This window comes from Pinus tabuliformis, chromosome J (assembly GCF_031772625.1).
Source record: "Pinus tabuliformis cultivar Carrire ecotype Pingquan chromosome J, CPIR1, whole genome shotgun sequence".
NCBI lineage: Eukaryota > Viridiplantae > Streptophyta > Pinopsida > Pinales > Pinaceae > Pinus > Pinus tabuliformis.
In genome coordinates, this window is record NC_142295.1 from 340122282 (window position 1) to 340194370 (window position 72089).

A 72089-nucleotide genomic window follows, 5' to 3' on the forward strand; every position below is an offset into this window, starting at 1 on the left:
GGAGACCTGTAATAAGATACAATACAATACATTATCTTCATAATATTTTCATGATCTAGCTGAGGCGGGCATTCCCATGCTCAGCTTTATAAATTCATTTTCATGTACATAGGACAGACAACCGTCTGAGTGTAGACTGATGATTCTGATAGAGCCATCATCCTTTTGAGTGGATGATTATCTGTGCGGAAATGATGTACATTTAATGTCTTTATTTCCCTGAATATATATCGCAGCCCGGATGGATGAAACTAGATCTGGGGTCTTCAATCTCGTCTGATCTTCACTCGAAGTACAAGTCGATCCATGTGATAAATGTTCTGAAGTCGAACATGGAAAGACATCGCTTGATTACCAGTCAATGATGTAAATTGTTAACAAGCGCGAGAGGAATCACCGATAATGATAATGACCCTCAAGGTACTGCAGTACAATTCACGTGGTGTGAATAAAAGACTTGGCGTCGAACACCATGCAAAATCTTTCGGTCGAAGGCCATTGATGTAAACCTGTCGCCGGAAGTGAGAAACTTGCCATTGAGGCATGCAAGCTTCAAAGTACTGAATGGGGTGTTCCTAGATCAACTTCTTGGATAATGAGCTGATGTCAACAAGAAGTGATCCATCACAGGAGGGCCTTAATGAATCCCACATCAATGACACGGAACAGAGCAAATTATTTTAATGGAGGTGAAAACGATCTGGTGATATAAGGTTTAGGGTGGCGGTCATGAAAGAATGGAGTATAATGTATGGTAGTGGGTGAGACACAGGTGAATTCTCTGAATGACTTCTCTTGAACATATCGGCGACACTGATGTGATGGATTGGTAGCATTAACCCCAAATGTGGATGGTATGGCGTGACTATGGTGATGTGACCGGTGAATGAAACAACCCAACCCGACTCGGACACGGAGCAGAAGTGTCATGTTCAAGAGCGACTTGCTACCAACAAAGTTTCTTTGAGTTTTCTTCCCAATTTTTCCCCAGTCATTGCTGACCAGTACCTCTTTATTTTTGTCAAGCTTGAGGAGGATAACATATGCTTGTTCTATAATTTGCCCTTCGGGCAAACCCATCGCTTTGTTTTAACGAGCCTAGAGATAATGAAACTCGTTCTCGTCTATAGACAAGTTTGTTGCTATTATACTTTTAACGAGTTTAACGACAAAGATAACTCGATTCTTTTCAATTTTAGAGTCTGAAAAGGAACGTAAAGGTAACTCCAAAATTCCTTTTTCGTCATCTAATCCCTTAAGTGCGAAAAAGTATAAAACAATACAGAAGGGATGAATTTTCGATACTTTTAACGAGCCGAACAAAACAAGCGCTCGATCTTTTTGTGTAATAATCCCTTAGGTCCAAAAAGATTAAAATCTAGAGGAGGGATAGCACTTCTTGTCCCTTTAACAAGCTGGAGAGGCCAATGGCTCGGCAATCTTTTCATATTTTACGAGTCAGTTGAAAAGAGCTTAAAGGTGACTCGTCTTTTGAGGAACGAATGATAAAATGGGTAGCAGTTAATTCCAGGTAAGGTTTGGAATTTTCCAATCACGGCAGTGTCACAAGGATGGCTAGTGAAATCACTCTTCGCAGTTTTTCCTCAAAATGGGTAAACAATCAAATGGAGGTGAATGATCGGCCAATGAAAAAGTGGAGGTGACGGTGCAAACACGACCAAGGCTTTAATGGCTGAAGTACTACATTCACGATGGTTATTTACCGGGGAATAGTTCATTTTTTAATGAGCTTAAACGTGGGGGGAAACATTTGCTCATGGCTTATGTTTATTTTTTAACGAGCTTGAACTATGCACTAAAACTGCTCGATGCGGGTTTATTTTTTAACGAGCTTGAACCCTGCAGTAACACTGCTCATGGCGGGTTTATTTTTTAACGAGCTTGAACCCTGCAGTAACACTGCTCGTGATAAGTTTGCATGCCCCCAGCATAATAACGCAAATCGAGGTGCATGCCCCCCAAGCTTCATTGCATTCAACTCGATGGTTGGAATGAAGGTTTACCTTTGAGATTTGGAAAGGGGATTTGTTTCATTTTTTTAATGAGGTTGACATAGTAAAATAACTATCCTCATGACTCCTTGTTTCATTTTTTAATGAGGTCGACACGAGATAAGAACCATCCTTGGAATCCACCGTATTTACAGTATTTGATAGAAAATCAAAAACTGAAGGATGATGAAGGTCATCAGGAGTATCTTCTTCACAATTCGGAAGAAGGGAACGATGGTGGTAATCCTCCCATGGTGCCTCTCCTAAAATCATTGACTGAATGATTCCTTTGTCTGTAGATTGTACATGCGACCAAGGATCTGAAGAGGTGCCATATTCTTTAGACCTATCTATCCAAACACTCGATGAGCATTGATTTGGGGTTGCCCCCTAGGCCAAGAAAATTGATTGCTACAATATTTCTAAAATGGCGATGATCCATGCTGACAAAATGTTTAGGAATCTTCTGGATCCATTAGATATAGAAGATTTCATATTATAGGTTTCCACTATGGCCACTTCCGCCAGATTACTTTGAGGCGGTAGGGCAAAAGTACCCATTAATTCAGGGTCTTTTACGAGGCCTACTCCAATATTTTGAAGTGAATGATTGCTTCCATGGATCATTGGAATGCTTCCCGTAACTTGTGAACTGTTGGGGAGAAATGTTTGTTGGTCGACGATTGTAATTCTTCCTTGAAAGGGAAATGCAATCTTCCTGAAGTAGGTCGACACAACTGCGGCCATGGCATATATCCAGGGCCTTCCCAGTAGGATGTTGTAATCGAGGTTTTCATGGATAACCTCAACATCAATTTCTACTATTTTTCCCCCTAGTTCAACTTGCAAGTTACTTAAAATCCCGTATGGAGTGTATGATCGTCCATCAAATGCTTTTAACATTGTTGAAGATCGCGACAAGGGTGGTGAGCCTAAATTTTTCCAGCAACTCATCGACATAATACATGTGGATGTCCCCTCATTAATAATTGTTCGATGAACATTTTTGTTGAGGGCTTTCACTTGAATAAGGAAAGCTAGTTGAGCTGGTAATTGAGGGTCATATCCTTTATGATCAAAGGCCACAAGATTGGAATCCATTGGGCCAATCCCACCTATTGCTGATAATAAAGCTTGCTTTTGGGAGGGGCAATTTTGTGGTACCTCAAGTGTCGACATAGTGGACGGCGATTGGGCCAGGTCCTCTACTATATTATAATTCTGTGCTACTTTTGCACGAGGATTAAATGTCGATTTGTGTACTACTCCCTTTGGCGGATTTATCATTGGTTCAAGAATGATGGGTGGCATAACTTCGGTCAAAGTTGTTGTCGAACTACTAGGTTGTCCATTAGCCTTGTTATTCGACAGTTGTGGATTCCCGTAATCTTTATTCCTTGTCAAAGCATCATTTTTCTGCTTTGAGATAGACAACATAAGCACTTGGGATTGGGAAGCATTTTGATTAGCAACCAGTTTGGTTCCCGGGTTTGGAAACGGATCAGTCAATACTGCTGAGGTTTTTGAACTCCTAAAGAGTTTCTTAACTTCAGCTTTATGTGGACAATCTCTCGTCCGATGATCCTCATCGCATATATGACACCCTGCAGGGGGTTTCCTTTTCCCAGAAGGGTTTGTAGAAGGTTTTCCAGGAGATGACTCATCTTGCTTCTTTTTTCTCCCTTTCTTTTTCTTCTTGCCCCCTGGTTGCTTCAGTTGTTTGCCCTTGTCGGTCGACACAGAATTTACCTCTGAGGCGAGAAGTTCCTCATTTGCATTTTGACTAGAAATCTTACGGGCCTTTTTGGATGTAGCCTTTGTCGATTTCGTGTCTGTTGCGCCAATCACGCCATCGCCGGCATGAGAGTCATTGTTTGATTTAGGAGGAGGAGGAACTGAGAATTCCGGTCTAGGGGCGTCAGGTATTTTATCGTAGAGCGTGCTGGAATGAGTGTAAATCAAGTCCAAATATTGCGCACGAGCGATAACTTGCTCTTCTGTGATGACTCCCCCTTTTGCCACATCTTCCGTGATGGAAGGCAGTAATGACTTAATAAACCATTCAGCTAAAAGCTGATCAGGAACATACGTTTTCACCATTCTACGACGACGTCGCCACTCATGTATATGATCAGATATGTGAGTGGTCGTCGTTTGTTTGAAGTTGGTAAGAAGTTCCGTTCCCATTTCGTACCTTATCGGTAACTGAAAATGGGTTAAAAAGGTTGTGGCAAGGGTGCTGAAGTTGTCGAATGAAGCTCTAGGCAATTCGATATACCATTTTGCTGCCGGACCGGTTAACGTCCTCTGAAAAAGGCGAAGCCTAATCGAATCATCGTTTAGGGTGTTTGATGAACACCACAGATGAAAGGTCATCACATGATTCGACGGATCTTCACCCGGATTTCCATTAAATTTAGGAATATCTGACGGAAGTTTATGCGGAATCGTTGGCCACCAAGGGGCATAAGCAATTGGATCATTGGTCAGCCGGTTTAGATCTGGTAATTCTAGAGTTGCTACAAAGGGCAACTGTTGATTCAGGTTAGGCAAAGCATACCCAGGATAAGATGGAATCGCCTGAGCAGTGGGTCTTTGCATACCAGCATAATGTATTTGATGCTGGCAACTTTGACAAGGTTGATGGGCATAACCATTATAATATGGTTGTTGATAACCGTTTTGGAAATGAGGTTGCCCATTACTTACAAAGACTTGTTGCTCAGGTCCTTGATATGATTGCTAGAATGGCGGTTGTTGAGATTGTATCAGCCATGGTTGTTGGACCATTTGCTGTTGCCCAATACTAGATGATTGACCAAGATGAGGAGTTATAGTACTTGTTTGAGCCTGACTCGCTCCAGATAAGGAGGCACTAACCTGAGGTTGTGATTGAGTCGTTGAGACAAGAGGCTGTTGTATTGCAACCTGAGAAACTTGGGGTTGACATCCAACAGGTAGTGCTTGTTCTTGCGATGCAGTCACCATAGCAGGTATAGTGGGAATATTCGACACAGGGTGGACTGGTTGCATTGAATATACAACCCTTGGTTGCTCAGGCAGTATTGGTACCCAACCGCTGGATGTAATTCCAGTTTGACCTGAACTTTGTTGTAAACTCCCACATGGTTGTTCTCCGGGAGGGAACAATGAAAAGGCATACTGCCCTCCATATGGTGGCAATCCAGTACTTAAAGGGTAGATTGGCCTTTGAAGACACATTGGATCGATTTGTTGAGTTTCAACATAAGAAATACCAGATGATAATCCAGATGAAGAAATAGGAACTGACCATGTCGTCGAAACAGTCCCTGATTGGACTCCGACTTGTTGTTGATAACTTGCCGGGACAGATGGTATACCGGCAAACATTGTTGGAGTAGCAACAAGAGGTTCTGCTGCTGCTGTGTCGGATGACACAGTCCTAGATGTCGACGGTTGTTCAGACATATCTAGTCTATCCAAAAGATTTCCTAGCAATTCTACAAGAACTTGCGATGAAGGGAGACTAACTTCGAAGACCAACAAGGGAAAGGTGATGATTATTTCGTTTAAAATAAATTTTAGATGCTTTGACACAACTTGTTTTTTCAATTTTTAAGAGTCGAGAAAAAACAAAAGATGACTCTAGTCGCCTTCGATTTTTAATGAGCCTGAAGTGATAAGTGCTCAAATGGACCTTTTCCGTTAAGGAGTCTGGAAAGGAACGAAAGGGACTGCTCTAGAAATCTAGGTAGAGCGAGTACCAAACCAATCGCAAAACTGCAGAATACTTTTTACGGTACAGCAGTCAATCTTCCCGAATGCTGTGTTCAGTGCATTGCGATCGATAGGGCTGCAGACACGGCTTCCTATGGATAAAGGATTAAGCCTATAGGGGTCTCCCAAAATATACTCGACGCTACGTGGGAGCACAAGTCCGTACTAGCACTTATCGTCTCAAAGTGGAGGAATCACCCAACCATCAGTGAGGACAACAGTTACCAGGCTTTACAATGCCAGAATACGTCTCTAGCCTAGACCTCTAAATGTTGTGCGTTAAGTTCCAAAGCGTTGTTAGATTCATTGAATTTATTTTAAGTTGATCTTGTTTATGAAGTTTGCCTTTCAGGTTCACCACGAGATGTAGATGTAATTCCTAAAATTCAATCTAAAGATGATAAACAAACTTTTATCTCTTTTGTGCAATGAAAATCCTAGCTACTAGGGGAAAAGAAAGACAAAATCTTTTAACAAAGAGCAAAGAGCACACTGTAAATGCACTTTCCTAAATCAAGCCAAACAGACTGTCTATATGCAAATGCACATGCATGTATTTGTTTTCGACTTTCTTAGTATTGATGCTAAAAAGAAAGTTGATGTACAAATCTGAATTTCTTTTCAAGCGACAAATATAAACAAGCTCTTTTTCGAAATCAAAAACAAAGATTATTATGACACCTTACGATTTTGAAATGAACACTTGTTCTTGACACTAGAAAATTACAAATTCAGACCAAAGGCAATAGTAATAGGATAATCGACCATCAACAGCAATCAAACTTTCTCCTATGATCGAAATCGACACTTGCGACAGATTCAAATCAAAGGACGACAGTACAACTATGCTACTTTTGCAAAGGAAAACTGTAAAGGACTCAACAAACACACAAAAACATCTACAGTTCTTTTGTACAAAGGAAGCGGAATAACAGCAAGGAAAAGAGGTTTCAAACAGACATATACTGATCACAGGCAGCAAACTTCAGGGATAGAACTGGAAAGAATGAAGCACAGAAACCACAGCTGCACAGAGCTAGTCTGATCAGCGCACCTGTAACACAGAGAATCTGAAATGCAACGCAGGTTGCCCCTTTGGGAAGTGCGCTGAAATTCAGGATCTCTGAACAGTACCTGCGCTGGGCCAGAAACGAGACTCTGTCCGGGTTCCGGGTCACAGTTTGCAGTTCAGTCCTTGGTTTTTGGTCGAGTAAAAAGCAATCAGTAATGCAACAATCAGGGGTAGATCTAAGGAGGATCTAAGAGCTATCACAAGGGCAATCAGATAGTTTGTGAATCAGCTGTTTAAATCATAAACAGATCCAGTGAATGGATTGAAGCAGCAGTTATCTACTTTGCATTTGTTATGGCAAATGCAGTTCGAAAGCTACTTATAAGTTTATGAAACAAACAACAAAGAATGATACACAAACAAACTAATCAGACATTCCCCAGCAGAGTCGCCATTTTGTTACAGGAAAAAGTGTCTATTTAGAACTACTCTATCCCACTAAGGTGTGACAGCTGCCTTAAAAACAAACAGAGAAAAACTACTTTTGTATTTCCTTTATGAATTATAGATAGAGAGGAATAGAAAGAACCAACCCATGTCTTGCGCTAATCCTTTGATCCCATCCCTCTCTTCTTTGATAGTCTCCAGCTACCTGCTCCCTTGCATGCCCAGCTTCAAAAAGTACCTGTAAGATCACAGAAGAAGAGCACTATACAAAGACATGGATCTATATTCATAAACAACTTAGGATCAGATTTAAGTTAACCATACAAATGTAACAAGCATCAATGATACAAAAGCATGGAAGAGAACTCAAATAGTTTTTATTGATAAACAAGAAAAGATCCAGGAGGAGTTACAACCAGTGGTTCCAACCCAGCATCAACCTCCCAGCAAAGAAGCCCCTCTTCACCTCAAACAAAGCATAAATCACCCAACAATCTGATGTTTGTCTCTAGAAACCAACAACAATTCCTTACAATATGCAAAATTCCAGCCTCTGGATCTCTGGGATGAGGGATCCATATATAGATATCTGTAAGGAGGATGAGTCAGCTTGTGATTTGATTAGTGTCTTCTCTCTGTCAGTTCTTGCTTCCACTTGGAGACTGAGGGCCTATTACTCATCCTTGGTCGAATTCAGTGAGGCAAGTGTCACAGGAGAAGATTCTGGAAGCTTCCATTGCCTCTCCACCTCGCGGAATGACACTGCCATTTGTCATTTCTCGCCCATCGCACCCCATAGAAGGGATTTTTGAAATGCAACGCACTTCCCGTGTGTACAAGGTGCAATGCATCTCACTTTGGCCATGGAGCAAGTGCAATGATCCAGTTTTGACCAGTTTTGAGTAGTTTTTCACAAGGAACTTCTGGGAGAAGCTGTAATCAGTTGACTTTGTTCCTTTAGGGGTTAGAACAACACTTTTAGGGACTTAGGAGCCCTTGGTTTATGGACATTTCATGCTTGGGGTTGTAGGGCCCAAAAATGTCTATAACATGGGGTAGATTGAACAGATGTTGCGGTAGTTGTAGCAGTCGTTTGAGGCGGAGTACGAGGTGTACTAGGCCCAGGCTGAGAAACTACCGAAGGTACAGAAGTTTGAATGTTAGACTGGACTAGTTGCTGGGGTGAACCAAAAACTAAGGGTTGTCCAGTTTGAGATGACAACTGTACACTTGGCTGCAATACCTGTTGAGCTTGCGATGGATCCCACACTATATTCATTCCGGGGTACTGACCTATAACTGGTTGAGAATACTGAGGACCATAACCGGGTTGAGGGTAGGATTGATAATTGAAAGGTACATTTCCCGTTCCTTAAATATACGTTTGACCGGAGGGTGGTTGGAAACCTTGGTTCGAGTATTGACCTTGGGGTTTATACCCTTGAGGCACATACTGATACTGGGGTTGACCTTGGGGTACATATTGAGTCTGGGGTTGACCTTGAGGAACATACTGTCCCATAGGTATGTACTGTCCTTGAGGTTGCCCCCCAGATGCAAATTGTGTACCTTGAGGTTGCCCCCCAGGCGTTAATTGAGGTTGCCCCCAGGCGGTAACTAGCCACCTTGAGGTTGAGGATTGGGAATAGAACCTGACATCATAAGAATGTCTTCTACGCTCAACGGCTTAGTACCATTGTTTCTAGTTAATAACCCTTACTCAATGGGTTGAGGAGATGCTCCCTTAAAAGTACCAGAAAGTGACTGATACCCGGAGGGAACAGAAGGACCGCCGTACAAAAAGGATTCGGGCGATTGAGTAAACATGGATGACTGTCCTGACATATTTACAGGAGTATAAAAACCTCTAGGTGTTGGGTGATAAGGAGCACGAGGTGGTGAAAAACTTAACCCTGAGTTTTCTAAAAAATTAGTCAAAGAAAGATACCAAGAACTGCTCCTAGGTGGACTGTAAAAAATTGATTCACGCTCCCTTAGCTCAATAACAGGTTGATTTTCAGGGATAGGGATGCCTACTTCTTCTTCCGGAGCAAGTTCTTCAATAGCAATAAGTCCAGAAGGAAGATCTTGGGTGATTACTCTTTCTACCCTAGGTGAACCAGGACCACTAGAAGTTGGAGAAACAAACCCCGATGTCGGAGTAGCAGCAAATTCACTTTCAGGATCGGATATTTCAGGTTCTTCACCTATATCACTAGTAGATGAAAAGCTACCAGCAATTTCGGAAATAGACACTGACTGTGGATTATAATCTGCTACTAACGGTTGAAAATCAGGATGTATCAAAGAAGATTCTCCTTCTTCAGGTGACCCAACTCTACTATCTCTAGGAGTTACGAGGACTTTCAAGCCTCCAAGCTGGCTCGGTACTTCCTCAGGAGGTTGGTCCCGAAGTCTACAGGACTTCCTCAGTAGCTCAGCCACGTTTACAAACTCAGGGGACTGGCCCTGAAGCCTACGGGACTGTCTTGGTAATTCAACCACAGTTGAAAACTTTTAACTACTTCACACGCAAACAAAGTAAAATCTCAATGAAAAGCACCTAAAGTCTCTAAAGAACCAAACAAATTTGAATCACACGCCTAAATAATCTAGGAGATCATACACACACAAACAGTAACTTTCCGTACTGAAAACATTAGTTGGTGATGAAATCCAACGTCGCAGAGTTCAATACAGAAATGGCGGTTGGATCAGTTACTCCGGCAACCTACTTAATGAATAGACTGGCACAAGTTCTTCCACTTAACCGTCTCGAGTGAAGTGAACCCCCCAGAAAATCCAAGTGAGTCTAGCCGGCGTCTCCTCCAGGTACAGTGGGATCTTCCCACCACTGTCACCTCAGGAAGAGTCCTAAAGAATATGGCCACTAAGGTTACCAATTGAAACAAATATACCTGGGGGAACAGTCTACGATCCGATACGCACGCAAGGGCAGAGTAGCGAGCTCAATCTCCTTGAAGGCTCCTTGACATAATCCAAGGTTTACCAACAAGTGACCCCAGGCTCCTCGATAATGGTTAATCCGAGGTTTACTGTTTTTAATACGTGAATATCTGGCGTCGTTCCCAATGAGGAAGGATTGATTCCCACACTGGTTCGGACACAATCTCGTGCTTCTCCTTTAAGAGGAGCTTTCCCAGATCATAAATGCAACAATTGGATTTCTTCCCTACCACAAGATACAACTACTTGTTTGTTTTTACTGTCTTGGAGAGTTAATTACTCTCCTACTCCAAGACACTATCCTAAGCTAAGTTGGTGTATCAGAGCCCTAGAAATAAAAACGTTACTAGGTGAATTTTACTTTAAGCGTTAATTTTAGTGGTTTTTTTTTTAAGTCCAAAGGTGCGGAGATGAAACTCGTGGTATGAAGACTCGACTCAAAATCACTAAAAATGCACCTAAGATGATTTAAACAATCTTTTTCTCTTCGATGAACTTCTAACTAAGAAAGAGTTTGAGAATGCAAATACTTTGTAAACACAAATCTTTCTCAATTCAACAAATTAAAAGAAGAGTTTTTGTCCTTTTCTAATGCACTGAAAATGAGACAACTAGTTATTTCACAAAAATTTCCCTTTTTCGTTTCAAAGCACTCAATCACTACAAAAAAAACTTTTTCCAAAAGAGATTTTTATATTTTTTAATAAAACACTCAAAACTATGAAAATGACTAACTTTGAGATCTACAAATTATAAAAACCTATTTGAAGTCAAAGCCTACTAAAAGTCTTTTTTAAGGATGTTTTACTTAGCTAGATGTAAGCTAAGGACCAATTTATGCAGAATCACAAATAAGTCAAGAACAACCATTTTGTTTTCTTTTTGAAAATGAAAATCCAAGCTCTCAAACACAAGCTTTTCGAAGTTTTGTAAAGAGAAAACTCAACACGGATTCCTCAACAAGGGGAGATTTCATAAATGGTCAGACTCATAAGAAGGCTGGTAGACACTAAGGTGATCTGAAGTCCCTACAGCTTCTAAGCTTAGAGCCACTACACAACCAAAATGAAAAACAAACCCAACAAGCAAAACTCCTAGGAATTTCACTTAAAACCCTAACACTAAAGAAATCAACCTAAGGAAAGCTTCTGACAAGTTATATGTAGGTCTGGGCAATGGATAACAATTTCTAAACAAAAACTAAGCTGACTAACAGAGGAAATCTTAGGGTTTTTCAAAATTTTGACAGGGTCCGCAGGCCCACAGTTGACACAAGTGTGTTCCCACTCTGTGCTAAAAGCCAAGTTGCGGGTAGGTACGCACTGTGTCAAATGGCTAGGGTGTGGTCCTCTCCCAAAGCTATGAAAAACAAAAAATAACCCTGGATCTACAAACTCTACCCAATTTTCCACACAACAAGCCAAAAACAGAAACAAAAACACAGTTTCTCAGGTCAAAGTAAAAACAAGGAAAACAATCAAGTCCCCAGTGGAGTCGCCATTTTGTCACACGGAATAAGCTGATCTTGCGGACAAGATAGACCTTCCTAGAATCTAAAGAAGACCTAATGACAAGCAAACCAACCAGACACTATCTTTCTCTAAATATGCTTTGATAAACAATGGTAAACAAGTGTTTTTAGGGCCTACCTTAGGTCCAACGCAAGCTTGTTGATGCCGTCGCTTCTTCGATCCAAATGAGCTCCTTTGTCGCGAATCTGCAAAGACAAACAAGGCAAACAAATTAAATAGCACCTGAAAAGCCAATTGCATAAAACATATTTAACATGAAAGTCAAGGAGTCCATGAAACAAATAACATGAGATACTTGTTGAGAAAAATGAGTTTGATTGTATTAATTCAAAAGAAGAAGAACTTCACAACCTTTGCCTTGACGCTGTACAAGCTCCTCCCAGGGTCCAGCAAGAAGTCTCCTCTACTTTGACAAGTTTCACTCACTCCCCAATGAAGCCAAAAAGGTATGTGATATCTCCTCTTAAGCTCAACTAGGAAGTCTTGATTTCACCAGCATTTACCCTCAAAAATGTTCAGCTTCTAAGCTCCTTAGCAACCAGCCCAATGCCTGTATTTATAGTGCAATGGAGGGAGGTTACTAGGTCCTCCTTCAAAGGGATAAAGCCCTCCTTCAAAGGGATAGCTCCTCTCATCAAGGGATTAGCTCCTTCTCTTTTGGGATGCATGAACCACCTCAAAGCGAACAATCCACGTCAAAATTCCTTCTAGAAACCTCTAGAATTAACCCAAAGTGAGTTTTTTAAGATAAAACTTGCGCCTTTTGACTTTCACAGGGGTCCGCACCTACACCGTTAGGGACAGAGCGGGCAGGTCCGCAGTTTTTGTACACAGAAGGTGCGGGACCGCAGGTGATAGTGAGAGAAAGTGCGGAACCAGAGTTACATTGATTTTTAATGTCTTTCTCTCATTTTCAAAGCCTGACTTGAAGAGCTGAGGTCTGAGACTTGCTTAGGAGGACAGTACAAGAGATGATAGACTCATACTGACTGCAAATAATCATGGTGACAATATTTTTGTATAACAATTAGCAATTAGATTAGAATGGCTAGTCCTATAGAGCCTTGGCTTGGCTCCTGAACAATTTGTAAAAAAGAGTCTTTTTATATATAATTTAAAAAGCTCAGCTTTTTTTCTTTGGAAAAAATTAGATTAGAACGGCTAGTTTGACTCAAGAACCGTTAATAATATGAGTCCCTACATCTTTTTAGGAACACTAGATCAGATTTCATCTTCGAGATCTGCAAACGTGCCCTCTCGAAATGATGAACTTTAATCGTAGTGACCCTACTGTCCAAGGATGTAATTTTTGAATTCAGGCTTCTGCGATCCATAATATGTTTGACAAAAAATATTTCGGTAAAAATCACATAGGAGAAAATCTCATCGACGTGTTTCGAACCAACTAGTGTGGTTCATCTTCAGGACAAGATGAGGAACCCGATCTAGGCATCGAAATAAATAGATGTAGAGAAAACCTACTTAGTTGTTTTATTGAAAGATTTTTTTTCAAACATATTATGGATCACAGAAGCCTGAATTCAAAAATTACATCCCTGCACAGTAGGGCCATTGTGATTGTTGGGGCAATTATATGAATGATATATCGCCACAATATTAAATTTTCAACCAGGGAGTCGTAAGCAGTAGAGCTGATACATTATATGTGCCGATAATAGGTAAGTTCCTATGTCAGATGAGTATAGCCTAGATAAAAACCAATACTAACTTCCTCACACAATTTGAAAGCGAAACTCAAAAATAAAATCTTAATAAGAAATGTAATCTAATGGTTCTTGCTCAGGTAACAAGTCTGTCCATTTACAGTCTCATGAAATGAAAATATGGATTCAACTCTGTTTTCCTGTAGCAGTTGATCTCAAACACTACACTAGAATCAATTCACTCCATTCAAGCATTAAACAAAGCAACTGGGACTAGTCCTGAAAGAAATTGTGCATTCTAGTACAGGAAATGTATGACAAGAGTCTTAACTAACAACACATGTAGGTGAATGGTGAGATCTTTGATCTTTGCTTCCCTGTTCATTAAAATAACAATCAACAAATAAATGTGCAGGTTAAGAAATAAAGTTTGCATTCATAAAACTAATAAATTGTCACTCAGAAATTACTTACATAAAACAAGACTAGAATTGCATCAAACTCTAAAACACTTCTAAACCATATAATAACTAGAATAAGAACTTGCCTTGATGGCTTCGGTGGGCCCTTTCCGAGCTACCAAGGAAAGCTTGAAGACTTACAGAACTAAGAAATTAATTAACACATCGAATTCATCAATTGCTACTCATATTATTGATTTCAAAGAAATATTACAAAATCAAGTCTCTAGCATAACAGTAAAGTTAAAATTCTATTTCTCTATATTTCTCTAATCTCTCTCTAATCTCCAATCTCTGAATATCTTCTACAAGCCTTCTCTTATAGATAAATGGCATTACATAAAGGCTTAATAAAATAGTAACAAATCATACCAAATATTACAGTTTAGCTCTTTTACATATTCAACATCATCCTCATCACACGCACTGCATGAGGAGGAAGCATATCTCGATTTGTTGTAATAAAATGATGTTTTTGATCAACAATTTCCTTGGCCTCATCGAAGACAATTTTCTCAACCATCGAACCTGGAAAGTAGGGTCTGGTACTGGAATAATACAGTCAGTGCAGGAACACAGGTACCAAAATCATGCAGGTGCTGGAACATGGGTACCAGAATTACACGTGTTGTTGTTGGTGCTAGATGGGTGCACGAGTATGGTGAACACAGGTACACGGTGGATAAAAACACGGGCATCTGATCAGTAAATACATGGGTACCATATGAGAACCCGAGTACCAGATTTCTAATGTTGGTACCAGACGAGTAGGAGCACGGGTACCAGATTGTTGCACTAGTACCAGATGAATAGGAGCACGAGTACCAGATCATTGCACTAGTACTGGATGAGCAGGAGCACATCTATGTGAGCCAATCCAATTAATCAGAGAGTATAAGAAATCAAATAATTCTATTTCTACTACAATAAAACATAAAAATCAAGCTTTAAATATAAATTACCTCATATATACACAAGGATGCTAAAAGTCATGTTTTTGAAGGTAGGGAAGTGGTGAGTAGGTTTCGAGGTAAATTTGGTAAAAAATAGAGGAAAATATGGGGTATGAAAGGCATAAAAAATGGGAATCAACATTCCCCCATGCCTTAGTCATTGCATGTCCTCATGCAAAAAAAAGTATTAAACCATTCTTCAAAATTTCAAAAATGGAGCCTTCTTACAACTCCTTGTTAATATTTACACCCTTGAAGTATTTCTCCCCTGCACTCGATAATCTTGTAGCTTCCTCTATAGTAGCTTATGTGATCTCTAACTGCAGACCTCCTAGTTGAAAATATTCACCATCATAACTTTGAGTGAAGGCGTGAGAAACACCCTCATGGTATCCTTTAAACTTCTCTAGAAATGGAATCCAGCCATCTAAGTGCTCGAATTTTTCTCTGCACAACTAATATTCATTTGTTTCTTGATAAAACTGGAACATTGTTTCGTGCATATCTACCTCCATGCCAGCTTTAAGCACGGGTCTTAGAAAATTCTTAGGGATAAATCGTAAAGAGGGTTGAGTATCAGAAGTAGTAGGGTAACAGAAATAGCAGAGTACCGGAAGTGGCGAAGTACCGGAAATAGCAGAGTACCAGAACTAGCAGAGTACTGGAACTGACGCTAGATGGAGGAGTGGAATGAAAGGGCAAATGGTTATGAAAGAGAGAAATAATGCTCATCTGGATGGTGAAGCAATCCAGAGGAGCATTTATAATTCAAAAGGGAATGGCAACGATCACATTGTTTCCATAATTACTAGGCGAGATCATATGGGATGATGGTGATACGTTGTATGCGAAGCTGATTTAGAAATCATTCTCGTTGATGATATCGCACTTCATGCAAATAAATGTTTAAACATGATGAATAGAATGTGGTCGAGTACAACAGTACGAGACAGTCCATATCAATGTTCTGGTAATCATTCGTTGCCATCATTCAACTTTATGGTTATGAAATGGTGGTAACATCATTGTTTAAACGACCCATAGAGGCTCGATTTTAGAATTCATTTTCTCATATTATGATTGGCATTCATCCAATCACACCCATAATTATCCCACTTAATCATATTAAAAAGGATTTTTTCTTGGAACAACCAGGGAATGAAGGTAAGTACTTTAGGATTAGGATAGGGGCTTAACAAGTGATGGTAATAAAATTTCATGAGGGTAATTATATATTCATCACATGATTAATATGAATCTTAATAGCAGAAAATAAAATATTGATCTCATTCCTCCATTACTGTACCACAGACAAATATTTTCAGTACCGTATGAAAATTGTTTTGCAGTACCAGATGCACACATGAAACTCCTTTCTAGTACTAGATGAACATAGTTTTTTAGTACCGAATGCATTCAGGAAACTTCTTTCCAATACCGGATGAAATTTTAATAAGATGCCCTGATGCATAGTCTTCAAATTGGAATCCTCTAGGCTGCTCCTTGTAACATGTCCTAAAGGTCAAGATGGAGTAGTTGTTGAGTGATACTGATGCTGCATCTGAATTTGTTCTACTAGAAAAACTACAAACAACGCACTAGTACAGGAATTTTGAAATTGCAGTGGAAGTGTCAAAAAATGAGGAAAAGTAAGGCTGAAGATCCTAAATGATCTAGAATAGTCGGAGTTGATGAGTGCCAATCTGATATGCTGAAGGAAGCTGAAGAAAGCGAAATGAAGATGCTAAAAACAATCCCAACAACCACTCCCCCATGTCTGAGGTTTTTCATATTCTCATGCAAGCAAGGTAAGGTATTGAAGAAGTGAGGAGGGTTGTGTAGATGACTCAATACAAAGGACCCTTAAAAACAAAACGATGGAGCTAATGAGATAAATACTGAACAAAAATAATTCAACTCAGATTTATTAAAATGATGCTAAATTAACACCAAGCATAAAAGAAATTTCAAATCACTCATTACATAAGATTTCATCAATCTTTAACAGTTTTATGCTCAAGCAAAGAAACCTTTTATAAATTTAAAGGGCTCTCCTTCCTTGTAGGTAGGAGGATTTTTATGATCACGCCAAATGATGAACCAGTCAAAAATTAGTTATTACTAACCAAACCCCAAAGTCTTATAGTCATCCAAGTATTACAGATAAGCTTTGCAGTTGAGCTTTATTAGTTCTTTGTAATCATAGGTCCCACTTCTAAGACAATTATATCTTAGATATAGTATGAAAAACTAATGATCACTACAAGAAAAAATGACATTGGTGAGGGGCAAAAAATGTCACCATAAGCTCATTGGTGACGGTCAAAAGAGTCTTTGTCACCAAAAATTGAACGTCACCAAAGGTGGCGTCGCCAAAAATATAGGTGTTGTGGTGACATTCAAAGTCTGTCACCAATAATGATTTATAATGACGGATAGCGACCGTCACCATTTCATATGAGAAATGGTGACAGACCATAGCCTCAGTCACCAAAAACTGAATGTCACCAAAGGTGGTGTCGCCAAAAGTATAGGCGTTATGGTGACATTCAAGGTCTGTCACGAATATTGATTATAATGACGGATAGTGACCATCACCATTTCATATGAACTACAACGATTTATTATGATGGATCTTTCATGGCTGTCACTATTTGTGCATATATATGGTGACGTTCATTGACCGTCACCAAACGTCGCATTGCCAAAAGTATAGGTGTTGTGGTGACATTCAAGGTCCATCACGAATAATGACTATAATGACGGACAGTGACTGTCACCATTTCATATCAACAATAACGATTTATGGTTATGGACCTTTCATGGTCGTCACTACTGATGCGTATATGGTGGCGTTTGTTGACCGTCACCATTTCATATTTTGGTGAGGGTCGAAAAATGTCACCATAAGCTCATTAGTGATGGGCAAAAGAGCCTCCGTCACCAAAAACTGATCGTCGTCATTCCATATGGATATCAGGGCACGATGGAATCAAACCACCAACCTCCTGCTTGTAAAGCAGATGCTCTTCCATTGAGCTAGCACCCTTTAAAGAATTAGACTTTTAAAAATTAGACCTTGAAACTTCATAAATTGTAAATTCTACAACTTTCAATAAATTAAAGTCTCATAAATATTTTACTAAACAAGCAAAGAAGCATCGAAATTGCAGGTCCCTACCTAATGGTTATGGAAGTTATGAAATGTAGATGGAAGGAAAAATAGTTACGTATAAGAGAATCAATATGTGAAGTTGAATACTCAATTAGAAGTGAAACTCTGAAGACATTTATAACCTATAAATGACCTATAACTAGCAAATTCACCAAATATTTCAAAGGAAATGTCATAAGTGGATAGCATATGGAAGAAGAGCATTGATGAAGACTGATGCAATATGTTATAGGTTGAGTGAAATAAAAATCTCAATGTTGTTGTTGTTGGGTGTTTAGATATCTGAATGATATCTAAACTTATGTGCAAATGTAACATGGATTTCCAGAAACCATGAACGAGATATCTATATATATATATATATATATATATATCTATATATATATATATATATATATATATATATATATATATATATATATATATATATATATATATATATATATATATATCTATAAATTCCCCCTTCACATAAACCAACATGCAATTTCACAAGTCCACACCCAAAACACAACAACAACCAACAAATAAAAAAATTGACTTGGACAGAAAGAAATAGCTTCATCTTCATTCCTGAGCTACTTCTATTTATTTGAATTCGACATGTGATATTCTTTATCTAACAAGGAATCAAAATCATCACTAGTATTAAATTCATCCAACATGGACTTTGGAGATCCCACTGACATCTGCGTTTTTGTTGCCATGCCTGAAAACCATGGAGATCCATGTCAATAGTAGAATAAGATGTGTGCCTGCTGCTCTAGAAGGCATTCCTTATTAACCATTGTTATCTGACAGAAACCAAAGAGACAACACAATATCAGCGTACACAAAATCCCCTACCGGAATATAATCATAACTTAGCTAAGAAGTCTAAAAGATGTTCTTAATTAATAAACTTTATATTTGGAAATTATGTTTCTTTAGATTTAAAAAAGACTACATTGTACAACACTTCTGTCTATTTATCCAAGCAATTATATCATAGCATATGTCACGTGGTAGCAATCTACAGTACCTAAAGTAAAAAGAAAAATTTTCTCAAGAAAATAGATTTAGAAAAGAGCTTTGAAAACTATATGTTTGTCATCAAAGCTTTAATTAGTTTAACAACAAACTAGTTGGAGTTTGAAAATAAAAATCATTCATAGGAAATGAACAGGACAATGGCCAAAGTCGCTATTCGTACAAATAAAGCTAGAGTCACTATTGCCATTGTAGATAACTGAAATTTGGGCAGTGGTCTAACAATTAGAGCTTATTTGCAGGGAAGACTCATCAATACCATCATTTTTTTTCCAAGGTTTGTTGTGTCTCTAGATCCAGATCAGATAGCTTTCTATTCTCAAGTTCTACCTTTCAAGTATTGATTTCTAGCTCACCCTTTAAAACACAATTCTACCACTCCATTTGATTTTGTTTTGTCAAGAGAATTGGCAAGACCTTCCCATCCTTTGTTTTACATCAATCAATAACCATCCATCAATGATATAAAGAATAACAAATACACAACAAAGGCCAAAGATGCGCTTGTTGTATACCTATGTTCTATGACTCATCTGACCTTACTAGTGCAAAAAGCTCACCCTGAAAAAATAACATCCACGTGGAATTTACGAAAAAAATTAAATCAAACTCCAAGTAAACCAATTAAAATATGAACATCCTTTTAATCAATAAAATCTGTGACTTAAAATAAAAGTGGCCTAAAATTGAATGTTATATCAACCATGTCAAGTAACTAACATCGAGTGAGAAATACAGGCCATGCATATTGGATTAGTGAAATAATTGATCTGATAAAGCTCAAAATCAAATAGATGACTTACAGCTAAAAAATGAAAATAAATGACTTACAACTAAGACATGAGGTTGCCCCTTCAACCATGTCGTTAAATGACTCTTCTTTATGTCACAGACCATTAAACTTTTTCTGATATCAGGTGGAAGTGGTATTGTAACATTAACCACTGATAGAGTCTGTGTCCACGACTACTTCTCAAGATCCACTCCATTACCATCATTTGGGGCTAGATAAGATACATGCAAAAACCATCAACATGGAAATGAAATCTACATCCTTGTAAAAAAATGAGAGGAAAAAAAAATCCACAAATTGAAACAGATTGTAGGATAACTCATTCCTGCAACATGATTATCTTGTCATGAACAATAAAAAAAGAGATCAGGAGAAATGTAATTTTTGCCACATTTTGACAATCATTTCCTTTTTCATATTCTATGAGCAATTGATGAAAAAAGTCCGCTAAAGCTTGTCAACATCAGAATTATAGTAAAACATAAATGAACCGCTCCAACACATATATAATCCTAAACATAAGTATCTATACATATAAGTATTTATTGAGGACATTGTATTTTGTGAAAATATGGAAGTCAAATCTTTGAATTAACACAATTTATGGTACCATTTCCTTACGAAGTCCATTCATTCGAGTATTTATGAAGTCCATTCAGAAATTTCTTCAAAGTTCAAAGTTCAAACAATTAACATGTGGCCTAAAAAAGCTTAGATTTGAAAATGAGATAACCCAAAGATGTAGAGCATATATCTCACATTTATATATCCTAATTTCCAGACATTGAAATGACACTTTTTAGCATACTATTGTGAATTCAACCTAAAATGCTAGAAAAAAATATTGATGGTTATTTTTGTTAAAAATGGAAACTAGGGCCAAATTCCACTTTGAACAACTCCTTTGGGGCTAGATAATTGTGGCATTGAATTCCTCTTTTCGAGAGGACCAAAATCGATCTAAAGATCATCAAATTTGGATAAGTAGAAGTGGAATTTTGAATTTATGTTTCTCTCATGTAAATTATTTAGGTCGGCCTCAACTATATGTCGATAAGAAGATCAAAAGTCGCATCCCCTCAACTCCACTGAATTGTATATGTAGAGGATCATTCCCTCTCATTTGGGACACATCAATCAAAATAAAAAGATATCTTTGTGGCAGCGAAGATTAAGGAGGATAAATTCACTACAACAGGTCAAGGGGGCCCAGCAAACAACCACATAAGAAGGTACACTTATACGTAACATAAGTTTCATTTAGATTAAGGTGCATGAAACACTTTCAAGCTAAACAAACTTCAACGGGAAATCTCACAGGTGACATACTACAATTTGACAATTAGCAGTTGGCATTGTTTCTTCAAGTCCATAACTGAATGATTAATCATTCAGAATTGGTTAAGGTGAAAAACTTACAAATTCACTTTAAGGACACTTGTTCCATTTAAAGAGTCATAAAAGATAAATTTAAATTTAAGATGTCACCAGCCAGAAAAAGTATTAAGTGCTCAATAATCCAACAATTGTAACACTTTCAAGACCTTTCAAATATTCATAATGGTGACAATCGTGAATCATTGGGATAATGAATTTCATTATATTATAATCTCAGTTGTGCACATTATCTTTTGGATGTATATAGAGCTTTACAAGTTGAGTCAGTTTATTAGCGACAAACCAGTTTCATCAACATTCAAAAAATGAAAATGAAGATAGAAATGAATGAAAGAAGATATCTACCTTGCAGGATAGTTTAGAAACCAAAGCGCAAAATTATAGAATTTGGACATAGCGTTAACCACACTTTTGGGACTTTAGCTTCCCAAATAATTCACTTTCTTGTCATCGACACCCTCTACAATGAGGGAAAATTTAATAATTGTCAAGGTTTAGAGTTAGAAATATTATGTGAAAGTTCTTGTAGATGGAGATCTTGCTCCCTTATTTCAATCACTAGGTAAAACTACAAGTCACACATCAAAAAAGATCTATGTTACCAATGTGAGTATTTATTCCTTTAGGTATCATGAAGTCTATGGGTGCTACACACACACACACACACATATATGTGTGTGTGTTTTGTGTGTAATTAAGCCTATAGGCTACATGTAAGCCTTTCAATGCTCTTTACGCCAGATGTATTCTTACAATGGTCAATGGCTCATAGGTAAAACCATTGGATAACAAAAATCAATGTTGGATAAAGCGAATAAAAATACCAATTGCGGAACTGAAGATAACAACACCCAAAAGTTTGCTACCATATCTACATTTTCTGGCAGACCTCAAGATATATAGTAGTTGCAACTATTTGCATATCATAGTTAGGGTAGAAAGAAACAAGGATAAATTACAAGTTTCCATCACTGATTGCATTAGAATGTTGATATGATTATCAACACATAGTGATAATGGTTGTAAGGTGACAAGAAACAATGCATATCTAACTCACAAATTGTACCTGTGTATGCTTCAAGAATGAACTCATAGGCTTGTAATTGAACTCTTACAACCATCAAATTAATTCATGCACTATCAAGCAATATCATCAGTGATATATTGCCTTATAAAAGATTATGCCTCATACCTTGAATTCGACCTAGAGTTTAATGCGCATTTCAATCATAAGAAGTACTAATCTCAGATAAAATGGGCAACTGAGTTAGGGACTAAGCTTTTCCACCCAGCCATAGATTGGGCAGCACTGTGGTATTTCTCGCTGCCCAATCACCCCCGAGCTAGATTCCAGGGCATAAGGAGGTTTCTCAAGAACGAAAACAACCAGGAATCCAAAAAAATATCTCCACCCCGAGCTGTCCAAGGGGAAATGTTGAAGATGCAGCTAAACTCATCGACAAAATGCTTGATTGGGATTTTGTGTCTTGGAATGCAATCATTTTAGCTTTTTCCCAGCAAGGCCACAATAAGGAGACTCTGAAGCTTTACTTTTAGATGAAGCTTGCAAGTTTAAGGCCAGACCAATTTACATTGACAAGTGGTCTAAATCCATGTGCCAACTTGATGTGTCCGCAGTGTGGTGTGCAAGTTCAAGATAAGGTAATCAACGTGGGATTTGAATCAAATGCCTTTCGAGAGCTTGCTCTTATTGAAATGTATGTTAAGTGTGATAGAAAGGAGGATGCAATCCAAGTGTTTGATCATATCTGCATGCCTAATGTTTTCACATGGAATTCTTTGGTTGTTGGATATGCCCGATGCAGTAGGTTAGAGTGTGCAAGGTAATTGTTTGATATGATTCCTGAGAGGGATTTGGTCTCTTGGAGTACATTGATTGGGATCTACACCCAACATGGGTATAGTGAGGAATCCCTCCAACAGCTTCGTGAAATGCATAGGTCTAGCATGAGGCTGAATTATATTACCTTCAATAGTGCCCTCAATGCTTGTTACCTTACACTCCATTGAGCAAGGAAGACATCTACATGGCTTGATAATCATAAGTGAACTTGAATTGGATGTCTTTTTCGGGAGTTCCCTTGCAGACATGTATACTAAATGTATTGGAGTATAGATGATGCACACCTTCTATTTGATAAAATGGTTATGTGAGATGTCATTTCATGGACATCAATCATTACAAGTTTGGCACCTTAGAGAGTGCACACCAAATGCCTACAAGGAATGTATTTTCTTGGAATGCAATGATGGCAACATATGCCTAGGTTGGGTATGGTGATAAAACCCTACATATTTTTAGAGAAATGTTTTTGGCAAGAATGAAGACAGATTGGTCACCTTTGTTAGTGTTTTAAGTTCATGTGCCCATTTAGCAACTTTGAAGTAGGGCAGGCAAGTCAATGTACACACTATCAGAAGTGAACTCAAGTCAAAATGGGAAGCCACCTGACTTGAAGACTACCATGCACATCGAACTGGTGGGCCATGCAATCTGGCGAAAGCTAGCTGGTGTGGGGTTTGAACCTGCAACCTGCCAATGACAACACCCGCATATGAGTTTGCAATGGAAGTGGTATTCCTAGTGAGAGATTAGAGTTTGCAAGGGAAGTGTTTGTTAAAATTCCACTAAGAATATGCGTTAAGGTAGTACAAATGGTCTCCCTCTCAAGTTTGCTCCCCAAGTTTAACAAAGGGTGGATCAGTTGCATAAGTAGCACCAAATGCCTCTATATTCAGACATTCAATTTTATTTCAAACTGCTCAAAGCTCAAACATAGCTCTGTTCTTATTAAATATCCACTTAAGAGGTCATACGATTGTCACATCTTATCAATTTACAATTTGGCACATAGCAGTAGCCAGGAATTTTTATGAAGATCAAAAATCATTGTGGTCTCTTCCAGCTTTTTCAAAGAAAATTTTCACCAAGTTGGTAATATTTCTATATTGACAAAAACGAAGACCCCCTCTTCGGGTCTATAATGTATTTTTTTCAGGGCTATTGTCAAAGCATTGCAAGATTTGGCAAATTGGTAAAAATCTATGCAAAATAAATGTTTTATTGCACTAATTACAGAGATATGGACTTGAATTCCATCTTCCTCAGTGTAACTACTTCTTGGTTTTGGTGCAAACAAACATATTATTAGACTGGCACTTGAATTCTGGCACTCATATCAAAGTGGTGGTTCCCTGATATTTTATATTGTGAATGGGTGACTGAAATATAGGACTGTTGGTCCGCATGCAAAAATATTGCATTTCAAGGATTTGGTGATATACCCAATGTGTATATTGTAGACTAGAATGTATACGCAATAGTTGTCGAGATTCGACAATGAAGCACTAGCCATGTCTTCATGACCCAAATGCAAGAAGTGCGAACCCACATGTCCAAAATGTCATTTTTGCTTTTGGATAGATATGTAGTATGTATATGTAGTAGGCTGAGTAAATATATATGACATATACTCGGTGGTTGTGGACATACAATGAAGTACTAATCAAGCACACTATAAAAGATAGGCTACTACAGTGTCCAAGCAATTATTCAACCTCTTGTCTTGTTGAGAACCAAGAAAAAAAAGTATGAACAAAGAAATTGAATGCATATATATTTTGAGCCATGATTGTCCTACTTTGGGTTGATTTGATATGGACCATTGTAGACTTTGCAATCGAATGAAGTAGTGAAGCTGAAAGGGGAAGTTTAGAGTAGGTAATGAGCATAAGATGAACGCTACCATCATATTAGGTGCTAAATCTTCCCATAGCAGGCTTCAAAACCAAGTGGATATACAAAACATACATGGGTATTTTCTTTGTTATTCTAGGAAGTTTATATTGTCTTAGCATGCCTTAAAATGATGTGGTAACTTTCAAGACAAATGAGTATTAGCCTTTCCTATGTTGTTATTCTAGCCTTTTTGGGTTCATGGCTGCCTTAGGTCTTCTCGATTAGAGTGTTTTCTAACATAGTCCAGGGCACAAGGAAATGCAGTGAAAGCTGCGAGAATGCCTCAATTCCATATCCTTTCTATATCAATTCAAGGCATTGTCAGCTGGATGGATTCAAATTGCAATGCTATAACAACACTATAAGGATTTAAGTGAACAACCTTTACTATAAGTTTCTCATTAGATGGGATCATCATCAATCCTCTCCAATCTTCCTATCCTAAAAACCTCAAGGGCTTCAGTGTCAAAGGCATGAAGAATTATGCAATTTCTGTCAGCAACTTTCTCCAGTTATTTGACTGCAAGAACACTCCAGATTGTCTGTTGAAGTGCAATATTCCTTATATGCAGAGCTGCAATGAGCAGTGCATGTTTGATAGGACATTTTGCTATCCCCTTCTGAATGAGACAATATGGCACCATGGAGATGATGACTTTGCTCACTTCTCCTAGTTGCAGTGCCAGAGTTTCATTAGTTGGATACTCACACCCATATTGACCCGTTTGGATGCAAAGTGTGGGCTAAGTGGGAATTGGGTGTTATGGGCACTTTTTGATGATGTTCACTATGACCCCAATGTGGTCTATCAACATGCGGTAGATGTAACTAATAATGTGAGGTGTGCTTCTAAAGATGGCTATCAAGGAGATGAGTTTTGTCAAGGCACTGGATACATAAGAGTATGCAAAAATCATGGTGAGAAGGCACACGATAAGGATTGTCGAAGAGATCACAATGCAACAAAGAGAATAGTCCTTGCAGTTGGGCTTGTGGCTTCGGCAACACTTGTGGCAGCAAGTCTTATTGCACTTGCTTTACACAGACAACATAAATAATCTAGTTTTTGAATTAGACAGTCCAGGGAGGAAGCCAACTTACAAGCCTTCTACCTATGCACTCTGAAGAATTCAAACTTGATCTATTCTCTTATAAGATGTTGGAGAAGGCCACTAAAATCTTTGCTACTACAAAAAAAAGTGTGGACATAGTGCTTGTGGGACTATATATGTTGGGAGGCTTACTGATGGTCACCTTGTTGCTATAAAAGGGATCCATTTTGGGAGTTCTCATGGAGTAGATCAACTATTAAATGAAATTAATATCTTCTCAACAGTGAAACAAAATAAAACTTAATACAAATTCTTGGTTTTGTTTATTAACTGGATTTGTCTCTACTTGAACTGAGGGTTTATATATACTAATGTTGATGAAGCGATGATATAATTTCCTACATTGTTTACCTTGTTGTTAAAGTATGTTAGAATTCTAGAACCAAGTCAGTAAGAAGCAAAGTTCATCTCTATTCTACTTGTGATTATCATATCAGGTTGAGTACTCCCTACTTACTATTGTTATTCTGCTAGTATCATATTCCACAAATCAGTGTTCTAGAGATTAGATTATTGCATACATGGTATGAGAGCTATGTGCCATCATTTGCAAAGCAATGCATTCAAGAAAGATACATAAAGGGTTGTGAATGAGTTGAAGTCATCCACTAATCGGGTAGTGAACAAATTGGATCAAAGAGAGAAACAACCAGATTCTTAGTTGGAGCACTCTAATGAAAACAATAGTTCCATAGACTCTATTGATTCTCAAGCAGAACTACTAGATCAAATTGAAAGGTTGTACAAGATAAAATGACAAATTTTGGAGATCAGTGCAATTCCATTTTTTTTAGCAATCTCATCAGATAATTGGCACTCAATTTAAGTTTCAAGAACAATAGTTTGATATGCAGAATACTGTGGATACTAGTATGGTTGATCCTCAAAAGTTCTATGTAAGATTAGGACAAGACATAGGGTACCTTCGAAAATTAACTTCACATATATAAAAGCAAATCACTGAAGTGACTAGCACTATATCATCTCAATTAGACAATATTCAAAATAAAACAAATGACATTGGCAACATAGTGACTTTGTCATTGGGTCAACAGAAACTATTACTGGATGACCAAAGTCTTTCTTTGCAAGGCCTTAATACTATTACACAAACTCAAGCAGAAGCATTTGAATAAAGCAAGTATCAGTACAACAGTGTGCTGATAATGCTTGCCAGCACTAGCTTAAGTTCACTACTTACCAAGAGGAGCTTTAGCCAACTCATAATTTCCTAGCACAGAGCTCTTTTGTGGTTTTGTCAACTCAGGAAGCATTTGAGTCAAATAAAGCCACTATGGTCATGGCTTAGAACAAGTTATCTTCATTGCAAAATTCCATTCTTCTTGAATCTCAAGTTATTAATACCATCTTCTTATACTTGATTATGACGTGTGTGCTCTATATGTTGATAAAAACAAAAGCAAACCAATAAGGTCATATGTGTTCTATACTTTGTACTTTGCATATCATTTTCCATTGAGTTCATCATAGCCCATTTTAAAGGCAGTGTCTTTCACAACAAGGCTGGATTGCCTCAAAGACATTTTATGTAAGAACAACATTTTCATATACCTTGCTCTCTTGGGAGTTCAATATTTTTGACTCGTATACCGTCAGTAACAATGGAACCCAAAAAACAACACATAAACTTTTTTAATGTGCTAAATATTGAAAGGCACTCTTGCTAAATATTTTGCACTTCAATGTTGCCAAGTTAATATACATGTATATTAGGAATATAACACCCCATGGGATCACCATCGCTGATGCATTAACACTCATGAAATTGACCGATAAACTTTTCTTGGGAGTTCAATATTTTTGACTCGTATCCAAATAATAGAACCCAAAAGACAGCACATCAATTTCTTTGATTACTGGAACCACAAAACAACACAATAATTTTGATTAATTAACAATATATTATAGGTTTAAGATTCCTGTGGGATGGAATAAATGGTTGTAGGTTTCCTGGAGAATTTTCCAGTGTTCATCCTGAAGATGAATCCAGTTGAGGATTCAAAACATCAACCATTCTGGAAGATGAACACTGGTAAATTCTCTGGAAAAACCTACAACCTAACAATAAATGTTTTGCTAACTCATCAAGATGCATGATATAAACAAAAGGTACAACATGACAGACTCAACACATACAGAAGAATGGCATCACATGATTGACAGGTTGCAGATTGATTAGCCAACCCACTGTATGTGAAGCATCTCCAAGGCACAAAATTGAATTGCATACAACATACTATTTCAGGTTCTATATGTTTCACAATGGCATTTCCTCTATGTGAATCCTATGGTAGATACATTCAATCCTATAGGAAGACTTGATGCCTAATTTTCCACACACAAGAATTCTTGCAAAATCTATTAAAATTTTCAAAATGATATGCTGACTAGAATAGGGGCTAGATTTTGCTATAATGTGCCCATAACAGATCAAGGCACTAGTCTTCTTCCCTTGTTAATAAAAAAAAAAAACCAAAATTCTTCTCTTTTTTACCCCATTTTGTTTCATTCTGCAATCTAGAATTTACCAGAAAAATTTACTCGATATCAGAGTCTGTTTGAACGATAAAAAGCCCAAAAAATATATCATGAACTTGGCTCTACTTCCCTCAAGCAAATCATGTGAAATTGACCTAAAAATCCTAGGACATTTTGCTTGTAGGGGCCCTTGAAGTGTGCTTTGTTGAAACATCGTAATAGGGAAAAGATGGTAAAAGTTATAGACCATGACGGTTACTCATCCACTAGGTGAATAAATATTCACTTATAAAAGTTCCCTACTTCTCAATAATCATAGAAATAGACTTTACATTCTCAATGCCAATGAAAAGCTAATAAACATTGTGCAAATTTGGCTTCCATAAATGCTTGCTATCTCTTTTTAGTGATATGTTATATAATTATTTATGTTTGCTTGGAATTTTTGCATAATTGATTATAAGTGTCATACTATGGTTTGTTAATATTCTGAACAAATTTTTAAGTAAAATGATTAAATTGGTTTAGATGTACACTCCAACATGCACATGCAAAAAATATAACTAATTAGGTCACACATAAAGCTAATGGCATTTCTGAAGTCTTGCAAAACTAAAGATCAACATGTATCCTAGGGTTTATCAAAGAAACTTACCTTAAGATGTTGAAAAGAGCATCTAGGTCCACCAAGCTTTGTCGTAAATCTCTATAGAGGAATCCCAAAAACTGTAAAACCAAGGTACAAATTATAAATTTCTTTGATCACAATCCAACAAGATTCAAATAAATTACATGAAACACCATTTAAAGAATTTGTACCCCAAACAAACTGGGTAACTACAAAGAATTATTTCTCATAAAATGTAATAAAGCATCTAACTTACTGAAGTTTTGATTTCATATTGTCACTTTTCTTCTCATAAAATGTAATAAATCATCTAACTTGCTGAAGTTTTGATTTCAGATTGTCAATTTTCTTCTCATAAAATGTAATGAAGCATCTAAGTTACTAAAGTTTTGATTTCAGATTGTCACTTTTCTTCTCATAAAATGTAATAAAGCAACTAACTTACTGAAGTTTTGATTTCAGATTGTCACTTTTCTTCAAGTTTTTATTTTTTAGTGTGAGAATGTATCTGGTCATTGAATACAATGGACCTGTATGTTATAAAAGCTGATTTTAGTGCCAATGTGGACTGAGGATGGAGTGTTATTCTTCGGTTTGGAAGTGGAACCTGCCTTTCACAATGGAAATGGATAGGGTATTGGTAGAAAATTGGTTATTCATTATGATTTAAATGTATTTTTTGATTGTCTGTGGGTATCATTCTAACAATTTTAAATTTAAACTATGGGGCATCACACCTGCTTCATTGCCAAACCTGAAAAGGTGCTTGTGTCTAGACAGTTTATAAGTTCTAGAGAAAGCAAAGTTTGTTAGGATGCTTGTTATCATGCAAAAAACAAGTTATATGGTACTAAAATTTCTTCCTTGAGGTCAAGTAGATATTTGACAATAACATATTTGAAGCTCCATGCCCAAGATATTTTAAAGAAGATGTATAAGTGTCAAATGCCACCATTCCAGAATTGGAAGTACCAAAGGAATCTCAATTCTAAAAGCATTTCATTTTTTAAGAACTTCCATAGTGATAACAATAACATCTTGTAAAATATCCTAACATGCATCCACACAAACAAATCATTCAACAAGCAAATGTTAAGTGCTAGAATAATGCAAAAGATTATGAGAGATGCTCCAGAAATGGTTTTGATCTGCCATCTTATAGTTGATGTACCTTGGTAATAATCAAGTCGAAGTCAAGTGGAGGCTTTCTTAGGTTAACACTATTGAGTTTTGGTATGAACTGTGTAAAAATATTTAATCTGACACATTTTTCTTGAAGAGTTCACTTCTTTGATGATGAGTGAAATGTTAACTCGAAACAAGTTAGATTAAAACATCTTCACAGTCCCAACTAAAAACTCAGATAAAAGAAGTGGTAGTTATATTAGTAATAGTGTTGGTTACAATAATTAATCTTCACAAAGAGTTATAAAGTTATGACCCCTTGCTAAGATATACAAGAGAGAATATATACCTTGGCTCTCATTGTTAGTGACCCTCCATCAGTTGACCTATATGGATTAATTAAATAAAAGTTTCAACTTCTGCTCGCTTTCCCATTGTATGGGACTTGCCAGTCCTGATGAAATGAGTGGTTGTGGACCTTGAAGGTACACCATATTACAAAATTGTGGTTGTTAGAAGTTTGATGTCTTTCAATTTGTTTTATTTGTGCAGATTTAATGCCATTGAATTTCAGGATGTAATCGAGTACATGGTGTGCATGTTAACCATGCTGACTGAAATATATGCCTAGTAAAGAAAGACTAGACAAATACAAACTTGCCTGTTTCGCTAAACATGTAGGATGTGAATATGTAATAAAGGGTATTCTAATTGAATCTCGGGGATTGATTTGAATCATGGAAGGGCTTTCTCTGCTTGCAAGTGATGTTGCATGGAGCCAAAGTAATGGTCATCTTCTTCACAATTTTAACTGTTGAAATTTTGTTAAAATTGGCAACTAGGGCCAAATTCCACTTTGGGCAGGTCTCTTGAAGAAGATAATTATGGCATTGAATTCCTCTTTCCGAGAGGACCAAAATCGACCTAAAATTCATCAAATTTAGTTAAGGAAAAGTGTGTTTTTGAATTTATGTTTCTACCATATAAAATCATCAAGGTCAGCCTCACCTATATGTCGGCTCAATAAGCCCAAAAGTCACGTCTCTTCAACCCCATTGAATTCTATATAAAGAGGTGCCTTTCAACCTCATTCGACACAACTCAAGGGCTCTAATATATATTTGAGGAAGCCGCAGCTTGAAGGAGCTAGGAGGACAATTATTGGGTATGTTTTCGGTGTGTTCTTCCTTCCATAGGTTCGATCTTGAAGCAGTATGGCAGCCGCAGGTCAGGGCAGAGAATTTTGGTGATATTTCTCCTCTATTGAAGGATGCATCTTCTTGTAATCATTTCAGGAGGGTTGCAGGATTTGTGAGTCTTGGACAGGGGGGCTGAAAGGTTGTTCTAAGGAGAAGAACAGGCCGTAGTACAAGTAGACATGAAACCTTGATGGAGGTTGTTTGTAACACAGAAGCTTAGATCAAGTTTGCCTAAGGAAGGATCGCAGCAAGTGTCTCATGATCTGGGCTAATCTACAAACCCTAATTGTAGATCTTCAACCTCAGAACTCGTCAACTCTTTGACCAGGCTTCACTGCTCAATTTGGGACTGTCTTGGCCTCTTTATACTCAGTAAAGGAATCCGTTTATAGCAAACCAGGACCCAGCTCATTTTGGAACTCATTTTGGAACCTATTGAGTTGCAGCATTGAATACTAGTTAGGGCAGAACTTCTCTGCTATTATTTGAGGATAGAATTGCAAACTTGTCTGGCCTATATATTGGCACATGATCAGTGGTTCTAGTCATCATATTGACAAGTCAACCTTGACATTGATTGTACTCTCTTTCTCTCTTTCTCTGTTGAACATTTGATATTGATAATAAGAGTATTTGATCAAGGGTTTTCCCCGTCTTGGGGTTTTTCCCTGGCTTGTGCCAATTATTGTGTTCTCTTGTCTTGGCTTGTATTCGATCATGTGTTCTTTCTTAAGTTTCTATCAATGTAATAATGATTCAATGCTAATGAAAGTATAATGGACTAACAAATGGGTTAATATAGAATTTTAAGTATCTATCTTAATCAAGAACATGTCATCCTAAACTCAACGTGCTATCAGAGCTCAGGTGAGGACAAGCCCAAGCAAGAGTGAAAGAGAAAGCATCATTAAGTGAAGTTTGTTGATCAACAGCAGAAAAGGATGAATTTGTTGTTTTCAATCAGAAATCAAAGAAACCTTATACCAGACCAAGTCTCCATAAGGTCTGATTTAGAGCTCCTTTCTCTTGAAGAATATGTATGGAAATAGCCACAGTTGAGGTTGCAGATCTATGGTTTGTCAGAGTTTCAGAGAGGGCTGAAAAAAAGGTCAGTTTCAAAGTAGCATACCTAGAACCAAGTTCCTATTTCAAGTCCAGATCCAAGTGCATTCTTTCAGAGAATTTTGATCAAAGTGAGTGGTCCAAGACAGAGAATTTGATTATCTCTAAATATTTGTGGTCCTGGGATGCTAACGCACAACAAAAAAAGTTTCTTTTGTTTTTCTTCTAGACCAAGGAGTTGTATGTTTTGCAGACCTGTATTTTGCTGAGGTGTATTCCTTTCTCTTGCTGGTAAAGAACCGAAGTATTTTGAGGACATCCTCTTGTATATCCCAGGCTGAAAAATATCAAGCAGTCCAATTGGGATATGGTCATCCTTGAGGTAGAAGAAACAAGTCTCATTGACAAGCCCCAATTAGGGCATCAATTGCAGAACACCAAAGTTTTTTATTTTTATTTTGCAGACCTAAAGACCTAAGACACAGCATAATTCTCTTGTTTATGGGAAACTATTCTGCAAGGTGAAGAACAAAGTTTGTGTCTAATCTCTATGGGTTTGGATCTAAGAATATTCTACAGGTCTTGAAGGATCGTTACAAGTCTCTTAAGCTAAGTCTCGTCTTCTGTAGGTTCAACGCAAGACTATATATGACATCATTCTTATGCAGTTGTGAAGGATCTGTGACAATTCTTCTGTATTGTCTGGGTAGCAAAGAGTTTAGGGCACTGATTCGGAAAAGAACTTGAAGGTTCAGGCCACTGAAAGGCATTCTCCAAGCTTGGCCTTCATTGCAGAATTTCTTATTGAGAAGCAGCATGGAAAGTGATTATCTGCCTACAGAAAAGTAAGAGACATGTTGAAGTCATTCTCTTGAAACTTGAATAAACAATTCCTAAAGAAAGTTATAGTGCACTTTTGGTAGAAGGAAAAATTGAAGGCTCATCTCAATGACTATATATGTATCCCTGATATGGCCTTTATAGTAAAGAGACTTAAAGGATAGTTGCAATATTATAGCTGACAGGACTTCATCAATATTTGCAGTGTTACTACAACAGGTCAAGCATTCTTTCACAGTAGTAAGGCAAGAGAAAATTCATCATTTCCCTACAGCAATTTCTTAAGACTATCAATTTGACACATCACCATTGTGATAGTAACCATTTGTATGACAGTAATCCTAAAGTTTTCATGATAGTCCACCTGTGGATCTAACTGAAGAATACCTGCAGTAAGGAAGTTCTGAAGATCACACTGTTTCGCTAGCACAGAGATCTTCTAGAGTTCGCTAGCATGGTATTGAATGAGTGGTTTGTAGATCAAGACCATCAACCTGAAGGGATCCTAAAAGCATCAACCAGCCTAATCCTTGTGATGTACTATTGATAGCAAGATGCTTCAAGTACAAAAAGGATCATTACACTTGAGGTGTAATTATCATTAACGCATACAGAACAGAGTATAGTAGGAAAGTTGTTTCAAATGCTTTTGATTAATATATAATTCTAGACCAAAGCCTTTAAGTTTAGAGACACTAGAGGCTCCACTGGGAGTGTTCATGACAATAATCAATAAGACAGTATCTTTGACTTTAATGTCTATAAGAACTTGATGAGTTAAGCAATCAACAAAATGTTTTTAAAAAGAGAAGTGCAGGAGGAATGGAGGAGCAACAACAATAGTCATTTAAAGCAATGATGGTGGTATTTGATGTAGTGAATTGTAGCAATAATCGAAGGAGAAATGATGGTGTATGGAAGCAAACATTTACATATTTATCTAGCAGCTGGAGGAATGGAAGTTTATGCAACACCTTTGTATTGGTACCCTTGAGTATCCTTGGAAGTCTGGCAGCTAGGAGAAAAAGTGAATGGCACTTTTGGAGATATTCCTTATAACAACCCTTATCAACATGAAAACATATCAAATCCTATGTCTTGACAAGCATGATAAGTAGATGGAACTGTGAGGACCCTGATCTTGACATCCTGATTATGTTATTGAGCTCCTTGATGCATTAAGCCAAGATCTTATGAAAGACAGACTTATGAATATGGATGCCTAGATATCATGGACTAGGTAATTTAATTCATTGGTCATCATCATCTAGCAAAGGAGGATAACGCAGCTATTTCTTCATTTTGGTTGAAGAAGGACCATGATTATTCTACAAAGCTTTCTTTCTGTTCTGAGGTAAGCTTCTTAGAAGTTTGCTGTTGCAGGTGCCTTATGGAAAGTCTCTCTCATAAGAAGCTCATCAAGCAAGGCTTAAGAACACCCAGTAGTATATCCCGATGACTCTTCCTGCCTAATGTTTGTTGACAAAGACAAGTCATGGCAGCAAATTATGGTTGATGACTTTGTCACATGGACCTAAGGAAAAGGGTCAGGTTACAGATGGCTCGGTGATTATGCTTTGGCATGGTCACTTTCCCTATATTCAGAGGGAGTTATGGACAAGCCATGTTGATTGTACAGATGCAGCTATTGATTATGTTTGATTACCCTCTTGTTTATCAATGTAAGAGGGAGTTGACCTTTAAAGTAAAGATGAAAGACCTAGCCATGTTGCACTATTTCCTACAGTTAAAGGTCTGATGAGTTGGAAACGCTACAAGTTTGCTTATGTATATCTTGTGGGATCCCTGGTATTCTTGATAAACACTGTATCAGTCATATGCCTAGCTATGAAGACTCTGAGTCGATCTATGGATAAAGCCTCATATATTGGATATTCTGATACTGGCTCGGTTGGCAGTGTGATGGATGGAAAAGCACATTCAATGTTGTATCTCTTGATTTGGTTGCTCTGGAAGCACTATTGAGGTTGGATGTATATAGGAGCAAGTATGGCTTATTATGAAGCCAATTGGTTGAGGAAGCTCTTCAATGAGCCATTTGAGCATGTACTAGTAACCACCGTTGTATATTGTGATATTTTTGAGTGGGGTTCATTTTTCAGGGAATCCATGTTCCACGACAGCTCTAAGTATTGGGTACCGCATTATTTTGATATGGTATATTGGAGAGCTACCAAGCTCCATCTTTATTGGTTGGATGAGCATATTACTGTCATCCTCTTGGTAAGGTCAAGATTATATTTCTTCGGGGAGAGACTGGGAGTCATGGATAGACCCTACTATGAGGGTCCTGGTTGAGCATTGAGCTCTGGGAGCTCTTGGGGGCCTGGGGTACTTATTGAGCTATGAGCGACCATAGGGTGAGTGGTTCACCTTCCCCTATTAGTGCATTGTGTACAGGGTGAGTGGTTCACCTTCCCCTGTGATATCTCATGGTGGTTGACATGTGTGTAGGGTGAGTGGTTCATCTTCCCCTACTATTGATGACATATGCATAGGATGAGTGGTTCACCTTCTCCTATGGCATATGAGCAGGATGAGTGGTTCACCTTCTCCTGTGAATACCCCAGTGAGAAATGCATATAGGAATTTGACATGTCGGTGGGACGTGGTTCATCCTTTCCCCACATGTAGGATGCTTGTTCCCTACGATTTGTGGTTGACATGTTGGTGGGATGTGGTTCATCCTTTCCCCACGTGTAGGATCCTTCCTACTATTGTTGTTTTGCATGCATGTAGGATGTGGTTTATCCTTTCCCTACGATGATTGTGATATGTGTTTGTAGGATGCGGTTCATCCTTTCCGTACATGTGATTATGACATGTGTTTGTAGGATGTGGTTTCCCCTTTCCCTACAAGTGGTTGTGAGGAGGATGTGATATATTCTTTTCCCTGTTGATGTTCTTGCGTCATCCTACCCATGTAGTTCGGGACACATGGTAAGTACCTCCTATCTGACCAATGAGTTGGGAAAAATGGTTTGGGACCATAGCACTACCGATGGATGCATGTATTGTCGTACTCCCTATGTCTAGGATGAATGATGTTTCTTCAACTTGATCACTTGGGATCGAGTCCGATTGGAGTTCACCCTTTGGTTATATGGACTGACTTTTGTCAGTGGAGAGTGGCAAGTTCTTGTGACTCACTCTCGATCGGTTCTTCTTTATTATTCATATCAATGTTCAGCAGAGCAGACCAGAGAAGAGATACTAAGTGGTTCACGACGACACGATGGCCTGATTGATGTTGGATGGATTGGCAAGTGGAATTCTCCCTAGTTGAGAGGGAGTGTTAAAATTGAAAACTATGGCCAAATTCCACTTTGGGTAGGTCTCTTGAAGAAGATAATTATGGCATTGAATTCCTCTTTTTGAGAGGACCAAAATCGACCTAAATTTCATCGAATTTGGTTAAGAAAAAGTGTGTTTTCGAATTTATGTTTCTATCATATAAAATCATCAAGGTCGGCCTCACCTATATGTTGGCTCAATAAGCCCAAAAGTCACGTCTCTTCAATGTTGAAGGAAATGTAACTAGGCTAGGTCTTCATAAATGTAATTTTGATATTTGTACTTATTCAAGAAAAGAGAAATTATTTTTGTATTATTTGTCAATGAGTTTCTTGCTCATTGAAAATAGGTCAAGCACATTTTGAAGTGCTTCTAGAGAGTCAAAGTCAAATGTAATTATGATAAGACCCTTTGAGGGCATGTTACATCATGTATGACATCATACAAGGTCAAGGGAACACCTCCAAGCATGGTCAAATCCTCTCCTAGCATCAACGTGGTCTCCAAGCAGCAAAACGATGGGTAAAAATTGAATTATAATGCAAACTGTAAGTCGGCCTTAAAAGACAGTCAAGTTGGCCTAAAGAGGAGGGAAAAACCTCTATTTATAGAGGTTTTCCACTCCTCATTCAATGTGGAAATTGGCTCTGAAATCTGCAAGCAAAGAGAGACAAGAAAGCCGAAATAGGAAGTCTACAAGAGCAGCAACACAAGAAGACAAAACAACGAAGGTACAGGGTTGTCTTCTAGGGCATCAACAGCCACACGTGCAAGGAAGAAAGGACTTGTCTGCGGTCAAGTATAGCAGGAAATCATAATAGCAATATCTCTATTTTTGGGCTAATACACAAGGTCTATTAGGCCTCCCCATCCAGCGAAGAAACAAGGAAAAGAAAGCGAAGAAAGGAGGATTGTTCTAGGGTTTCTGTCCACATGTGCAAAGACTACAGAAGTAGACTGTTGCAGACTTGACAGCAGACAAAGGCAGCATATTGAGAGACCTCACTTGAATGTATAACAAGGTCTACAAGGTCTCCAAGGAAAGCGAAGAAGGTCCTCCTTATAGCGAAGAAGAGAAGCCCTAATATACTAGGGTTTCCTAACTTAGAACAACAGAAAAGGACAAAGTACTAAGGAGCAAAAGTGTCAGAAGACAGAGGTCCATGTGCCAGAAGCTATAGTGAAGCAAGAGGAAGGATTTGACTTGTGCTTGGAGGATCCTATAGTCAAGGGTCTAGGGTTTGGCAGTTGTTCAAATAAGAAGCTTCAATAAGAGAAATCTTACAAAGGGTTTCCCTCTCAAGAGTGGAGAGGGTTTGTCCCTGGCAGAGAACCAAACTTTGTGTTCTTGCTATTTTGTTTTGGTAGCAGTTTGATGAAGTACACACATATGCACTAATAAGAAGAATAAGAAGCATAAGCTAAACTAGAAAAAGTAAAAAGACTTCGCAAATTGTTATCAAGTCACGGAGAATCATCACAACACTACTTTTCCCTAGATTCTCTAACATTCAACCCCATTGAATTGTATATAAAGAGGTGCCTTTCAACCTCATTTGACACAACTCAAGGGCTCTAATATACCTCTGAGGTAGCCGCAGCTTGAAGGAGCTAGGAGGACAAGTATTGGGTATGTTTTTGGTGTGTTCTTCCTTCCATAGGTTCGATCTTGAAGCAATATGGTAGCCCAAGGTCAGGGCAGAGAATTTTGGTGAGCTTTCATCTCTATTGAAGGATGCATCTTCTTGCAATCATTTCAGGAGGGCCGCAGGATTTGTGAGTCTTGGACAGGGAGCCGAAAGGTTGTTCTAAGGAGCAGAACAGGGCACAGTACAAGTAGACAATGGACATGAAACCTTGATGGAGGTTGTTTGTAGCACAAAACCTTAGATCAGGTTTGCCTAAAGGAAGGACCGCAACAAGTGTCTCAAGATCTGGGCTAATCTACAAGCCCTAACTGCAGATCTTCGACCTCAAAACTCGTCAACCCTTTGACCAAGCTTCACTGCTCAATTTGGGATTGTCTTGGCCTATTTATAATCAACAAAGGAAGCTGCTTGAAGTAAACTAGGACCGAACTCATTTTGGAACCTATTGAGTTGCAACTTTGAATACTATTGTCTACTGGTTAGGGCAGAACTTGTCTGCTATTATTTGAAGACATAATTGCAAACTTGTCTGGGTTGTATATTTGGCACATGGTCAGTGGTTCTAGTCATCATATTGGCAAGTCAACCTTGACATTGATGGTACTCTCTTTCTCTCTTTCTCTGTTGAACATTTGATATTGATAATAATAATATTTGATCAAGGGTTTTCCCCATCTTGGGGTTTTTCCCTGGCTTGTGCCAATTATTGTGTTCTCTTGTCTTGGCTTGTCTTCTAATTCGATCATATGTTCTTTCTCAAGTTGCTCTCAATGTGATAATGATTCAGTGCTAATGAAAGTGAAATGGACTAACAAATGGGCTAATATGGAATTTGAAGTATTTATCTTAAGCAAGAACATGTTATCCTAAACTCAAAAAATTTGGATTGCCTTAAGGTTCTAGGGATCATTTTCTTTGATCTGGAAATGAAGCTCTCCATCAATTGAATCAAGGTAATATATAAGTATGGTTGCCTCTAGACTTTTAATATTTGCATGGTGATTTTTGCACAATCCGGTTAAACCACTTATTAAACTCTTCTATAGTTTTGGTCTGATTTCCTTTAGAACTACTAAGAGCAACCAATAAGTATCTATTATCTTTTTGTTCTCCCTATTTCCCAAGGAAAGCATTTTGAAGGGGGCATGCATTGAATTAATTATCAAGAAATCCTTTCCACCATTCCACAACACCATCCACAGGAGACAATGTAAACAACTTTGTGGTGACATCTAAGTGTCTCGCTCCTCCCATTTTAAATATCACACTCCTAATTTTGGCCAATGATCCAAGGCAAAAAGAACATTATTTTCTTGGAATGTGGGAATGTTATCAATGGCATTTTCTAGAATTTCATGTGGAGCTTCATTAATTTGAGAGAATTCAAGTGGTTTGTAGATCATATTAGCTTGATCTGAAGATTTACAGTGCATTGTTGAACCTGGTTTATAGATCTGGCAACAATGAAACAACTCGGCCTTTAGAAGAAGCTGATCTTGGTCTTCCAAAACACTTAAACCTTCAACAACTTTTGCTACTCTTTGCTTAAGGATACAGCCTCAGAAAACGATGATCTTGCCCAGACTGAATAATTCGACCCCTCTGATAATAAATCCACCTCCAGATAGATTCAACCTCTTCAGAAATATGGTCACAATACTTGATGGGCTTGGCCTTCCAGTAACTGAGTTTGTCCTCCAAATAATTTTGGTAATTTTGAACAATTTTTGCCTCCAATCCAAATGAACTCAACCTCCTAATAAATGTTCCCTTGGCCGCAAACGGAAATGATGCTGATGGGCCCTTTGACTAGCTGAAGAGTAGTGAGGCCTCGGGTTCATTCTAAATTTTCCCTTCTCATCGCAGTGCACCCACCTCAGCTACCTAGTCAAGCCAGTTGAACCCGCGACTATAGGAGTCCAAGGAATTACAGGAGAGAGATCAGAATCCTTCTTCTTACCTACCACTGTGGGTGTTCGGAACCCCAACATATGCCTCATATTTTCTCATCTTTGTTGTTGAGGACACGGAGAAGGCACACCTGCGCTGCTAGGCTCATGTACCATCGAACGCTAGACTGGTTGAGTATGGTGAATATAGAGGGACAATTTTCAGTCGCTGAGTTTAGATAAAAAGAAATGCACGACTTGGAGTTTACCTTATAAAAGTGGGGTAGAGCATAACTATACCTACATAAACAAAGGGCTTGAAAGTAGGTAATAGGAGGGGAAAAATGTCGACCTCCATGAATTATGAATTAGAGCAAAGATGTGAAGGTTTCAAAAAGTGAGATAGTTCATTAAAAAGGAAAGATAAAGAGATGTCTTTCCCTCCTAATGGAATATAAAACTTTTTCTTCCCAATGAGATTTAATTTCAAAAATTTTGTTATATATATAAGGAGTTCATTTCAATTTCAAAAAGTTCAATAACATATATACAAGGAGTTCATGTTCTATTGTATTCCAATATTTCCCCAAATCCAAAATACAACTAAGAATAGAAGTTAAAGAAACGAGTGAAGAGAGAGTACCCAAAGGCGACACCATCGAAGTAGTGGCTAAGTGGAGTTGTCGCTGATTAGATTTGTGCTTTGTGGAAGCCCAATCAATAATCATAGGAACAATCGCAGTGAGTTCGAGAGCTGAACCCATCAAGATAGTAGGGGTAGCTGAGACAGTTACAGAAAGGACGGAAGGAGTCATCATCATCAATACAAATCCTTTCTCTTTCATCTTGGGAGACAAGGGCTTGTACTTTCCTTTGATGCCATGGAACCCCAGTGAACAATTCATAGCATTGTGGTCATGCTTGTGACATCTGGGATATCTAAAGGGGACACCCTCATAGTGTAAATTATGAAGAGAAGTGATGCCTTGGTGTTGGAGCTTCATTTCACCCCATAAGTCGTATGTGATATCCAAATTTACCAATACCCTCGCCACCTTCATCTCCACAGAGTCTTTGAAAGTGAGGTCGACCTACAAGCATTCCCCCAGCTTGTTTCCAATTTCCCTAAGAGCCTACTCTGACCAGAATTATACTTTTAGTTTCGGAAGTTGAACCTAGATAGGGGCCTTGTCTAGCCTCTATCCAGGTGGGATCAAAAAGATGGGTCCAATGATTAAGCATGAAAGGGGTGGAGTCGATACTCCAAACCTTATTGAAAGCCCAATAAACCTCTTTAGACTTGTTGAAAAAGAAAATGAGCCAACCTCTTACTGGTATCTGAAAGTTGGTAGTGAGTTGAATGAGGCCCCTACTCCTTTATCATCCATTCTGATATTGTCTTCCCACTAAAATGACGACCACGAGCACAACCCATCAATGCAAACTCATACATTTAAACAACTTCGTAAATCTCGATCCCATCACCCAGAATGAAGGAGAGTTGGCCCTTCTTTTCTTTAACGGAGGGGTTCTTTCATTTTCTAACAGCAAATGGGGGGTTGGGCTTGGGGGAATGAGTGGGCTCTTGCGGAGGGGATTGTGGTCAAGGGAGGAGGTTTCAATGAGATTGGTGGGGGGACTACATTGTGAGAAGAAAAAGGAATGGAGGCGAGACTGCCAAGTGGAGGAGCAATTTCTGAAGAACTAAAAGGAAGAAATCCTTCAAAACCGACAAGCGAGATAGAGAGATCTAGAGGCGAGGAGGGGGAAGAGAGCCCATGGGCGACAAGGGTAGTCAGGTCTGTCAACAACAACAAAAGATTTTCGTAAAGGTAGGGCTCTGTAATGGAAATTGGTAACCCATGAGGAGCAATACATGGGGAATATAACCACAAGGAGAAAACCTCAGTTGGCGGCCCATATGCAAGTAGATCATCGAAAACAGACAAGATGGGGGGGAGATGGAAATAAGAAACCCTCCGAGGAATGTAAACCCCAACTAATGGAAGATTCTAGAAAATCGTTGATGCTAGTGTGAGGACTTGAATCTCTAGTTGTACCCATATCGTTACTTTGAATAGAATCCCACCAATGAAAACCCTCTGTGAGCGAATCTCCAAAAAGAGGTAAGACCACATCAACAACTGGAGCGATAAAACCCTATACCATGATTTCTTCAAGCCTCAATCTACCAAGTGGAGCCACAAAACCCTATTTCATGCTTCCATCAAGCCTAAATCTACCAAGTGGAGCCACAAAACCCTATTTCATGCTTCCATCAAGCCTTAGAGACACAAAACCATGTGCCTTGGAGATAATATTATTTCCATAAAGAAGAGAACCAGAAATAGGCTCATTAACACCATCATTATCTACTGGAAGCGTTGCAATTAAAGCAATAATGAATACAAAAGTTGTGGTCAATAGAGTAGGGACCATCAAGATGTTGAACCATGCAATGTAGAGATGGTTTTTAGTGCTAGTGATCCAGTCACATAAAAGACCCCATAAATTTGTGTTTTGAGATATCTCCAGGATTCAGTAAGTAATCGAAAGTGAGAGGATTCGCTGATAAGGTGACAGTGCCAACAACCCTGAGTTCACCCAAAGTGACATCTTGTGATCCTTGCACAACTAGGGTGCCAGTTTGAGCATCAAAAGGAGGCACAATTGCACAAGTGGCAACATCTCACATTTAGGGCACTTGGCCACAAATCTTTATGTGTTTTTCCATTGAGGGTACCTTTAACATTTCCCAAGGCACAAATCACATATTTCGAGGAATTTTGGATAACTTGTCACATTCCACTAGCTTCATGCATGAAGAGGTGCTCCCATCCTTTAAGAAGATTTTGGAGGATTTCATGGCATAGTCAAGGGTCACATGTATAAAAGAAGAACGCCATAGTCAAGAATATGAAAATTGGCATTTGTATCACGTGGTGTAAAGGAGAAGGACATAGGTGAAGAGTACTCCATTTAGAAACATCTAAAAGCTTGTTTATGTCCTCTTTCCAAATAAGACAGGGCAAAGTATTTTGTGCATAATATTCGACAGTTGATCCTTCAGACATAACTGGGGAAGAATGGAAATCAAAATAAATTGCGTAGCATGAGAAACTTCCAAGCTTGTTTCAAGTTCTATTGAAGAGGGTGAAGTTGAAGTTATGGGTTCATGCTCTTACATTTCCTTAAGAATTTCCTGATTAAAATTTATTGGAGGGAGCTACTTACTCAGAAGAACTCTAGATTAATCATCCTTGAATTTCCCCCAGATGAAGATTGCTTCCCTTCCAATCCTCCAGAAGGCACCTTACGATCAAGCTTATTAGATGACTTACGTTCAAGCTTAACAGCTCCAAGAGGGCCTTGAGCTTGGCCTGGAATTCTACAGAAAATATTTAAATTGTTTAATGTCCATTTTCAATTTTAAATTGATGCATTTTGCAGACAACAAGAGTCTCAACTTGGCTTGCACCTTTGAGACAAAATTGCTAGAGAAGAGGAACTTTAAATCATTATGCCATAAAAAAAAAATGTAATAGTTTTCTTAGCTCTATCCTTTCGATAATATGCCAATATTTTCTAGTTTAAATACCATCAAGTTAACTATGGATGTCATCCTCCGATGTTAAAAAATAATGAGAAAAATAATCAGAACAATAGGCACAAAGGCAAGTTACCTTTGCTCAGGAATCTCTGCATCCTCTGCGGTGGCTTTTTGATTAGTGAGACATGTTCCACGAGGGTCACAACAGCCACATTTGGTACCTTGAATTGCCACAAAAGATCTGCTTCTGATGAATCACTTGTCAGATAGCCATCCTTGCTTCTTGCATTAGTTTCAACCTCTAACTCATCAGTAGTTGCAGCTTCATAAGGAGTTCGTCGCCCATCAAATTCACTTTTTTTTTCTAATAGGTCTTCCGCTTTTAATTACCCACTTCATCTCATGAATCTTTTGCCATCTACTTTTGCATAATACACATTGTTGTAGTTCCTATCCATAAACAAAACGAAGTCCTCTGAAATCAATAGGTTGATAGAAAACATTAAAATTTTGAAATTTGAAGCTTGTGCTAAAAAGAAGATGACAATTCTAGAGATATGTTAAACATTGACAACAAAGGCTTTTGTGCCAGAGCTTAGAAGCATTAAGCATATCACTTGCATAATTTATAAAGTAATAAAACTGCAAAACATGTCCAAAGCTATGAGATTGTAGAGGATTAGAAACCCTGGCTCGCTAAGTTTTTTTCCTCCATGAAAGGTGCTCAACCCATAGCTTCATGGGTTCAACAAAATGCTAAAGTTTAGATTTGACTGAAATATAAAACAACCTTACTCAGATACCAATAGTAAAGAAAAATGCTTGTGCGAAAGATACAGGGAAAAAATATGAGGAAAACAAAAGTAATATACTAAAGGGTTCATTTAAGTCATTTTTTCTTCATTTCAAGGTCTCCAATAACATTGATATTTAAGGTCTCATTTACAGGTCATTTTCTTTGGCTAGGGATCTCTAATGAATTACAGTATTGAACTTTAACATGGGTTTCCATTATGAAACAATTTTCATTTTCCTAACAGATGTTGAATGAAAGTATTGGTACAAATATTCTTCAAGCTAACATCCCACTCTACCTCCACTACAGAATGACATTATTTTGAAGTTAATGTCGGGTATTAACCAGAGATTCAATCACAATTCATCAGAGAAACCCTAACTCATATTCACCACTAACACAAGTACAACATTGAGCCAGAGAGAAACAGGAAATGATTGTAAACATAAATATGGAACAAGGCACCTTCATTACATTTCAAGGAAGTTAAAATCTATGGAGGATTTCAAACACTATCCCTAATCATTTTTCAATTTTATCATTTTTTAGATCTTTAAAAAAATCCTAAAAAATAGAGTCACGATTTTTATACTTTTGATTTCTTTGATTTCCTGAAAATAAGGAAACAGGGATAAAAAATTGGAAGTATTACCACCAATAGAATATTAATGGATAACCAAGTCTAAGATACTCAAATATCATCAAGAAACTTGGCAACAACCATCACACTAGTTATTGGAAGTCTATGTACATTCTGAGAAGTAATCCAAAACCCTGAATTGAGTTGAAACAAGCGGTCGATATACCCATATACAACTACAAACACAAAGGGAATAAAATGCATATACTTAAAAATTATCTCCAAATATTGCTCAATGCTAATGTCTGGAATTCAAATGCCATGGAAAACCCACAACCTTGGTGGTGATAAGCATTGACTTGAAGATGTTGATTGTCTCTCATTCCTAACCACAACGGGAAGAGAGAATTGAAAGGATACAAGGACTACTTGGTTCTGCAGAACTAATATCAGAAGCTTAAAATGAGTATATGTCATACCGAATCCTTCTTGGCGAAACGCGCCTCATGACAGAATCCATTTGTGTGCAAAGATACAAGAATTTATGTTTCAAAGGGATTCTGCTGAGAACAATAAAACAGGTAAAGGCTGATGGCATCAAACTCTACCTACCTACCTACATTGTTTTTGGCAAAATTCACATCGATATCTAATGGAAGTGCACCACCGACCTCAGTCACTATCTTTGCCTTTCAAAGAGACCAGCCATGGTCAAAGTGGTTTTCTGTTTCTGTGGGTGGACCAAAAAAAAAAATTGAATTGTCTTCCATAGATAGATGAAATCATAGATTTGTTTTACCAAATTTGGGCCAAGATTGCCCAGAAAATGGTTTTTTCTTTTTCAACTTCTCATCAGAATGAAACCCAAATGGGATTCAACAAACCATCATAACTACAATAAAATTACACTAAAACTACAACTTGTGATGGATTGAGAGAGAGTTAAATAAAGTACCCATGGGTTTCCCAATGGCAGACTGGAAGTGGGTCTCTAAAAGCCTGGACACCTCATTACGAGCTCTGACGGCTTCAAAAAGTATTCATACAGATCTTGGACCACTACTCCAAATCCTTCTAGGTCCTTGAAATAATCATGGCCAAATCTGAGTCTTTGGTATACTAGCTATTGACAATGGAGGAGTTATCGTCCGTCTGAGAATTTGGAGCCTTTTCATTCTCATGATGGACCACCTCATGCTCATATTCAATATCTGTGGTAGTGGTGATAGTGGTGGTATCTTCACACTCCTGCACCGGTGCCTCCACCTCAGCCTCCCATTCCTGCATGTGCCCACGCTCCTCCTATGAAACGCTGAACCTCATTGGCGTCGTTGCTACCCTCATTTCCCTCCCTTGACGATCAACAGGATTTTTGTGAAACGCTGAACCTCATTGGCGCCGTTGCTGCCCTCATTTCCCTCCTTTCCTGATCAACAGGATTTTTGTGAAACATTGAACCTCATTGGTGTTGTTGCTGCCCTCCTTTCCCTCATTTGCCGATCACCAGGATTTTGCACACTAATAGTTCTCAAGGCCTTTACCAATGGGCCATAGACTAGGAATATGTAACCATTAATATTCTTTGTATAATAAGAATAAGTACATATTAGAAATATATAATAAGAATTAGTACGAGTGAAGGGAATAATAAGAATTAGTATGATAAAAATTAATGTGAGGGAAAGGAAAAAAGGTTTTTATTTCTGAAATGAAGTGTCTTATGTTTAAAGATTATGAATTTGGCATTGAAAAATTAAATAGATCTTTTCTAAATAATCTTAGGGTATAGGATATCAATTTTATTAGGAATTTTTCATACCATGTATAGGAGTCAAGGAATGTATCATGAGTAGGGGAGGTAAATAAGGGCATTACGTCTTATAAGAAGCTTTTTAGTATCAAGGGTTATGAGTTAGACTTAAAAACCACATAGATCTTCTTTAATGGATATTTGGTCTTAAGTTGGGATATGGGCACTATATGAGGTATTTCTCACTACATATGGGAGTTAGTGTCTATGTTATGGTTAGGAGAGCAAAACAAGGGCCTTAGTCCCTAAATTAATCTTTCTCATGCTCAATTGCCATGAACAAGACCTCTAGCTGGGAATATAGGCATTCAGTGTGTTTCACATAATAAGAATGGGTCTCATGGCCTTTACTATGGCCAAGGAAGGAAATTAAAAAAAGGGACTTAAGTCCTAAATAATCAGTGGTTGTTAAAAGGGTTTCAAATCACCACATTAATTATATTCTCTAAGGGAAATTCATTTGTTGGCCTCTAGGAGGGATGTGTCTACCATTCAAAGGTTTTACACACCACAATTGGGTCTTGGAGCCTCATCATTAGACCTTAATTAAATTAGGAGGCTTTCAAATCACATATGATGCTTACAAGTGTAGGCTTTGTCAAAATAGGAACATAAGGGGCTTATGCCTTATTTGAATCTTTGATGATTAAGCTTTGTGAAGTACTTCTCAAAGAACCACACATGACCTCTATAGGGGATCTTAGGCCTCTATGGGGGATCTTTAGTGACATTAATATGTTTCACATAGTAAGAATGGGTCTTTGGCTTGTACCATGGCAAAGGGATGAAAGCAATGTCCTGAAGCCCAAAAAGAAACTTATTTGGCTTACACTGCATGAAAAAGACCATAAAGAACAATATAAACCTTCTTTGAGGGATTTTAGGCCTCCATCTAGGATAAGGGTTCCATTATGAGGTTTTCCACATCATATATGGGAGTTAGGGCCTATATCTTGTCATGGTATATCTTGGTTAAATACTAGATGTGCATAAGGACTCATGTGCATGGTATGTCTTGGTTAAATACTAGATGAAATAAGGACTCTTCCATATGGGTACTCGATGTATAAAAGCATGACGGTTGTGCATAAAACCTGGTGATATTGATCAACATCCGATATGGTCTCTTGAAAAATGAAAATGCCATGACAACTTCAGAGGGAGATGCAAAGACCTTGATGGATATGATGTTGAAGCTTGTTGATTGATTCGTTTCAGGAACATATTGATTGATGTTTGCAAGCTGAAGAGCATGGAAAAGGGAACTCTAAGTATTATGTGAAAATAAACCAAGTAAAGGGATGTTGATCTTAGAGGAAGGAAGTAGTAGTATTTGATATCATGACTAAAGGTTTTTATGATTTGGTAACTCTAATATTGATGGTTTTTTTGAGATGTGATTTGGCTACATGTTGTAGGAGTACATGCTAGAAAGATAACAATTGAGATAATATATCTGTAGGTGTTTGGATTAACTCTTAAGAAAGGAAAACTCAAGTCTTGGAAAATCGGAAACCTTGGACGCTTGAGCTAATTCATAACCATATTCTAGAGAAACAAATGACTGAAATGATGCTATGATTGGATGGGTTTGTGGAGCAGTGTAAATTGGAGCAAAATTCTCTTACTCCTACCCATACAAATTCATGTTATGCAGCATAGTCCGCGACATATCTTCAATCTGATGTAACTATCCAGCATAACAGAATTGTCATTTCTAAGGACCAAAACAAGAAAACTTGTTGATTTCTTAATTGACATAGCTTGCACAACTTAAATAATCAGTTGTCTATGTTAATAATTATGTTTTTCTTTATTTACAAGTGAAGTACTAACACATGCTAGATAGTTCCAAGGCATGATAGGCATGCCAGGATGTGTCAGGTGCCAAGGCATGGCGTGAATGCATGTTAGGGAGTGTGAGGGGCAAGTGCCAGGGAAACACAAGGGAGCACTCATTTCAAATGCATGGAAATGAAGTGTCAATGAGTTTCAGGTGTGCTAAGGAGGGAGTGAAAAGGTAGGTCAAAATGCTTGGAAATGAATGAATAAGAGTGTGTGCCAAGGAGTGTCAGTGAATTTCAGGTGTCCCAAGGATGAAGTGTGTTAGGAGAAGTTCAGAATATGACTTGCAGGAGGCAAGCCTATGGTTGTGATAAGGCATGTACAAAGTAGTTTCAGACAAAGGGAGAATTTGGGTTGGGCATAACATTGTTTTGTCAATGACTTGGTTGGGTTCCCAAGTCGCAAAAAAAGTAAAGTTATCTATGAGGGCATGATAGCTAGGGAGTGCCAAGGTGTTCCAGGGAATGACAGGAAGTACTAACACATGCTAGACGGTTCCAAGGCATTTTAGGCATGCCAAGACATGTCAAGTGCTAAGGCATGCCAAGAAGTTCTAGGTGCCAGGGTGTGGCGCCAACACATGCTAGGGAGTGTTAGGGCCAAGTTCAAGGGAAAAACAAGGGAGCACTAGTTTCAAATGTATGGAAATGAATGAATAAGAGTGTGATAAAGAGTGTTAGCGAGTACGAGGTGTGCTAAGTGTCATGGAGTGCTAGGGAGTGTCAAAGCATGCCAAGAAATGCAGGGGATGCGAACACGTGCTACATAGTGCCAAGGGATTGTTAGGCGTGCCAAGTGTTATGGCATGTCAAGATGTAAACTTTGTTTCTTAGTTGTTTTGAGACCACAGTTGTATGTGAGCCTTGTATTTGTAACTTGTTAAGTTGTATGAGTTGATATTCAACATGAGTAGCCTAAGATGAGTTATAGGAAGTTCTTAGGTGAACAAGGCATAGTCTAGTTGTAGTAATTGTAACTTGGTCAAGTTGTTGTTATAGTTGAGGTAGGATTTGGTTCGGTTCCCATGTTGCAAAAAATGTAAGGGTAGTTGTGAAGGCATCATAGCTAAGGAGTGTCAGGGCATGCTAAGGAATGAAAAGGCGTGATAACACATGCCAGACAGTGCGAATGCATGCCAAGGAATGTTGGGGAGTGTCAGGGCTAGGCACAACATTATTTTTTCAATGACTTGGTTGGTTTCCCAAGTCGCAAAAAAGGTAAGGCTATCTATAAGGGCATGACAACTAGGGAGTGCCAACATGTGCCAGGAAATTCCAAGAAGTGCTAACACATGCTAGACAGTTCCAAGGCATGTTAGGCATGTTGTTGGGGCCTTCTTTTTTAGTTTTTGTGAGAATACAAGATAGGAACAGGTGGTGGGGATGGTCGGTTGAGTTGTGAAGCTGACAGCCGAAGGGGGGAACAGGAACCACGAGTGGTCCAACAGTTGTGGAAAGTGTAGGTTTTAACCCCGTATAGAAATTACCTGCATACGAATTCTAAAACACAGAAAAAAACAATGCGAGATCATAACACATAAAACACATATACACAGAGATTTTCCCCTGGATCCCAAAACGGGGACTACCTGCTTGATTTGTCATTATATTCCTTTCCATGTTACAATACATATTTATACATGTTGAAGCATCCAATACCATGGACCGAAAACCATCGCGTCCAAAACCATGGACCGAAAAACCATAGGTAGGTCCGCCCAACCTAATATAGGGTCCAAAAAAAATTTATCGGGGTGCTACCCAGGACCTCATAGAGCGGGGCTACCCGCCCCCCGCTCTGCAATTGACGCAACGAAGGGGGGGCTCTGCCCCCCCCCCCCCGTCTAACCCCCGGTACACTACGTAGGTTATTTGTGGAAATAATATAACACAACCCAACATTCTCCCACTTGTTGTTTTCTTTCCACAGGGGGCCACAGGAGAGCTTAGTCATTTTTCCAGCCCTAAAACGCCCATTGTTTCTCTACACCAAGAGAACTTCTCAGAGCTCACAGATTTTGTTAATGCATCTCCAGTGTTCTTCAAAGTGTCCACCTTTATCGGCAACACCTTTTTGTCTTCTATTGTATCCCTCATAGAGTGATACTGCACATCAATGTGCTTTGTCTTTGAATGATAAGCAGGGTTCCTTACCAAGAAAATTGTACTTTGGCTGTCACAATCTATCCTTATAACTCCCTGTACTAGCCCCATACTTGAACACAATCTCTGCAACCAAACTGCTTCCTTGCTTGCATGAGTGGCTGCCATGTATTCTGCCTCTGTAGTTGATAGTGCCATTACAGATTGTCTCTTACTCATCCAACAGACTGCACCTCCAAATAGGTTAAACACATACCCACTTGTAGATATTCTCTGATCCAAATCTCCAACCTAGTATGCATCAACAAAGCCACGAATATCCAAGACTCTGTCCAATCCTGGTCTTCCTTGGTAGCAAAAACCATAATCACTAGTGCCACGCAAATACCTGAAAACCTGATTCACTATTGTCCAATGCTCCTTCCCTAGTTTTGACATAAACCTGCTCAATACTCCCACTGCATGTGCAACGTCTGGTCTAGTACAGACCATTGCATACATAAGGCTACCGACTGCACCCGCATATGGAACACGGGACATATCCTCTTCCTCTTCTTGTGTCTTGGGACAATGTTCAACAGATAGCTTTACACCTACAGGAATACGAACATTCACCAGTTTACTATCCTGCATATTAAACCTCTGCAATATTGTCTCGACATACTTCCTCTGGTTTAACCAGAGCTTCCTCTTTGCCTGATCTCTTTTAATTTCCATGCCCAAAATATAGTTTGCAACACCAAGATCTTTCATGTCGAATTTGGAGGAAAATTGGGTCTTCAAATCCTAGATAATTTCTTTCTCATTTCCAACCAGCAACATATCATCCACATACAAGACCAGATAAATAACATGGTCACCAATTAATTTAAAATACACGCAGCGATCTGCTTTGCTTCTGGTGAAGCCAAGTCCCCGTATAAATGTATCAAATTTCTAATACCACATCCTTGGTGATTGTTTTAACCCATACAAAGACTTATTTAACTTGCATACCAGTTCTTTCTTACCCTTCACTGCAAAGCCTTCAGGTTTCTTCATGTAGATCTCCTCTTCCAGATCCCCGTGAAGAAATGTTGTCTTCACATCCATCTGTTCTACCTCAAAATCAAAAGCAGTAGAAACAGATAAAAGTAATCTAATAGAAGTTACCTTGGCAACGGGAGAAAAAAATATCACCAAAATCAATTCCCGGCACCTGGGAATAACCTTTTGCTACTAACCAAGATTTGTATTTCTACACCTTTCCTTCTGCATTTTTCTTCTTCTTGAACACCCATTTGTTGCCAATGTGTTTCCTTCCAGCCGACAACTCCACCAGATCCCAAGCCTCATTTTTGTGCAAAGATGCCATTTCATCAACCATGGCCTCTTTCCAGAGTTTTCCATCCTCTGAATCTACTACTTCCTTCACAGTTCTAGGATCATCATCAGTAATAGATAAAGAAAAATTTGAACAAAAAGTAGATGGACTATACCTTTCTGGTTTCCTTCTTTCTCGAACTCATCTTCTTACACCCGGAGTTTGTGGCTCTTCATCTTCTGATTCCTCCTCTACTGTAGAGTCTGATTCTTCCTCCTTTAGTTCAAACTCTATCTTCTTAGGTTCCTTTGGTTGGACTTCATGTTTAGTAACATCTTTCACCTCTCTGAACACCACATCTCGGTTGTACACAACCTTCCCTGTTGATGGGTTCCAAAGCTTATAACCCTTTAAACCATCCTTATACCCAATAAAGATGCACTTTTCAGATTTACTATCCAACTTGGTTTTTTTCTCCTTTGGAACATGTACATATGCATCACATCCAAATACCCTTAGATGTGAAAGAGAGGATTTCTTACCAATCCATACCTCTTGTGGAGTCTTATCCTCCAACGTTGATGAAGGTGATCTGTTGACCAGGTAACATGTTGTCTCCACCGCCTCTGCCCTGAATTCCTGTCCTAACCCGGCACCACTGAGCATGCTTCTTGCCCTTTCCATCAATGTCTTGTTCATTCTTTCTGCAACTCTATTTTGTTGAGGTGTATATGGAGTAGTCTTCTGCTGTGCTATACCACACTTCCTACAGAATTCTTCAAATTCCTTACTGCAAAACTCTCCTCCGTTATCTATCCTTAGCACCTTTATCTTATTCTCTATCTAATTTTCCACTAGAGCCTTAAATTCTTTAAACCTGTCAAAGACTTCAAATTTATTCTTAAGGAAATATATCAATTTATTCCTTGAGAAGTCATCTATAAATGATACATAGTACACAGACTTACCCAGTGATGGAACCTTCATAGGTCAAAACACATCACTGTGCACAAGCTCTAAAATCTATTTCGCCCTCTTACCACCAGAGGGGAAACTCACCTGATTCTGCTTCCCATATACACAATTTTCACAAAAATCAAAATCCAGAGAGCTAGTACTCATACCTTCTACCATACCTTTACCATGAAGTATTCAAAGGCCCTTCTCTCCAATATGTCCAAGCCTTTGATGCCACAGCATGGTATTCTCTCCAGAGACCACTAGATTTTATGCTCCACTTTCAGGAACCATAGAACTATTGCACCCATCAACAACAATGCTACCTTGTAGCTTGTACAGAGTACCAGTTCAAACTCCCCACATCAATACCAATTCTCCTCGAACCATCTTGCAGGTATCCTTCTCGAACACTGTTTTTACACCTACATCATCTAGCTTGCTTAAAGAAATCAGATTTCTGGCTAATGCAGGAATATGCAGAACACCCTGAAGTGTTCTAACCCTTCCACCTTCCACCTTGCAACTTCAACTTTACTTTTCCGTGACCAACAATTCTAGCCTTCCTATCATCCCATAAGAAGACATCACCACCATCGTATTTATCATACTCGCAGAACCGCTCTCTATGGGGAGTGAAGTGAAAGGATGCACCTGAGTCAATCAACCATGCCTCATGATCTACATGTGTACTTGAAGAAGCCAAGTACACATCCCCACCTTCATCTGAGGTGGTTTTCGCCTCAGCAAAAGAAGCATCTTTAGATCCCTTTCCTTTGTCAGGAGCTTTAGATTTACAGTCCATTTTGTAGTGTCCTTCCTTTCTGGATTTCCAACACACCACCTTTACAGGTTTTCCTGGAGATTTACATCTCCCTCTAGATTTAGATCTCCCACTCGATGACTTATTTTTGTTTATGTTCTAGGACTGTCCTCGTACAGATAAGGCATCACCATTCTGGCTCTCCATATTTTTCCGTCTCATCTCCTCCTTCAGCAAGGATGAGACTATTTCATCAAACTGCAAGGCAGTTGCATTACTACCTATTGCAATAACCAGACTATCCCACGAATCTGGTAGAGAACACAACAAATTGATGCACTTATCTTCATCTGAAATTTTATTATCAACAAATAATAACTGACTTACCACATTGTTAAATGCATTCAGATGCTCTGTCACCGAGTCTCCATCTTTCATCGTCAGGTTATACAAATTTTTCCATAGGAATAGTTTATTCACCAGAGACTTAGATTGGTACAAAGTCCCTAACTTGTCCCACAAATCCTTCACCGTAGCTTCCCCTGATACATTCAGCAACACTGAATCTGAGACACACAATCATATTGTGCTATTTACCTTCCGAGCCAACTTCTTCCCTTCTTCATCGGACACTCCTGTTGGTTTAGTACCTGGATCTACCGCGATCCACTGATCTTTATCCACCAACAGATCCTCCATCTTGAGTTTCCATAACTCAAAACTCTGACCATTAAATTTATCGATCTCTATCTTTCCACTGCTTGCCATCTTCTTTCACCACCAAAATCGATCCCGCAAATCTCCCAATGAACAGGGTCTACCACAGGCCAGAGCGAAACCCCTCAGTAACAAAGGCATCCCCTTGAAGCCAAAACAGCTCTGATACCAAATGTAGGTTTTAACCCCGTACAAAAATTACCTACATACGAATTCTAAAACACAGAAAATAAACAATGCGAGAGAATAACACATAAAACACATATACACAGAGATTTTCCCCTGGATCGCAAACCGGGACTACCATCTTGATTTTTTATTATATTCCTTTCAATGTTACAATACGTATTTATACATGCCGAAGCATCCAATATCATGGACCGAAAACCATCGCGTCCAAGACCATGGACCAAAAAACCATAAGTAGGTCTGCCCAACCAAATATAGGGTCCAAAAAAAAATTTCCTGGGGCGCTACCCTGGACCCCATAGAGGGGGGCTACCCGCCCCCCTCAAACCCCCCCTGTGACCCCCCTGCTACGCAATCAGCCCAACGAAGGGGGGGCTCCGCCCCCCCTCTAACCCCCCGTTACACTACATAGGTTATTCATGGAAAGAATATAACACAACCCAACAGAAAGGTGGCGGGGGAGAGCAAGAGCAGTCAAGCAAGTAGAGAGCAAAGGAAGCCAAAGGCAGAGTCAGCCGAGCAGGAAATAAGTGGAACTAGTAGTCTAGGTGTGAAGCAGAGGATAAAAGGCAGATGAAAGGATGGGAAAGGGTTGGTGAATTCTAGTTGTTGATGAACCAAGCTAGCTAGGAATCAGTGCAGCCTTCCTGAGTTGCGGAAGGTGGGTACACCCTTGCTCTGTTGGTCTCTGATCTATGGGTTGGGTCATTCTTGTTGTTGATGATCAGGCTTCGAGCCTTCTGTACTTATTTATTTATTTCTTTCTATGAAGCATAATGAAAGAGATAGTTGAGTTCTATACTGGTTCTTTAAAAAATTTAAATATCTATCTATATGTTGTATGATTTCCTAAGCTAATGTGAGTAGAATAATATGGTTCGATTACAATAGGTACTTGATTGTTATGAGTTAAGATTGGTTGCAGGTTGCGGTTCCCTTGGTGCCTCATTCTAACCCCTCACACTTCAATCATGGCATGCCTCAGGTGAGACTCCTTACCCTCTCTTGGTAAGGTGAAAATGTCAACGTTGTTCTAGACTACAACGAAGCCTTGTTGGCCCCTTGTGCCTGAACCCAGGGTCTCTTCCCCATTCCCATTTTCATGCCAACACATGCCAATGCATGCCAAGATGTGCCAGGTGTTAGGGTGTGGCACCAACACATGCTAGGGAGTGTTAGGGAGTGTCAGGAAACACAAGGGAGCACTAGTTTCAATTGCATGGAAATGAATGAATAAGAGTGTGTGATAGGGAGTGTTAGCAAGTTCCAAGTGTGCTAAGGAGGGAGTGAAAAGGTATGATAGGTAGTGCCAAGGCATGCTACAGTGTTGGGGAAGCATGCCAAGATGTACCAAGTTCCAAGGTGTGCCAATGTGTGTTAAGGAGTGTTAGCGAGTGCTAGGGAGACACAAGGGAGCACTAGGTCAAAATGCATGGAAATGAATGAATAAGAGTGTGTGACATGGAGTGCAATGAGTTACAGGTGTGTTAAGGAGGGAGTGACATGGTATGCTAGGCAGTGCTATGGAATGCTAGAGTGCGAGGGCAGCATCCGACCAAGATGTGCTAGGAGCCAAGGTGTGCCAGCGCGTGTTGGGAAGTGTTACAGAGTGCCATGGAAACACAAGGGACCACTAGGTCAAAATAATGCATGGAAATGAATGAATGATATTTTGTGAAAGGAAGTGTCAGTGAGTTCCAGGTGTGTTAAGGGAGTGATAAGATATTATTTGCAGTGTTAAGGCATGCTAGAGGCCAGGGCAATGATATGCCAAGATGTGCCAAGTGCTAGGGTGTGCCAATGCATGCCAGGGAGTGTTAGGGAGTGCCACAGAAACAAAAGGGAGCACTAGTTTCAAATGCATGGAAATGAATGAATAAGAGTATGTGACAGGGAGTGTCAGTGAGTTCTAGGTGTGTTAAGGAGTGAGTGACAAGGTATGCTAGGTAGTGCCAAGGAATGCTAGAGTGCCAGGTCAACATGCCAAGATGTGCCAGGTGTCAGGAAGTGTTAGGGAGTGCCATGGAAACACAAGGGAGAACTAGCTCAAAATGCATGGAAATGAATGAATAAGAGTGTGTGATAGGGTGTGTCAGTGAGTTTCAGGTGTGTTAAGGAGGGAGTGACAAGGTTATATGCTAGGGAGTGCCAAGGCATGCTAGATTGCCAGGGCATGTCAGGGAGTGATAGGGAGTGCCAAATCATGCCAAGGAATATAGGGGGTGCTAACATGTGCCACATAGTGCCAAGGGATTGTTAGATGTGCCAGGTGCTATGGCATGTCAAGATGTAAACTATGTTGCTCAGTTGTTTTATGGCCACAGTTGGACGTGAGCCTTGACATGGTAACTTGTAACTTGTTAATATAAGTTGGATAAGTTGAAATTATATATGAGTAGCCTAAGATGAGTTATAGTCAGTTCTTAGGTGAACAAGGCATAGTCTAGTTGTAGTAATTGTAACTTGGTCAAGTTGTTGTAGTCGAGGTAAGACTTGGTTGGGTTCCCAAGTCCCAAAAAAAGTAAGGGTAGTTGTGAGGGCATTATAGCTAAGGAGTGTTAGAGTGTGCCAAGGAATGAAAAGGCATGCTAACACATGTCAAACATTTCCAATGCATGTTGAGGAAAGTTAGGGAGTGTTAGGGCATCATAAGGGAGAACTAGGTCAAAATACATTGAAATGAGCAAATAAGTTTGTGTGCCAAGGAGTGTCAATGAATTCCAAGTGTCTCAAGGACAAAGTGTGTTAGGAGAAGGTCAGAATAGGAATTGTAGGAGGCAAGCCTATGGTTACAATTATAAGGGGTTGGTCAAAGCAGTTTCAGACAAAGGGAAACTTTGGGTTGGGCACAACATTGTTTTTCCAATGACATGGTTGGGTTCCCAAGTCGAAAAAATAGTAAAGCTATATATGGTGGCATGAAAATTAGGGAGTACTAAGGTGTGCCAGGGAATGCCAGGAAGTACTAACACATGCTAGAAAATTCCAAGGCATGTTAGGCATGCTAAGACAAGCCAACTGCTAAGGCACGCCAAGATGTGCTAGGTGCCAGGGTGTGGCATGAATGCATGCTAGGGAATATTAGGGCCAAGTGCCAAGGAAACACAAGGGAACACTAGTTTCAAATGCATGGAAATGAAGTGTCAGTGAATTCCAAGTATGCTAAGGAGGGAGTGACAAGGTATGTTATGCAGTGCCAAGGCATGCTAGAGTGCTAGGGAAGCATACCATGATGTGCCAAGTGCCAAGGTGTGCCAATGTGTGCTAAGGTGTGTTAGGGAGTGCCAAGGAAACATAAGGGAGCACTAGGTCAAAATGCATGGAAATGAATGAATAAGAGTGTGTGACAGGGAGTGTCAACGAGTTCCAAGTGTGCTAAGGAGAGAGTGACATGGTGTGCTAGGCTACGTTAAGTCATGCCAGATTACTAGGGCGACATGCAGCCAAGATGTGTCAGGTGCCAGGGTGTGTCAACATGTGCTAGGAAGTGTTAGGGAGTGAAAAGGAAACACAAGGGAGCACTAGGTCAAATTAATGCATGCAAATGAACAAATAAGAGTTGTGACAGGAAGTGTCAGTGAGATATAAGTGTGCTAAGGGAGTAACAAGGTATGGTAGGCAGTGCTAAGGCATGCTAGAGGCTAGGGAAACATGCCAAGATGTGTCAGGTGCTAGGGTGTGCCATTGCATGCTAGGGAGTGTTATGGAGTGCCAAGGAAACAAAAGGGATCACTAGTTTCAAATACATAGAAATTAATGAATAAGAGTGTGTGACAAGGAGTGTTAGTGAGTTCTAGGTGTGGTAAGGAGGGAGTGACAAGCTATGTTAGGTAGTGTCAAGGAATGCTAGAGTGCTAGGGCAACATGCCAAGATGTGCCAGGTGTCAAGGTGTGCCAATGCGTGCCAGAGAATGTTAGGGAGTGCCACATAAACACAAGGGAGAACTAGTTCAAAATGCATGGAAATGAAGAGATAAGAGTGTGTGATAGGGAGTGTCAATGAGTTCCAAGTGTTCTAAGGAGGGAGTGACAAGGTTATATGCTAGGAAATGCTAAGGCATGATAGAGTGTCAGGGCATGTCAGGGAGTGCTAGGGTGTGCTAGGGAGTGCAAAGCATGCCAAGAAATGCAGGGGATGCTAACACGTGCCACATAGGGCAAAGGGATTGTTAGACGCGCCATGTGTTGTGGCATGTCAATATGTAAACTATGTTGCTTAGTTGTTTTATGCCCATGGTTGGACGTGAGCCTTGACTTGGTAACTTATTAAGTGGGATGAGTTGATATTAGACATGAGTAGCCTAATATGTGTTATAGGCAGTACAAGACATAGTCTAGTTGTAGTAACTATAACTTGGTTAAGTTGTTGTAGTTGAGGCAGGACTTGGTTGGGTTCCCAAGTCTCAATAAAAGCAAGGGTAGTTGTGAGGGCATGATAGCTAAGGAGTGCCAGGGCATGCCAAGGAATGAAAAGGCATGCTAACACATGGCAGACAATGTCAATGGATGTTGAGGAGTGTTAGGGGAACACAAGGGAGAAATAAGTCAAAATGCTTAGAAATGAACGAATAAGAGTGTGTGCCAAGGAGTGTTAGTGAATTCCAAGTTTCCCAAGGATGAAGTGTTTTAGGATAAGTTCAGAATAGGACTTGTAGGAGGCAAGCCTATGGTTGTGATAAGGCATGGAAAAAGTGATTTCAGAGAAAGGGAGACTTTGGGTTGGACACAATATTGTTTTTCTAATGAATTGGTTGGGTTCCCAAGTCGCAAAAAGAGTAAGGATATCTATGAGGGCATGACAACTAGGGAGTGCCAAGGTGTTCTAGGGAATTTAAGGTTCCTAAGTCGTGGAAAAATGTAATGCTAGTTGTGAGGGTATGACTGCCAAGGTGAGTTAGGGAATGCTAGGGCATGCTAACATGTGCCAGATAGTACGAAGGCATGTCAAACAAGCTAATATGTGCCAAGTGTTAAGGCATGCCAATATGTGTAAGGGTGTGACAATGCATGTCGAGGACTGTCGAGGCAACAAAAGGGACGAACAAGTTAAACTACAAGGAAATGAACACATAATAGGGTTAATAAGTCATCAATTTACCTTTTCCATGAGGGGCATGCTAGGCACACCAACACTAGGTGCCAATAGGTGCCAAGTGTTAGTGCATTCTAAGTGCCAAATATTTCGTCGTTGCTTCTCATATACTTTCCAATAATTGATCTCAAATAACTTTAATATTAAACCATGCCAAAGCATACCAACTCATCTCAACACATGCCAAACATGCTAAGACTTTCCAAGTGCCAATGTGTGTCAGGGAGTGTGATGCATGCTATGAAGTGGCAGAGCATGTCGAAGAGTTCTAAGGTGTGCTAAAGAGTTCCAATGCATGTTGAGGAGTGTTAGGGAGTACTGGGACAACACAAAGGAGCACTAGGTCAAAATGCATGGAAGTGAATGAATATGAGGATGTGTTAGGGAGTGTCAATGAGTGCTAGTTGTCATGCCAAGGAGGGAGTGACAAGGTATGTTAAGCACGGATAAGGCATGCCAAGGAATATCAGGGCATGTCAAGAAGTGCTATAGTGAAGATAGTTCTGGGGTGTGCTAACATGTGCCAAATAGTGCCAAGGCATGCCAAGACATGCCAGGTGCTAAGACATGCTAGGATGTGTAGGGTGCCAGAGTATGCCAATATGCGTCAAGGAGTTTCAAGGCAACAAAAGGAATAACCAAGCTAAAATGCAAGGAAATGAACACATAAGAGGGTTAATAAGTTGGGACTTTATCTTTTTCAAAAGGGGAATGTTAGGAACACTAATAATATGTTCCAATACATTCCAAGTTCCAATGTGTGCCAAGTGTTAATGTATGTCAATGCAAAATTATGCCAAGGCATTCCAGGGCATGCCAAAACATGTTAGGGGAGTGCTATGTTATGTTAGGGCATGCCAACATGTGCTTGGGTGTCCTACTCATGGCAAGATGTTATAGATACAAAGATGTTTCAGGTACAAAGATGTTCCAGGTACAAAGATGTTCCAAGACATGTGAGGTGCCAAGGAATGTTAGTGTTTTCCAAAGCAGGTTAAGGTGTGCCATGAGTGTTGAGGAGTGCTAGGTCTCTCTCATTAACAGAATTGACAAATCTTGATTATGTATTAAATAATATAGTTCATACACACACTAGTGGAACTTTATCTAAAGGGAATTTTCTAGATAATAAACCTAATAGAGATGAATCATGTGTTGACTAATAGGAAAGTTATATTATTATGACTTGAGGGAAATGATACACACTAATTACTTCTTAACAAATTGATTGACTCTAACCACTATGGCCTTGGACACATAATGAAAAGGACTCCAGAACAATGGTCTTAAATCGTTATCTTTTGACAAAAAATATAGTAATAGGTACATAGCGGCATCAAAAACTCATTGGAATGATCAATGATGACGAAAATTTTTTTATCATCACCAAAAGTAACCAAAAAGAGCATTGGTGAGGGTCAATAAAAGATCGTCACTAGAAGTGTCACCAGAGAGAGAATTAGTAATGGGCCTTTAACGACCCTCACCAAAAGTGTCACCAAAGAGAGAATTAGTGATGGGCCTTTAACGACCCTCACCAAAACTGTCATTGAAAATGGCTTTGGTGACAAACCTTAAAGGACCATCACTATATACACTTACAACAATGCTTTTTTAAGGACCGTCACCATATGTGACATTGGTGACGGACCTTAGGCATGACCCTCACCAATGACTTTTTTCTTGTAGTGGATAGAGGACTTCAAGGTTACCTTAAGGCTATTCTTCAACAACAAATTTATGGAGTTAGTTTTTACCCTTGACTTCATCCACACATTCTTCCTTTTTATTGTAACACTATAAAGTAACCATCATACGTGTAGACAAAAGCCTTGGTTTGGTTGACATTTCTTTAGGAAGAATGCCCCATTTCCTGTGAGCATCCATAGCCCCAATGGGTTTTCCTAGTGGTATCACATGTCAGTACCCACTACCAGCAGGCGTCCATAGCCTCGATGGGTTAACCTCTTAAACCTATTTTACATTGAAGGCTCTAGTCCCATGTTTCCTACTATTTTAGATTTAACTTATGAACATTGCTTTTGCAATTGGTATATGGGGGAGCGGCTTCAGAAAGCCCCTTAAAGGCATAGGATGATACCTTTAAGAGTGACTTAGATTACTTGCATAATGTCTTAGACGCATAAGGTACTTACAAGTACTTCAAAGGACATAACATGAATGAGCCATTTTTAATGTGAGATGGATGAGGCTAACCAAAGAATAACCAAAAGACACCTAAAATCCTACTAGTCATAGTTTTCATGTATGCTTTCGCTTTTAAAGTAGTGTTCCACTATGAACAAAGACTTCATTAACTCTCTTGAAAGGCTTAATAAAGATGCTCAGAGATCATGCTTTGGTGTTATGGTTATAGTATTCAAGTTTCTTTTTCATCGTTATCATTGTATGGACCTCTTAACTTTGTTTTAATCCCCTTTGTATACATTAGTAACTATATTTTGAGTGACTGATTTGTATTGATAATAAAAAATCTATGTGAATAAGAAAAATTTTCAATTCAAATTTTATGAAAATGATTGCTTATATCATCTTTGTGAAATAGCAGTCTTAAAACAGATAAATCATGAATGCATCATTTTTAATAACTTAAGGAAAAAGGAAATATGTCATCAAATACCCCCCTAAGTGTTCCATTCCATTGATGAAGATTCCTTTGCAACTTTTAACAACATTCTTCTAGTATTTAAGCATCCCAAATGAACAATACCCTTGGATCCTGCTTTTTCTCGCAAAATAGCAAATTGGTACCAGAATTCTCGATACTTGGTTAGATGAATCATGGTACTAAACAATTGGTATGCAATACTAGATTATGTTTCTATGCAATAATTTCCAACTTTACCTACAATTCCAAACATAATGGTCATAGCTTACTTTATTAAAAAGAAAAACTAGAAACGGATCTAACTAAAAAGAAATAATAAGTGAGAAAGAAAAGTAATAGTTGAACCATGCTGCAGTTGGAAATAAGACTGTGTGGAAATATTTATTAAAACAATATACAATTGAAAGAGACCCCAACGAAAATATGCAATAGGAACATAGATCTCCCACTTTAAAGTAATTTCTTTTTAGCTGTTAACATCCCTACTTATTGAAAACAAATAAGAATGATGTTTCACTATATGTTATAACTATACTAACTACTATATGCAACATTTATTTATTTATTATCCTATTCTATTTGAGAAAAATAAATCCCTCTCCTCAAGTATAGGAATATTTCCAATGTAAACATGTGTGTAACAAGTATAAAAATGCATTCATACTCAAGTTTAGAATATAATATTCAATGCATACCTGAGTATGAAGAACCAATTGTTTTAATGATGATGTCAAGAAATAAGGAAGAATGAAGGATTGATATGGCCTTACAATTTCTTGAAACCAACTTTTGAAAAAATCAAAATTCTTTTGGTTTACCTCCTTATTTGGCTCATTTATCATATCCTCCTTTACTGTGCCATGCATATCTTCTAGCATTAGATGATTATCCTCTTGTGTGCTTAGAGGATATGTAGATAGGCATGTCAAAAATTATTCAATCTCAGGTTCTAATGGTTGCTCTCCATTAGATGTGGTCTATGATTCTTCTATCACTTCTGGAGAGGCAGATAAATTCTTGACTGCTGTCAAGATTTGTTCTTCCTGAGAAGAAGATATCCCAGATGCTACTAGAATTTGAGAGAGTTCTTCCAAATTCTTAATCATCCTTGAATACTGCTTTGCTGGTTGCTAATACCTGTCATGCACATGGATTAGTGTACGAAGTTCTTATAAAAAATCCTAAATAAATAAGAAGAAAACACACTTAAAACAAATGGAATCAAACCAATCATGTACTCAAAGCGCCACCATGCTACTAGGATCCTACTGTCACCAAGTTATATGTTCACACAAGTTAGGCTTCTCTTCTTTCCATGAATCAATATAAAGGAAAACACACTTGCAAAGAAAAATGAAGCTTTAGATCCTACCTTAAAAAGAAACTAGAGAATCAATTAGAGACAACAAAATTTGGAGTAACCCCACCATAGTGGATGCGTTGCTCTTCACTCACATCTTACCATCTTCTCTCTGCCCTTAGGTCATCCCCAATATCACTCAAAAACCATCAAAAAAACAAATCATTACTTATTACCATTTACAACTCCAAAAATGTTGGGACAATTATATGAATGATATATTGCCACACTATTAAATTGTCAACCAGGGAGTCGTAATCAGTAGAGATGATACACTATATGTGTCGATAACAGGTAAGTTCCTATGTGAGATGAGTATAGCTTAGAAAAAAACCAATACTAACTTCCTCACACAATTTGAAAGCAAAACTCAAAAATGAAATCTTAATAAGCAATGTAATCTAATGGTTCTTGCTCAGGTAACAAGTCTTTCCATTTATAGGCTCATGAAATGAAAATCTGGATTCAACTCTATTTCCCTGTAGCAGTTGATCTCAATCGCTACACTAGAATCAATTCAATGCATTTAAACATTAAACAAAGCAACCGAGACTAGTCCTGAAAGAAACTGTGCATTCTAGTACAGGAAATGTATGACAAGAGTCTTCACTAACATCACATGTAGGTGCATGGTGAGATCTCAGATATTAGCTCCATGTTCTTTAAAATAACAATCAACAATTAAATGTGCAACTTATGAAATAAAGTTTGCATTCATAAAACTAATAAACTGTCACTCGGAAATTACTTACATAAAACAAGACTGGAATGGCATCAAACTATAAAACACTTCTAAATTATATAATAACTAGAATAAGAACTTTCCTTGATGGCTTTGGTGGGCCCTTGCCCAGCTACCAAGGAAAGCTTGAAGACTTACAGAACTAAGAAATTAATTAACACATCAAATTCATCAATTGCTGCTCATATTATTGATTTCAAAGAAAGATTACAAAATCAAGTCTCCAGCATAACAATAAAGTTAAAACTTTGTTTCTCTATATTTCTCTAATCCCCCTCTAATCTCTAATATTTGGCTATCGTCTACAAGCCTTCTCTTATAGAGAAATGGCGTTACATCAAGGCTTGATAAAATAGTAACAAATCATACAAAATATTACAGTTTAGCTCTTTTACATATTCGGCTTCATCCTCATGACATGCAGTGCATAAGGAGGAAGAATATCTCAATTTGTTGTAACAAAATGATGCCTTTGACCAATAATTTCCTTGACCTCATTGAAGACAGTTCGCTCAACCACCGAACTTGGAAACTAGCGTCTGGTACCGGAATAATACATTCAGTGCAGGAACGCAGGTACTAGAATCACACAGGTGTTGGAACACGCGTACTAAAATTACACAGGTGCTGATGTTGGTGCCAGAAGGGCGCACAAGTATGGTGAACACATGTACACAGTGGATAAAAACATGGGCAGTTGATCAATAAATACATAGGTACCGGATGAAAACCCGAGTACCAGATTGCTAAGGTTGGTACCGTCTACAAGCCTTCTCTTATAAAGAAATGGCGTTACATCAAGGCTTGATAAAATAGTAAAAAATCATACAAAATATTACAGTTTAGCTCTTTTACATATTCGACTTCATCCTCATGACACACAGTGCATAAGGAGGAAGAATATCTCAATTTGTTGTAACAAAATGATGCCTTTGACCAACAATTTCCTCGACCTCATCGAAGACAGTTCGCTCAACCACCAAACTTGGAAACTAGCGTCTGGTACCGGAATAATACATTCAGTGCAGGAATGCAGGTACTGGAATCACGCAGGTGTTGGAACACGAGTACTAAAATTACACAGGTGCTGATGTTGGTGCCGGAAGGGTGCACAAGTATGGTGAACATAGGTACACAGTGGATAAAAACATGGGCAGTTGATCAGTAAATACATAGGTACCGGATGAGAACCCGAGTACCAGATTGCTAAGGTTGGTACCGGACGAGTAGGAGCACGGGTACCATATGAATAGGAGCATGAGTATTGGATCGTTGCACTGGTAACGGATGAGCAGGAGCACATCTATGTATCCAATTAATCAAAGATTATAAGAAATCAAATAATTCTATTTCTACAACAAGAAAACATAAAAATCAAGATTTAAATATAAATTACCTCATATATACACAAGGATGCTAAAAGTCATGTTTTTGAAGAAGGTAGGCAAGTAGTGAGTAGGTTTCGAGGTAAAGTTGGTCAAAAATAGAGGACAATATGGGGTATGAAAGGCATCAAAAAGGAGACTCAACAACAATTAAAGTTCATCATTTTGAGAGGGCACGTTTGCATGTCTCAAAGATGAAATCTGATCTAGCGTTCTTAAAAACACGTAGGGACTCGTATTATTAACAGTTCTTGAGTCAAACTAGTCGTTATAATCTAACGTTTAGTTATCTTTTCTCTACATATATTTATTTCAATGACTAGATTGGGTTCCTCATCTTGTCTTGAAGATGAAACGCACTAGTTGGTTCGAAATGCTTCAAAGATATTTTCTCCTATGTGATTTTTACCGAAATATTTTTGTCAAACATATTATGGATCACAGAAGCTTGAATTCAAAAATTGCATCCCTACACGGTAGGGCCACTACGATTAAAGTTCATCATTTCGAGAGGGCACATTTGCAGGGCTCAAAGATGAAATCCGATCTAGCATTCCTAAAAAGATGTAAGGACTCATATTATTAACGGTCCTTGAGTCAAACTAGCCATTATAATCTAACATCTAGTTATCTTTTCTCTACATCTATTTATTTTGATGCCTAGAATGGGTTCCTCATTTTGTCCTGAAGATGAACCCTGAATTCAAAAATTACAACCCTAAACAGTAGGGCCACTATGATTAAAGTTCATCATTTCGAGAGGGCACATTTGCAAGTCTCAAAGCTGAAATCCGATCTAGCATTCCTAAAAAGATGTAGGGACTCATATTATTAACGATTCTTGAGTCAAACTAGTCGTTATAATCTAACGACTAGTTATTTTTTCTCTACATCTATTTATTTTGATGCCTAGATCGGGTTCCTCATCTTGTCCTGGAAATGAACCACACTAGTTGGTTCCAAACGCGTTGACAAGATTTTATCCTATGTGATTTTTATCGTAAGATTTTTTGTCAAACAGATTATGGATCATAGAAGCCTGAATTCAAAATGTACATCCCAGCACGGTAGGGCCACTGCGATTAAAGTTCATCATTTCGAGAGGGCACATTTATAGGTCTCAAAGATGAAATCCAATCTAGTGTTCCTAAAAAGATGTAGGGACTCATATTATTAATGGTTCTTGAGTCAAACTAGATGTTATAATCTAACGGATAGTTAGCTTTTCTCTAAATCTATTTATTTCAGTGCCTAGATTGGGTTCCTCATATTATCCTAAAGATGAACCACACTAGTTGGTTCAAAACATTTCGACGATATTTTATCCTATGTGATTTTTACCGAAATATTTTTTGAAAAACATATTATGGATCACAGAAGCCTAAATTAAAAAATTACATCCCTGCATGGTAGGGCCATTGCGATTAAATTTCATCATTTCGAGAGTGCATGTTTGCAAGTCTCAAAGATGAAATCGATCTAGCATTCCTAAAAAGATGTAGGGACTCATATTATTAATGGTTCTTGAGTCAAATTAGCCGTTATAATCTAACGACTAATTATCTTTTCTCTAAATCTATTTATTTTGATGCCTAGATTTGGTTCCTCATATTGTCCTGAAGATGAACCACACTAATTGGTTTGAAACGAGTCGACGAGATTTTCTCCTATGTGATTTTTACCGAATTTTTTTTTGTCAAACATATTATGGATCATAGAAGCCTAAATTCAAAAATTATATCCCTGCATGGTAGGGCCACTGCGATTAAAGTTCATCATTTTGAGAGGGCACAATTGCAGGTCTCAAAGATGATATATGATCTAGTGTTCCTAAAAAGATGTAGCGACTCATTATTAACGGTTCTTGAGTCAAAATAGTTGTTATGATCTAACGACTAGTTAGCATTTCTCTACATCTATTTATTTCGATGCCTAGATCGAGTTCCTCATCTTGTCTTAAAGATGAACCACACTAGTTGGTTCGAAACACGTCGACGATATTTTCTCGTATGTGATTTTTACTAAAATATTTTTTGTCAAACATATTATGGATCACAGAAGCCTGAATTCAAAAATTACATCCCTACACAGTAGGGCCACTGCGATTAAAGTTCATCATTTTGAGAGGGCACGTTTGCAGGTATCAAAGATGAAATCCGATCTAGCATTCCTAAAAATATGTGGGGACCCATATTATTAACGGTTCTTGAGTCAAACTAGCCGTTATAATCTAACTGCTAGTTAGCTTTCTCTACATCTATTTATTTCGATACCTAGATCAGGTTCCTCATCTTGTCCTGAAGATGAACCATACTAGTTGGTTCGAAACGCGCCGACGAGATTTTTTCCTATGTGATTTTTACCAAAATAGTTTTTGTCAAACATATTATGGATTACAGAAGCCTGAATTCAAAAATTATATCCCTACACGATTGGGCCACTGCGATTAAATTTCATCATTTCGAGAGGGCATGTTTGCAAGTCTCAAAGATGAAATCTGATCTAGCATTCCTAAAAATATGTAGGGACTCATATTATTAATGGTTCTTGAGTCAAACTAGTCGTTATAATCTAACTGCTAGTTATCTTTTCTCTACATCTATTTATTTTGATGCCTAGATGGGGTTCCTCATCTTGTCCTGAAGATGAACCACACTAGTTGGTTCGAAATGCGTCGATGAGATTTTCTCCTATGTGATTTTTACTGAAGGATTTTTCTTCAAACATATTATGGATGACAGAAGCCTGAATTCAAAAATTACATCCTTGCAAGGTAGGGTCACTACGATTAAAGTTCATCATTTCAAGAGGGCACATTTGCAAGTCTTAAAGATGAAATCCGATCTAGTGTTCCTAAAAAGATGTAGGGACTCATATTATTAACAGTTCTTGAGTCAAACTAGTCGTTATAATCTAACGGCTAGTTAGGTTTTCTCTACATCTATTTATTTCGATGCCTAGATGGGGTTCCTCATCTTGTCCTAAAGATGAACCACACCAATTGGTTCGAAACGCGTCGACAAGATTTTCTCCTATGTGATTTTTACCGAAAGATTTTTTGTCAAAAATATTTAACCTGTAAATAGGATTTTTTACAATACCATGGCTTATCCATAACACATGCCAAAAAAACCATAAATTATTTCACAATCAAAATATTTTATAACAATATGATAAGATTCTTAACCATGGATATTCACCCCCACTTTACCATGGATATTATTAACTTGTAAATAGGCTTTGTTACAATACCATGGGCTAATATCCCAGTTTATCAATACCACATGCCCAAAAACCCTAACTTAATTCACAATCAAAATATTTATTTTTTATTTATTTTATAACATATTTTTAATTAAATCTAAAAATAAAAAGGTTAAAATTACTTTTGAGAGATATCTAAACCCTCTATCCTCGCAACTACTAAAAATATTCTCATAGAAATTAAAACAACCTTTTAATAAAATTAAAAAATATTTTTTTTAATTAAATAATATTATTAAGAACTAGCATTGATCCATCTTAACAAAGGATCCAAGTGATGAAAGCAAGAAAAGTGACTAACAATGATAGAGGAAAGATAGCGAATAATTATTTTAAGTTTTTTATTATTGTATTTTCTTTGACATGATTGATAAAAAATATAGGTTTAATATTTTCAAACAATCGAGTTCTTTTAATTTACATACTTTATTAAATACAATACAATGGGATCAAATTTAAGAGAGAGAGGGGTGGGGTGGGAGAGAGGGGGAGGGGGATAGTGACAAAGCTAAAGGGCGGGGGGAGAGAGAGAGAGTGATGGGGGGGGGAGAGAGAGTGAGAAAGTGATGGGGAGGAGAGAGAGAGAGGAGAGAGTGATGGTGGGGGAGAGAGAGAGGGGGAGGTGGGAGAGAGAGGGAGAGAGGAAGTAAGAGAGAGAGAGGAGGGGAGATAGAAAAGGAGAGAGGGAGGGGAAGAGAGATGGACTTGGAGGGGGAGAGATAGGGAGGAAAGAACAAAGACATAGAGAGATAGAGGTGGAGAGAGAGAGGGATTGACAAGAGAGAGTTGGATAGAGAATGAGGGAGAGAGGAGAGGAAGTAAAAGAGAGAGAAGGAGAGGAGATATATAGGAGGAGAAGGGGAAAAGAGAGCGAGAGAGGGAGACATAAAGATGAGGGGAGAGAGAGGATGAGAGAGGGATAGAGATAGTGACAATGTTGGAGGGCAGAGAGAGAGAGAGAAAGTGATGGGGGAGAGACAGAGGGAGGTGCGAGAGAAAGGGGGAGAGTTGAAGGAAGAGAGAGGGAAGGAGTGTGAGAAAGTGGGAGATAGAGATGGAGTTGAAGGGGGAGAGAGAACGAGGGAAGAAGAAAGACATAGAGAGAGAAAGGTGGAAAGAGAGAGGGAGTTAAAAGGGAGAGATGTAGAGAGGGTGAGAGAGAGAGGAAAGTGGGAGGGAAGAGAGAGAAGAAGAGAAGGGGGAGAGAGAGAGAGAGAGAGAGAGAAGGGAGAGAGAGAGGGTGAAGAAGAGGGAGGGAGAGAGATTCTGTATGTTTGGGGGGTGAGATAGAGATACGTTGGAGGGGGAGAGAGGGATGAAGAGAGATAGATCTGGAGAGAGAGAGAGAGAGAGAGAGTTTGGGGAGGTGAGATAGATAGATAAAGGAAAGATGGAGGGAGATATTGATATAAATGGTGGGGGGAGAGAGGGAAAAAGGGAGAGACATAGAGAGGGAGGGATAGGTGGAGAGAGAGAGATATAGAGAGATTTGGGAGAGTGGGAGGGGAGGGAGTGAAGGAGAGAGGGAGGGAGAAATACACAAAAATGAAGGGGGGAAAGAGAGGGGATTAGATGAAGACACATAGATATAAATATGTATTATATAGTATTATATAACCAACCTGGATCCATCTTAACCTAGGATCTATCAAGCACCGAGAGGGATCATATCTCTCAATGTGCAAACCTTTCCTCAAATTTTGCACTCCCAAAATAGGATTGGACCTCGAGAGATTTGATCCCTCTCGGCGCTTGAAAGATCTAGGTTGATTGAATAAAAAATTTAGGGTGGATACCAAGTTGACCTTGTGCTAGTTAATGGTATAAAAAATAGAAGCTAGAATGAAAGAGGTGTGAAGCCACTTGATTCAAGGGTCATCATAAACAAAGTTTCTCATGAAGGCATATCAAATTAAGGAGAGTGCCTTACAAAGATGTTGGGCATGGAATCCCCCCAAGGCATGTTTTGGGGCTTAAAGCCCAAGTTTTGACCGAATATTTTTGTAAAAGCTCCGCGAATTGCGGGCACGGGGCGCGAAAGTATAATAGAGTCACAGGGTTGTCCACCCTAGTTTTTGTAATGTAATGTTGGTTGGATAGACCTACCCATGGTCCGCAGACCATGGGATTGTATAAATAGAGCGAGGCTCTAAGTGTAGAAAAAAACTAATAGAAGGGAAGCATGAGAAGTCTAAGTGATTGAGTCGAAGTGTGTCTGTGGGTTGTAGAGTAGGAGAAGGCTCTGCAGCTGAGTGCGCAGAGGCCTAGTAGTCTGCAGCTGAGTGTGCAGGGCAGGTCGAGTCTGTAACCATTGGGAGAATCAATAAAGAGAAGTGTTGCTATAATTTTGTGTATCTCTTCCTGGTTTAATGCATGATCGGATATAATTTGCAAGTATACTATTTATTTACTGCGTGAACCTGTATGAATGTTTTGTATTGCTAATTATAACTTAAGACATTCAAGTAGGTGAAGGTAATTAATTAGTACTGGAAGATAAGTCAGATCTCGGGTAATAGCGCAAAGCGCGGCACAGCCCCTGGTTAGGGTTGCACGAAGGTAGTGTATCGGGCCGCGAGGAACGAAAAGTACGTGAAGCGACCTGCACGCAGGAACAAACAGAGGACCAGTCGTACCTCTTAGACGTCTCAAGGGTGCGGAAACCTGGTTCTAGCACCCTCCCATACTACTTCGGGTGAGACCTTAGTCTGCGCTCCGTGGACTG

General features: G+C 38.7%; 1 long non-coding RNA gene and 1 pseudogene across 2 annotated transcripts; one reads left to right on the forward strand and one right to left on the reverse strand.

Moving 5' to 3' along the window:
• Positions 1-18611: 18611 nt before the first annotated feature.
• LOC149227129 (uncharacterized) lies at positions 18612-46686 on the reverse strand. Of its 2 annotated transcripts, none has more exons than XR_016247112.1 (4): positions 46162-46686; positions 43964-44280; positions 29229-29299; positions 18612-18776 (listed from the first exon to the last, which is right to left on the reverse strand). It is a non-coding gene; the product is annotated as an uncharacterized LOC149227129 (long non-coding RNA). The 2 variants fall into 2 exon arrangements; XR_016247111.1 differs by lacking the exon at positions 18612-18776 and adding an exon at positions 19610-20015.
• LOC149227130 (probably inactive receptor-like protein kinase At2g46850) lies at positions 25114-26262 on the forward strand (annotated as a pseudogene).
• Positions 46687-72089: the final 25403 nt, after the last annotated feature.